Source organism: Crassostrea angulata, chromosome 2 (assembly GCF_025612915.1).
Source record: "Crassostrea angulata isolate pt1a10 chromosome 2, ASM2561291v2, whole genome shotgun sequence".
Classification (NCBI taxonomy): domain Eukaryota; kingdom Metazoa; phylum Mollusca; class Bivalvia; order Ostreida; family Ostreidae; genus Magallana; species Magallana angulata.
Window position 1 is genome coordinate 26,201,049 of NC_069112.1, and position 70,054 is coordinate 26,271,102.

The 70,054-nt window shown below is 32.4% G+C and overlaps 2 protein-coding genes and 1 pseudogene across 2 annotated transcripts in view; all 3 read right to left on the reverse strand.

The window, feature by feature from the left end:
• Positions 1-283: 283 nt before the first annotated feature.
• Positions 284-25,026, reverse strand: LOC128174087 (multiple epidermal growth factor-like domains protein 6). The gene is made up of 12 exons (XM_052839724.1): positions 24,851-25,026; positions 23,936-24,169; positions 22,703-22,957; positions 15,644-15,781; positions 14,968-15,108; positions 14,503-14,637; positions 10,196-10,330; positions 7,591-7,725; positions 1,804-1,938; positions 1,171-1,308; positions 1,044-1,076; positions 284-932 (listed from the first exon to the last, which is right to left on the reverse strand). The coding sequence occupies exons 1-12, from the start codon at positions 24,921-24,923 to the stop codon at positions 658-660; spliced, it is 1,827 nt and encodes a 608-aa protein (XP_052695684.1). The 5' UTR covers positions 24,924-25,026; the 3' UTR covers positions 284-657.
• Positions 25,027-32,390: 7,364 nt separating this feature from the next.
• LOC128174088 (uncharacterized) lies at positions 32,391-47,800 on the reverse strand (annotated as a pseudogene).
• Positions 47,801-60,600: 12,800 nt separating this feature from the next.
• The window catches only part of LOC128174089 (laminin subunit beta-1-like), a 12,389-nt gene continuing 2,935 nt past the window's right edge, over positions 60,601-70,054 (reverse strand). The window contains exons 5-11 of the mRNA XM_052839725.1: positions 69,242-69,382; positions 68,769-68,903; positions 67,645-67,779; positions 61,650-61,784; positions 61,164-61,301; positions 61,037-61,069; positions 60,601-60,932 (exon numbers count right to left, since the gene is read on the reverse strand). Coding sequence (XP_052695685.1) covers positions 60,679-60,932; positions 61,037-61,069; positions 61,164-61,301; positions 61,650-61,784; positions 67,645-67,779; positions 68,769-68,903; positions 69,242-69,382 — 971 coding nt within the window. The 3' untranslated portion in view covers positions 60,601-60,678. The remainder of the gene's footprint in view (positions 60,933-61,036; positions 61,070-61,163; positions 61,302-61,649; positions 61,785-67,644; positions 67,780-68,768; positions 68,904-69,241; positions 69,383-70,054) is intronic.

The following is a 70,054-nucleotide window of genomic DNA, read 5'->3' on the forward strand; positions in this document are numbered from 1 at the left end:
TCATATTAGGATATATATTTGCAATTGTAAATATAAAGTTTTAAACAAAACATTTTGTTTTGCCTCGGACTAGGTTGTCTCGACGTCATTGAATGAATTGTGTCACGTGATTGCCTGATAAATTTCTTTACACGGCGAGCGAAAAAATTTCTACAGCAACATGGCGCACGTAACGTTATTGGAGCTGAATTTATACACAAACGTTCGACCATGCCTTTAATTTTTAAGGCCCAAAATATTCAGAGTGATCCCCGTTTGCCCATGACGTAATAAAACGATCCAGGTTTGCACAGACGGCTGACGAGGAAAGTAAAAAATTAGAGAATTAAGCTATGAATTTAATTGTTATATACTATCTTTTGTTTGTTTACATTTTAAATCATTGGGTCATCGACAAAGCAAAAAATTTATTAGGTTTGTTACTGACTGTTTACAGGAATTTGTGGGATAGGCAAGTACATAGAAGGCTTAGTTTCGCCTCGCCTTCTATAGACTTTACCGACCCCACACATTTCAGTAAACAGTCAGTAGCAACTAAACCTGCTATCTGAACGTCACTTAAAAAGAATTAGCTATTAAAACCAATAGTGTAATTCTATACCATTTTCACAGATAATTTCCAAAGTTTTGACTGCGGCGTGGAACATAGAAATGTGACTAGATATTGTGATGTGAGTCTCTGATCACGTTATATGGAGTATCCGATACCGTACAGCCTAACGTTGAGTACGCATGGTTCTCATCCATAGCTGATAAATCGGCGTACGTCTTGGAAGCTTTTTCGTTCTCCGGTACAGATGCATCTGTACGGTGTCTGTTGGTTTTATTTTTCATGATATGTCGTGACATGTAGAAGATTACAAAAAGGCTGATAGCTAACATTGTTGAGACACTTGCTATGATTGCTACTCCTGTTGTTGTTAGCTGGTTTTCTAATGAAATAATAAAAAAAAACAAGCTCTATTCCATATTTGGTCGATACATGCAATATTTCTTAAAGAAAAATATAAAAACTATTTCATTTATCTTTTTTTTATACTTACCCTTTTTGTCAAATTCAGGTGCATTAAGTTTAGCTGTCAAAATATGATTATACCAGTGTGAAAGTAGATAAAAATATAATGTACTTTGTTTACCATTCTGTCAATTCAATTCTACGTTGAGGATTACCTGTTACACAAAGATCACCGATCCATCCTGAATCACAACCTTCGGTGCAAACTCCGTTTTCTGTGGCACAAGATTGACCATCTTTGCAATGTCCACAATCAAATCCGCAGTTTGGGCCATATTTGTAGGAAACACATTCTGACATTGCAATGAGGATGTTATACTATATTTCAAATTGTTGAGTAAAATTGGAATATAGTATATTTATAATAATATTTCAATTGTTTGAAATTATGTTGAATGAAAATTGATAGAAACACTTTTCCATACAAGATAGCTTTGAACAGATATGTTATGTGCACAGGTTACTCTTTGATCGCTCGAAGTTTTGATTGCTCAAAGTGAGTCTGGGGTCCCGATTTATGTAAAAGAAATCTGATTAAAATGATCACCTTCTCAAAGAAAATGAATTTTATAATATTTTTCAATGTCCATTTGAAACTCTTTACCTTTTTTCTGTGACTAGTATTATTCACTTTTATAACTTAATTCTGTACAATAAAACAATATTAACGTGATGCAACAACATTTAAACATTCACTTTAACATACTGGAAGCAATAATTTGAGATCCTAATCGTTTGTTTGTAAGTAAAGCAAGATCAATGGATCTTTGGACTCATTTACAGCATACCTTGACAAAGAGGGGGTTCGAAGTTTTGACTGCAGCCACTGATGCAAGTTCCATCATGTTTTTCACACAATTCTCTTCTGATGCAGTGACCACATTTAGCAGAACAGGTAGCATTGTAGAACCTGTCTTGACACACTAAAATATGCAATGTATTACTTTTGTAGTTTAGATGAAACTTTGATTACAAAGAAAAAAATTGTGAAGTTGTGTTCGTTTCTTTTACTTTCTTTTACTTTCACACTTTGGTTGCTGATTGGTTTGGAACACAACCATGATAACATGTCCCATTGTATTTATCACCCGTCTCTTCATTTACACAGTGTCTGCAACTGGAGTCACATATTTCCCCGTAAGACCCCACATTACACACCTAAACATTGCAATTGAATTAAAAAATAGATTGATGCTGACCTGTTTAAACATGATCGGTTTATACTGATAAGATTAACCAAATCTAATCATAGCCATTTTAGTATGAAAAACTAAATGTTTGTTGAACCTCATTTAAATTATAAGATTCGAAAAAATAAACATATTCACTATCAACAGCCAAAAAGGTCAGCTGAATGAATTTGAGTTTATGAGATTAATTCTTATTTTCATCCGATATCACCATGTACGTTTAGTATGTAATAAAACATAGACATTAACATTTATGATTGTTTTATAATTGGTGTATTTTTTTTTTCTAAACAGTAGTGAAAAACGTATAGCGAGCCGATTATTCTTTTTAACACGATTTAATCAAGGTATAAATATTATAACACTCTCTTGCATACCTATTTTGATAAAGAACATACATCATAACATGGGCGGATCCTGAATTTTAAGTTAGAGGGGGCGCATGTTTAAGGCATGCGGTCCGAGAGCCACTATCAGGCCCCCGGTCGGTCTAGGGCAAAGCTTAGTTGGGGTTCAGGGGGCAAAGTCGCCAGAAATTCATTGATTCTAGAGATTTTTTAGGGTAAAAATTAAGTCCTAAAATTCGGACTTTTTTTCTTCATGTGAATATACTTTAAAGTAATAGAGTTATTTACAATATTAAAAGGTATGTAGAATTAAGGCCTGAAATATGGTAGTCCCATACGGTAAAACCTCTGCCTTGCAAATATATTTGAAATTTTCTTACAACTGTCTGTATATTTGCTAGTTTAAATATCAAATTCAATAAGACGACGTAAATGAAATTTAAGAAAAATAAAACCATAATAAACGTGGAAGTATACTTAGTATAACCAATTACTTAAAGTTGGGTGACTAGTCACATTTGAAAGGGCGTAACTTAAATGCGCTATCTTCGTACGTTACACCATTGAACACATGGGTTTTGTTCATACTACACCGTTGAAATCAGTCTAATGAATGTTGAAAAACCCATCATGATTACAAAAAGTTGATAATTATGACTTGCATATGTACGTTATCTTTGCCAGAAGGAGTATGTTTTTACATTATTTTGACAATTTTAGAAAGGGCGCGCGCTGGGTGCCCCCCTTTAATCCGCCACTGCGTCAAAGTATATAATGACCTATTGGGCATAATCTTAAAGCTTGCTTTAATATCATCTCAATAAAATGTGCCCCTTTGTTGTCTTGCGGTTTTAGATCAGTTTTAAAGAAAATCAAAGTACTGAAGTACTGACGGGAGTTGATTTTATCGATTATCATTTATTAAAAATCAACTATTTGTGATTTTGCATGGCAAGTAGTAACAGTAATCGAAATATTTCTAAGAAATTGTATGGATCCAGGCAAGATGGAACTCTTGACTTGTTCAACCAACTCCGTTTATCTCCGACAAGCAAGAGAGACTCTGTTTTGTCGGATATTAACGGAGACAGCCAAGCGTCTGGTTGAACGAGACTACATTGAACTCTAGCATAGGAATACATACGACTATAGAAAATATCTAAACTGTTTGTACAATTCAAAATCTTACTATTTTCATGATATTAATAAATACGTTTTCTTGAAAAACAATCCTTCTGAATACATAGTATCGAATTTATTGATTATTTTCAAGAACTAAGGGTTGTCAGTGGTATTGATTTGTGCTTAGGTCCAAACACTGTTTCACTTTCGCTTTGCCCGAGTGAGTGTAAAGGAGAGTTGATTAAAATCAACTCCCAAAAATACAGTAAAATAGCAAAATGTCAAAAGAGCAATATATAAACGGCATGTACGATGCAATGGTATTACATGTAAGAGACTGACTTTACTGCTGTCACCGTTTTCCAACTTGGCAAAAATTTAAAGAGGATGAATTTCGCCGGTCGATAACTTGCTAATTAAAGACATTTTTTTTATTGGTTTTTTGCGTTATTGATATATAGAATTAGTAAATCATCATTTGATAAGTCATTATTATCATAATTTGTGCTGTTCTGGTTTGCTTTGTTTTCTTTTTTTTATTTGCTGTTAGGTCTATTCAATCAATATTTTTTTTTATAAAGAATGCATAATTATGACATTACTTATATCAAGTATTTAAAGAAACGTAATATTAATATATGTAAGCATTGGATGCCGATTTTTGGATACCATTAGTTCTATAATCACATGGCTGTGTAAACAAAATAATACATTTTTAAGGGTTAGTCGGGTTTTGTTTGCTTTGTTCGTTTGTTTGTTTGTTTGTTTTTGTTTGTTTGTTTTTGTTTTTTGTATTTGCATTTCTAACAAAGAGAACAAATTAAAACTCATGCCACACGTGAAACAATACCAATGGCAATTATACTTCCATCATTTATAAACTAGACTTTGACCCGTGCGTTCTCGGGTTGATATTGCATATCGGGCATTTACAAAATAAGTACATCGACACACCTTATTATTGACATTTACATAACAAAGCTATAAGCATACAAAAATGCTATTAATTTCACTACACCGTCCTTAGTTTGAATAATCTGTGTCTCGGAAAAGGCCCTCACAACAGTTAGAATGCCTCCCTTATACCCGTAATGTAGCAGACAATTGCAGAATCGCTCCGGAACGATTTTGGAGAAAGTTAGTTAAGTTGCATTTAAAATAACAGTCAAATTTATCACAACAAACCTTTTTGAGACTACAAATACCTTTCAACAAAAAATTTTAATCCATAGAATGGAAGAGTTTCACCAACGTACACGTATTTTCTTTGTAAAACTGGATCCGTAGGACATTATTCAATTTTACGATAAAACATATTCTGTCTTCACTCTTCTAACAAATATAATGTAACTTTTTTGCATGCACATAAACAAATATTTTTGTCATCACGAAGACAAAATAAAGTACTTAGTTGAAATGTACGAGGGTTGTCCCAAAATAATGTAGACAGGACACATAATTTATAATCTGTTCACTGCAATTTCATTAGACTTCTGTGTTTTCTTCAATGACCCTTTGGCAAACAATGCTGAAAAGTTCAAATCTGTACTTTATTTATTTCTCGAGAAAATGAATAATTAGTAACAACAAGTTTTGTCAGGCGGCGCAATGTGCGACGTCGAAAATTTCCAGTTTTACGTTGTTGCTAAACTCTCCACATCGTTCACGATAACATTTACGTTTTATTTCCGAAAATGTCTTAGAAAAAAATATTATCTTTGAAAATGTACTCTGCGTGCACATTCAATATATATTTCTAGTTTTGTTTTGTGTTTAAATATTTTCTAAGTACAAACGATCTGTCGGCTCCAAACTTGCCCTGAATTACTTGTTGTCTAACGTCCGTCTTACCAAAATGTGTCGTGCAACATTTTGACGTCCATTGATATCGTTCGGGGTTTCTTTTTTCCACTTATTGTCATCATACTTGTTCAAATATTTTCAATGTTGTTTAACTGCTTATTCACAAAACGCATTTCTCATCGATTTTGTTAATTTCATTTACTTCCAAAGCCGCTTGGGATTTATTTCATGGTCTTTACAATATTGTATCAGTTACTGCTGCGCCGCCTTAAACGCTGACAACGTCATTTTATTACCTGTTAACTTTTCAACTTGTCACAAAACGCGCTATAAAATATTTAAAAGTTTTGTAATAGCCAAAACATTTTCTGAGTAAATGAACGAATTATTATCAAATATCAGTGTATGTTTTATTTGAATTTTTTCATTCGAAAAGTACTTTTCCGCCCAATTTTCAATTCATTATGTTGATTTTAACCTTTTGTTTTTAACATTGCGCCGCATGTCGAATTTCTGATCTAACATGCTTTCATTTCACTTATTTAATCTCAAATAATATTCAATTTTAAAACATTATTGAATGCAAATTTCTTGAACCCTTTGTGGCACAAATTTTATCTTCCTTTGTTTTCGATTAACTGAATAACGCCACTTGTCTACGCTATTTTGGGACAACCTTCGTATATTTGTTATTTTATACCTTTTCAAATAAGAAATCATTAATATGACTATATGAACAGGATATATAGCTAAAATCCAATGAAAATTTACCCGTATTTGTATTATCATTTCTGAGTTTATTCATGCCGATGTGATTTTGTGGAAACATAATCTAAAGATCCCGTTAGCGTGAATTTATTGCGCAAGCGCAAGATTGTTAAATCCAAAAAATCCAGGTGATTTCCGGGATTTTTCGAGGAATTTTCGTTGATTATTAATTAGCGAAGCTTAACTGAGAAAAAATAAAAACAAATTGGTAATCTTCAAGTACCAATGATGTTTTAAATATATAAAACAAAAGACAGTATTCTTCCGATTTCTCGGTATTAAAGACCAAACATTCGAGTCTATTATTTTGATATAGAAGTAAACATTACTCATATAAAAAGCTTTGATTAACTAATCAATGTGTAATGATTGATGAATGCTGTTTTATATTGTTGGTTTGGTTTTTTTTTCGATACTTTTTATACGGAAACAAACAAGTTTCATGTCAGTTATTCAATAACGAAAAACGGTGTTAAATTGACTGCCGTCAAAGAAAAGGGACCTTTAGATCAACATTTCACAAACTCGTTTTTTGTCAATTCCGATTAGACAACTTTTTTTTAAAATTACAAACATACAGAGATACCTACGTGTTTTAAGCATTTCATGACAGTTATATTTAGACAGGTTATCACTTCTTTGAGTAGCTTGTCGAAAGTGTCAAATTTTGTTTTGCATTTGTTTTATTGTCTTCTTTAATTGTTTTTAATTGGTTAAAGAAAACTTATCTAATAATTATCTACACGTTTAAATGTCAAACAATATGACCCAAAAATAACAAAACATTTTAAATATCCAGATAAAGCTACAGTTCTGCAGCGATAAATAAAACCCACAGAAAATATGATTTAATAGATAACTAAAGGATATCAAAAGTATTATTAAATATTAAAAATATTTTTTTCTCCCCAACCTTTAAGTATATCAAAGTAGTTTAAACTGGCGAGAACCTGATTGGAAAACATGTTTAGAAAATGCAGGGACAAAGATGGTCAAATTCAATTCCTATGTTTCCAAAATGACGACTAGTCAACGTGCTGATATGTTGGATCTGGTTTTGATCTATATCCGATTTAACAGAAAAGGATCTTTTCAGATAAATTTCAGCTGCACTAAATTAATTTTGCACCATTACAGAGATCCTAGGAAATTAAAGCCATCTCCGTAAAATTAGATAAACAAATTGGAGGGGACTACATTGTTGCAGTTACATGACATGTGAAGTGTTTTGTGTATAATTGATAGTGTTTGTTATGCTGACACCGTAATGAATGTGTCAAGCCCTACAAAACCCGTATATGTCTCATCACAATTTGGATTCTTACAGTATTTCAGTATTACTTACCGTTACACCTCTCCCCTTGCCAGTGATTTTGACACCCATTAGGACAGGAACCAGTCCCCTTGTCACACACGCCATTGTTTTTACAGTGTCCACATGGAGTGTTACAGTCAGTGCCGTAGTAGTGATCAGAGCAAACTAAAACAAATACATGTAATAATATCTAATGCTGATGTACAACTGAAGGCATAACAAATAATAACCATTGAATAGTTTCAAACTTATTTCCATCATATCAGACAATTTCTGCTTGATCTCCATAAACAATAGAGATATTCCTAAATAATTGTTGCACCATTTTGAACCAACTCCCCGGTAAATCAACATTATGCATCTTTCTCACCAGCATTACACTGTCTTGGATCACTAGCTGACCCTTCAATATTCCAATCTATAAGTTGCAAAATGTACGATTGTTTCTCTTTGTTCCATTTCTACCGTCTGTTAATTTTTTTCAGCATTATTTGAAATACAGAATTGATTTGGAATTTCAATATGTAACCAAATTGGCCACTCTGAACCCTGATCCAGATAACATTTCACAAAATTTGGTAAAGAGCTTTATAGGCATCATTAGCATGCATTTAGTTTTTCTCAACTATATATGGAAGTAGACGAGATCTTCTAAGAAGTATGGCACTTTTACTAATACGCCATGCATGTATAAGTCCCATTTTAGGGCCTTAACCCCGGACCCAAGAGGCAATAAATTTCACAATGTAGGTAGAAGTCTTCATGGACGTCATTGCCATGTATTTAGTTTTTTCCCCACATGTGTTGAAATGAAGATTTTTGAAAATTTCTACTTTTTGTATCTTTCGCCCCGCCAATAGCGCTCCGTGGTGGTGCATGTAGAGACACGCATTTTACAATTTATGTTTCTCTAACCATAGAGATGCTTTACACAATAATAATAACAATTAGGATGCAGTTTGTAAGAAAATGGTAATTTTGTTTTAAATGTTAACGCATCATGCTCAACGCACTACGCACGACGACGGAGGAAGACTAAATGCAATAGCTCAACTGCATGACATGCAGCATCTAACGTATGGGGTCGGTTATTTTAAACTCTAAGCCTATCTTCTATAATATTTCGCAGACTTTCCATGGCTGATGAAAATGATGACTAGTTAACATGTTGGATTTAGTTTTGTATATTTAGTATGTTTAGTATATTTGTTATTTTATACCTTCTCAAATAAGAAATCATTAATATGACTATATGAACAGGATATATAGCTAAAATCCAATGAAAATTTACCCGTATTTGTATTATCATTTCTGAGTTTATTCATGCCGATGTGATTTTGTGGAAACATAATCTAAAGATCCCGTTAGCGTGAATTTATTGCGCAAGCGCAAAATTGTTAAATCCAAAAAATCCAGGTGATTTCCGGGATTTTTCGAGGAATTTTCGTTGATTATTAATTAGCGAAGATTAACTGAGAAAAAATAAAAACAAATTGGTAATCTTCAAGTACCAATGATGTTTTAAATATATAAAACAAAAGACAGTATTCTTCCGATTTCTCGGTATTAAAGACCAAACATTCGAGTCTATTATTTTGATATAGAAGTAAACATTACTCATATATAAAAAGCTTTGATTAACCAATCAATGTGTAATGATTGATGAATGCTGTTTTATATTGTTGGTTTGGTTTTTTTTTTCGATACTTTTTATACGGAAACAAACAAGTTTCATGTCAGTTATTCAATAACGAAAAACGGTGTTAAATTGACTGCCGTCAAAGAAAAGGGACCTTTAGATCAACATTTCACAAACTCGTTTTTTGTCAATTCCGATTAGACAACTTTTTTTAAAATTACAAACATACAGAGATACCTACGTGTTTTAAGCATTTCATGACAGTTATATTTAGACAGGTTATCACTTCTTTGAGTAGCTTGTCGAAAGTGTCAAATTTTGTTTTGCATTTGTTTTATTGTCTTCTTTAATTGTTTTTAATTGGTTAAAGAAAACTTATCTAATAATTATCTACACGTTTAAATGTCAAACAATATGACCTAAAAATAACAAAACATTTTAAATATCCAGATAAAGCTACAGTTCTGCAGCAATAAATAAAACCCACAGAAAATATGATTTAATAGATAACTAAAGGATATTAAAAGTATAATTAAATATTAAAAATATTTTTTTCTCCCCAACCTTTAAGTATATCAAAGTAGTTTAAACTGGCGAGAACCTGATTGGAAAACATGTTTAGAAAATGCAGGGACAAAGATGGTCAAATTCAGTTCCTATGTTTCCAAAATGACGACTAGTCAACGTGCTGATATGTTGGATCTGGTTTTGATCTATATCCGATTTAACAGAAAAGGATCTTTTCAGATAAATTTCAGCTGCACTAAATTAATTTTGCACCATTACAGAGATCCTAGGAAATTAAAGCCATCTCCGTAAAATTAGATAAACAAATTGGAGGGGACTACATTGTTGCAGTTACATGACATGTGAAGTGTTTTGTGTATAATTGATAGTGTTTGTTATGCTGACACCGTAATGAATGTGTCAAGCCCTACAAAACCCGTATATGTCTCATCACAATTTGGATTCTTACAGTATTTCAGTATTACTTACCGTTACACCTCTCCCCTTGCCAGTGATTTTGACACCCATTAGGACAGGAACCAGTCCCCTTGTCACACACGCCATTGTTTTTACAGTGTCCACATGGAGTGTTACAGTCAGTGCCGTAGTAGTGATCAGAGCAAACTAAAACAAATACATGTAATAATATCTAATGCTGATGTACAACTGAAGGCATAACAAATAATAACCATTGAATAGTTTCAAACTTATTTCCATCATATCAGACAATTTCTGCTTGATCTCCATAAACAATAGAGATATTCCTAAATAATTGTTGCACCATTTTGAACCAACTCCCCGGTAAATCAACATTATGCATCTTTCTCACCAGCATTACACTGTCTTGGATCACTAGCTGACCCTTCAATATTCCAATCTATAAGTTGCAAAATGTACGATTGTTTCTCTTTGTTCCATTTCTACCGTCTGTTATTTTTTTTTCAGCATTATTTGAAATACAGAATTGATTTGGAATTTCAATATGTAACCAAATTGGCCTCTCTGAACCCTGATCCAGATAACATTTCACAAAATTTGGTAAAGAGCTTTATAGGCATCATTAGCATGCATTTAGTTTTTCTCAACTATATATGGCAGTAGACGAGATCTTCTAAGAAGTATGGCACTTTTACTAATACGCCATGCATGTATAAGTCCCATCCTAGGGCCTTAACCCCGGACCCAAGAGGCAATAAATTTCACAATGTAGGTAGAAGTCTTCATGGACGTCATTGCCATGCATTTAGTTTTTTCCCCACATGTGTTGAAATGAAGATTTTTGAAAATTTCTACTTTTTGTATCTTTCGCCCCGCCAATAGCTCTCCGTGGTGGTGCATGTAGAGACATGCATTTTACAATTTATGTTTCTCTAACCATAGAGATGCTTTACACAATAATAATAACAGTTGGGATGCAGTTTGTAAGAAAATGGTAATTTTGTTTTAAATGTTAACGCATCATGCTCAACGCACTACGCACGACGACGGAGGAAGACTAACTGCAATAGCTCAACTGCATGACGTGCAGCATCCAACGTATGGGGTCGGTTATTTTAAACTCTAAGCCTATCTTCTATAATATTTCGCAGACTTTCCATGGCTGATGAAAATGATGACTAGTTAACATGTTGGATTTAGTTTTGATCTATATACATGTTCAATTTTACAAATAATTTCATTGAAACGAAATATAACAGAAAAACATCTTTTCAGATAAATTTCAGCTGCAATACAATAATTTTGCACCATTACTGAGATTCTACGGTATTGTAGCCAACTACATAAAATTACATCAAACAAATTGTAGCGAGCTACATTGTTGCAGTTACATGCATGCACATAAACAAATATTTTTGTCATCACGAAGACAAAAGTAAGTACTTAGTTGAAATGTATATTTGTTATTTTATACCTTCTCAAATAAGAAATCATTAATATGACTATATGAACAGTATATATAGCTAAAATCCAATGAAAATTTACCCGTATTTGTATTATCATTTCTGAGTTTATTCATGCCGATGTGATTTTGTGGAAACATAATCTAAAGATCCCGTTAGCGTGAATTTATTGCGCAAGCGCAAGATTGTTAAATCCAAAAAATCCAGGTGATTTCCGGGATTTTTCGAGGAATTTTCGTTGATTATTAATTAGCGAAGCTTAACTGAGAAAAAATAAAAACAAATTGGTAATCTTCAAGTACCAATGATGTTTTAAATATATAAAACAAAAGACAGTATTCTTCCGATTTCTCGGTATTAAAGACCAAAAATTCGAGTCTATTATTTTGATATAGAAGTAAACATTACTCATATATAAAAAGCTTTGATTAACTAATCAATGTGTAATGATTGATGAATGCTGTTTTATATTGTTGGTTTGGTTTTTTTGTCGATACTTTTTATTCGGAAACAAACAAGTTTCATGTCAGTTATTCAATAACGAAAAACGGTGTTAAATTGACTGCCGTCAAAGAAAAGGGACCTTTAGATCAACATTTCACAAACTCGTTTTTTGTCAATTCCGATTAGACAACTTTTTTTAAAATTACAAACATACAGAGATACCTACGTGTTTTAAGCATTTCATGACAGTTATATTTAGACAGGTTATCACTTCTTTGAGTAGCTTGTCGAAAGTGTCAAATTTGGTTTTGCATTTTTTTTATTGTCTTCTTTAACTGTTTTTAATTAGTTAAAGAAAACTTATCTAATGATTATCTACACGTTTAAATGTAAAACAATATGACCCAAAAATAACAAAACATGTTAAATATCCAGATAAAGCTACAGTTCTGCAGCGATAAATAAAACCCACAGAAAATATGATTTAATAGATAACTAAAGGATATTAAAAGTATTATTAAATATTAAAAATATTTTTTTCTCCCCAACCTTTAAGTATATCAAAGTAGTTAAAACTGGCGAGAACCTGATTGGCAAACATGTTTAGAAAATGCAGGGACAAAGATGGTCAAATTCAATGCCTATGTTTCCAAAATGACGACTAGTCAACGTGCTGATATGTTGGATCTGGTTTTGATCTATATCCGATTTAACAGAAAAGGATCTTTTCAGATAAATTTCAGCTGCACTAAATTAATTTTGCACCATTACAGAGATCCTAGGAAATTAAAGCCATCTCCGTAAAATTAGATAAACAAATTGGAGGGGACTACATTGTTGCAGTTACATGACATGTGAAGTGTTTTGTGTATAATTGATAGTGTTTGTTATGCTGACACCGTAATGAAAGTGTCAAGCCCTACAAAACCCGTATATGTCTCATCACAATTTGGATTCTTACAGTATTTCAGTATTACTTACCGTTACACCTCTCCCCTTGCCAGTGATTTTGACACCCATTAGGACAGGAACCATTCCCTTTGTCACACATACCATCGTTTTTACAGTGTCCACATGGAGTGTAACAGTCAGTGCCGTAGTAGTGATCAGAGCAAACTAAAACAAATACATGTAATAATATCTAATGCTGATGTACAACTGAAGGCATAACAAATAATAACCATTGAATAGTTTCAAACTTATTTCCATCATATCAGACAATTTCTACTTGATTTCAATAAACAATAGAGATATTCCTAAATAATTGTTGCACCATTTTGAACCAACTCCCCGGTAAGTCAACATTATGCATCTTTCTCACCAGCATTACACTGTCTTGGATCACTAGCTGACCCTTCAATATTCCAATCTATAAGTTGCAAAATGTACGATTGTTTCTCTTTGTTCCATTTCTACCGTCTGTTATTTTTTTTTCAGCATTATTTGAAATACAGAATTGATTTGGAATTTCAATATGTAACCAAATTGGCCTCTCTGAACCCTGATCCAGATAACATTTCACAAAATTTGGTAAAGAGCTTTATAGGCATCATTAGCATGCATTTAGTTTTTCTCAACTATATATGGAAGTAGACGAGATCTTCTAAGAAGTATGGCACTTTTACTAATACGCCATGCATGTATAAGTCCCATCCTAGGGCCTTAACCCCGGACCCAAGAGGCAATAAATTTCACAATGTAGGTAGAAGTCTTCATGGACGTCATTGCCATGCATTTAGTTTTTTCCCCACATGTGTTGAAATGAAGATTTTTGAAAATTTCTACATTTTGTATCTTTCGCCCCGCCAATAGCGCTCCGTGGTGGTGCATGTAGAGACATGCATTTTACAATTTATGTTTCTCTAACCATAGAGATGCTTTACACAATAATAATAACAATTGGGATGCAGTTTGTAAGAAAATGGTAATTTTGTTTTAAATGTTAACGCACCATGCTCAACGCACTACGCACGACGACGGAGGAAGACTAACTGCAATAGCTCAAATGCATGACGTGCAGCATCCAACGTATGGGGTCGGTTATTTTAAACTCTAAGCCTATCTTCTATAATATTTCGCAGACTTTCCATTGCTGATGAAAATGATGACTAGTTAACATGTTGGATTTAGTTTTGATCTATATACATGTACAATTTTACAAATAATTTCATTGAAACGAAATATAACAGAAAAACATCTTTTCAGATAAATTTCAGCTGCAATACAATAATTTTGCACCATTACTGAGATTCTACGGTATTGTAGCCAACTACATAAAATTACATCAAACAAATTGTAGCGAGCTACATTGTTGCAGTTACATGACATGTGATGTGTTTTGTGAATAAATGAAAGTGTTTGCTATGCTGACACCTCTATGAATGTGTCAATCCCTACAAAACCTGTGTCTGTCTCTTTATAACTTGGATTCTTACAGCATTCCATACTTACCGTCACACCGCCACCCCTGCCAGTGATTCTGACACCCATTAGGACAGGAACCAGTCCCTTTGTCACACACGCCATTGTTTTTACAGTGTCCACATGGAGTGCTACAGTCAGTGCCGTAGTAGTGATCGGAGCAAACTAAACCAAATACATGTAATAATACTCATTGCTGATATAGAACTGAGGGCAAAATAAATGATAAAAAAGGACCCCAAAAATACATAAGAAAGAAATTGAATAAATCAACAATTAAAGTTCAAAGTATAAAAAGAATCATTTTGTTTTCATATGGCTGAAATCTTTGTTCAAAATCTTTAACAATTTGCCGATGGTTTTAGATTTTTCGATAACAGAATCTAGTTTAACATTGTCTGAAGTGCAGATTAAAAAACACCATATCCAACATACAAACATATAAGTAAATATTTGAAAAAGTTGACATAGTTTAGATAAATTATTAATAAATACGTTTGCAGAAAGTTCCATTCCAGTGATTAGCACATCCATTATCGCACATCCCTGTCAACTTATTGCAATGTACTCCACTTTTACAATGACCAGGGCAGTCTACACACGATTTGTTTGATATGAATTTTCCATGAGGGCAAACTGTAAAAAAAAAATATATATATAAAATTGTGTGCAATTGGATTGGCAACAGCGATATTTAGTCAACAGTAATTCAGCATGCTTTACTTCTCTCTTGTAATGGTGGTTCATAAATGTAGGTCATTTATCTATTACTCTTATCTGCCGAAAGTAAAACAATTTTTTAATAAAATGTCATCGTTTTTTCTTTAAACATTTTGTACTTTTTTTCTCTTTCAAAAATATTGTAAAGAAACCAATTTCTGAGTGCTGTATAAGTGGCATTGACGTGGTGAAAAAATCCTTAACGCGATCTTAACTTTAACTGCTTAAGACTATTAAATTGTATCTTCCGTTATCGCAAAAATCAACTGCCGCGAAAAAGTTAATTACCAGTAAAATTTAAAATAATGTCAAAGTAAAAAAAAATGTTGGCTAACAGTAGATTCATATTATAGATTTAGTATGATTTTTACTCATTTCTTCTCTAATTTGTAAATATCACATATATTTTTTTTATGTTTACGCATTGTTATTTGTAATTGAAAAAAAATACCGATGCAGTCAATTGTAAGAGCGTTAGGATCAGAACATCCATGTATACATGATCCATTGAATGCGTCACAGTGTTGGTGTTTACATTTAGATGGACAGGAGTGGTTGCAACCGGGTGAAAACCTATTCGATCCACAACCTACAAATGTATATCATTATTATGATTAATTTTGAAAATGATTGCTTTGTACTTATAAAAATCAAGTTCTAATATCGACACATATTAATTCATTGCTTTCGTTGTCCGTTGTTTACGCATAATATCTTTGTACGACTTTTCATCAACAAAAATAACCTTCATTATCATATTGAATTCTAATTCTAATACAAAATCTGTTAATTCTAGAGTATCATTAAAAAGTAGCAATGGTGTTGTTAACTGCAAAGCAAATTTAAAGCAAAATCAAATTTAATGTAACTGTGCCAAACAATAAAAAATAAGAAAGTGCCAAAACAGACAAACGTCTTATATTAAGTGGGCGTATCAACATGTTGGACTGATATCAAAATCTGTTATCAAAGTCATATATTTTACGTTCTCAACATGGGTCTTGCACCATAATGTATTCTAAAGTCTACGACAGAGCTTAAAGAGGATATATGTACTTTCTTATACTAAGACATAGTCATGTTTTTTGTTTTTTTGATTTTTGTTTGGTTTTTTTATTTGGTTTTTGTTTGTTTTGTTTTTGGTAACGAAGCTTAAGTAATGTTTTTTAATGATCAACACAATTTAATTTAATTTGCGTAATGCAACATTGTAAACATGTAGAGGTAATCTTAGTTTGTCTTTAATGCTGTTTACTTACTAATAACAGTTTATTTGATAGTTATTGAAATCTAGCGTTTGAATACATTGCATCCATCACATGATACACAAAAAAATACTATCTATATATTAACAAATATTCAAGCATTGGTTTAATTGGTAAAAATATTAATGGTCGTTAACATGATGGCTTCTCAAACGTGGACTGGTTAGTTTACGAAAAGTATATTGCTTTATGTTTCGGTATAAAAAAAATCAAGTAAGATTCAAGTAAGATATAGGTATTGAATTTCAATTAAAGACAAACTTAAGTCGAGTTTTTGCATTTTCATTTTAAAAACTCCTGGTATTGAGCACCATGAAAGATAATACGTACTCAAGGGAAAACTATGTTCACATAAATACTTGATAAACTATGTATTTTTCGACTAGCACGCTTTAAAAAAAAACTTGTCTGTTACTGTTTGACGGTGGATCGTGTACATGTAGTCTAATGCGTTGCAATGTATATTGTACTCGTATCTGATAACTAACCCCTTATACAAAATATAAATTTATAGACAAGGCCTCGTTACAAGTTCCTTTGTTTGGAAATGATAAGGTGAAATATGAATTAAATTACAGAGCCCCCATCCCCCCAACACACTTTTATCTTTTAACTTTTTACATCTTATGTTTTTACACCGATCTCAAATTGTCGTTCATTTTTTGGATACAAAGATCAACTAGTTTAAGGGTCAGCCCTGTCGACCCTTAATTTGGACAGACATTGGTGTTTCGAGTCTTGGTATCAATTAGAATTATCAATGCAGTGACTTTGTTTTCTATACTGCCTAAAGAAACATGCCTTTTTGCTAGGTACAATGCGTCAAAGTTTTTGACATTGACACCAATAAATACCTAATAAATGAGTGTAGCAATGCTTTTTTCAAACAAATATCGTTGCAATCAACAACTGTGCTTCTACAATTATTACAATATCTTGATCTTAAGTTTTTTGTAATAGGTGTTGGAGTGTATTTGCCCCTAATTAAGAGACCAGCCCCTTTTATTGAGGGCTACAGAATACAGACATGTTTTAAGCTCAACTGAGCTGAAAGCTCAAGTGAGCTATTCTTATCCCATTTTGCCCGTCTTCCGTCTGTCCCTCTGTAAACTTTTTACATTTTGAACTTTTTCTCTAAAACCGCTTAGCCAATTTCAACTAAATTTGGCACAAAGCATCCTTATGGTAAGGTGAATATAAATTGCAGAAATGAAAGACAGATCTTTATTAAAAGCGGAGAAAACCTCGAAACTGTAGAAAAAGAGGGGGTGCATTTTTAAAAATCTTCCTCTCAAGAACTACTGAGTCAAATTCTACGTAATTTAGCATATATCATACTTATGGGAAGGATAATATAAATTGCAAAAATTAAGGGCTTATTCTGTTTCAAATTTGAGTAATTTACGAAAATAATAATAAGACAGAGATAATGGGGTCAATCAGTTTAACTTCGGGTTCGGTATTCCATATCTCAAAAACCTCTTTGAAGCGTCCATTTTGAATATATAAGAAATGGGTCAATCTGACAAAGATGAATTTGGTTGTTGTATAACAGTTTGCATGCGAAAGGAATATTTAAACATGCAAGATATATTAATGCCGATTTTGTGAAGTAAATGGAGATTAAATATTCCAATGCGTTGACATTTTTACCTTTGACGGTGGTTTTAGCTTGTTTTGATTTTCGTTCTGTTTTTATGAATTACGGTTTGTAACTTAGGAGAACTATCGCCTGTATTTTGTAATTTTTACCATTCAATCAAATATAGACATCGGAAAATAAGACAGCTGACTGATACTTGCGAAAAAATAAGATACATTAACAGATACGGCACTTTAACAACTAAAATACTAATTTCAATGGCAATACGGTATGGTCTTTGCGTAATAGTTGATTACTGCAATGTGTTTTAGGCTAGATGTCAATGTGTTCTCTAGTTTATTCAGTCTAAACGGAGATTAATTATGCTTATAGAAATACTAATGTGTATATGTAGCAGATACATAAATAATTGTTAGCTCACCTGAGGTGAAATATACAGTGAATATCCTTAAAAAATATTTTTCTTAAAAATTAATTCGCCAGAAAAGCTGTAACTTGTGTGGAAGCATTTTGTCCTAACCATGATCCCTGGGGGGGGGGGGGGGGGGGGTACGGTGGGGCCCCATTGGGGGTCAAATTTTTAGATACAAGTGTATAGAAAAAAAACATTAAAAATCTTCTCCCCGGGGGTCGAAATTTTTACATAGAAATACATAGAGAAAAATCTTCTCAACAAAAACCAGTAGGCCAGAGAAGCTGTAACTTGTTTGGAAGCATCCTCAGGTAATGTAGGTTCAAATTTTTTCAAACCATGATTCCGGGGGTAGGGTGCGGCCACAGTGGGTGGGTTGAATTTAACATAGGAATATATAGCGAAAATGTTTTAAAGAAATTTCTTCTCAAATACAAATTGGTCAGAAAAGCTGTAACTTGTGTGGATGCATCCTCAGGTAGTATTGATTCATTCTTGTTTGTTAAAACCATGTTTTCAGGGGGTAGGGTGAGGTCACAATGGGGGGGGGGGTCAAATAATGTTGGTGCGTGTAATTCGGTACGATCTCTACGTTGATTAATTGTGGTTGATTAATGCAAAATGTTCTATTAAGATCCTCAGCAATTTCAATCTAAACGGATAGTATTCTTTTTGCTAGAAATAAGTAACTAAAGTATGTATGTGATGAAGTATAAATTGAGTTTTTTCTTTGTTTTAGTGCAGTTTTCTCTTGTTTTGATTGTCCACAAATTCCTATAATTTTACTAACCTGAGAGTCAAGCTTCGAGTTATAAGCAAGATACAGAGCTGTGCGCACAGTGCTACTATATGTTTGTACACAAAGCTGAGGTCATGCTTTAGTTTGTTTATATTTTAAATGCAGCTCTGCTGAATAGGAAATACCAAGTTTAAAATCTTATGTTGACTGTAATAAACTCATGTGAACAAACACAGGACTCAAATTAAACTATGCATCTTGCTTATTATTTTACGATTGACGCTGAAATTTTGGTTGATCAATAGAAATGTCTTGCTAAAAGGATGATATGCTGTAACCACTTTCTGGTGCCTCTTCTTCAACGATGAATTGCATAAAATCTACACATTTTTTTTAATAGTTTTTCGAACACAAGTAAATGACAACAACGCCTTTTAAACAGTTTCCACTGTCCTGACACATTATTATCATTATGAAGATAAAAGCATTATCGGTGTTTTTAAAAAAATCATTGCAACGGAAAATCATCTTTGTTTGTAAACATTTTTTTTAATAAAGATGAAAATAATGGATGGGCCTTGGTATACTAGAGCGACATGCCTGCCAAAACAGTTATTTGAATTATAGCTCTTTAACATATGTGACAACATATATCAGTTAAGTTTATTCTTAAATCAAGTGAGTAAGGATATGAAACGTCATACGAAATGAATTCATGCCTGGTAAATGACAAAAACGTCTATAATGGAGAAGGCCAATTAAATTGTTCAGTGTTTTTAATTTGAGGAATTGAGCGAATTCATTGTGTTGCATTGAGGTACCCTTTTTTTCTTTCACAAATAGAATTTTTAAAAAATTCGGATATTCATTTTTGGTTAATCTTCCGAGGGGCCACATGTCACAATATCCTTTGAACGCCCATATAAAGCCCATATAAAGCCAATGTTGCTCAGATGAGCGATGTGGCCCATTGGGCCTCTTGTGTTCTTACATCTGTCTAAATTTGTTGTTCATTTCTTAGAAATAAATAATTGATTTTTTTAGGGGCCTCCTCGATGGATTCTTAAAGTTGACACAGATTAGTGTTTCAGTCAGTGAAATCAATTAACATCATTCATGAATGCATTTTTCTTTCTACAATGCTTAACAAAATATGTCCCCTTTCTAGAAATATTTTTAAATATATGTATTTAGATATAGGTTTTTTAGTTTTGTTTTTGCCCCCCCCCCCCCAAAAAAAAAAAAAAAAAAAATCTTTAATTGCGTGTTAAGTGAGTTTCGCATTTTTTAAAAAACATTACAGTCAACAATTTTTGTTCTATTATGCAAAACAAAATCCTTTTAGTTTTAAAAAGTTATTTGTAAAAAACTTTTTGAGTCTTTTGGCCCTTGATTGAAAGGACCAGTCCCCATTTCTTTTTCTAAACAAAAGGTCTCATGAAATATAACATAATTTGTTCCTATATTCATCTAAAATTGTTCTCCATATTTTGCATAAAAATACTTCATTATTTAAGAAGTCAGTCCTGTAGATCTTTAATGCAGACAGACATCGGTGTTATGATCAGTAAATTGATTAAAATCACCACTACAGACATTTTTTTTCTTCAATGCTTAACAAAATGTGTTTTTTTCTCTAGATATATTGCGTCAAAGTTTTAGGACTTTAACCCCCCCCCCCCCCCAAAAAAAAAACACACACAAAAAAAATCATTTTTACGTCATTAATAGGCGTGGAAAATATATTTTTAAAAGAATATATTCTTTGACAGTCATCAACGTTTCTTTTATAATGCATTACAAAATCTTGATCTTTAATTAGTTAACGAGAATATATTTTTCGAGACTCCTGAACCCTAATCAAATGGACCAACCCCTCTTTCTTGGTATTGTTGGAAAGAACGTTTAATACTTTACCTCTTTTGTTTATATTTCTTCACAAAATATCAACTTAGAAAAGAGATCCACAGGTAAAAACGTATTAAAAGTTTTCAAAATTCGTACTCAATGTCCATGCCCAGGCGAACGCCAACAAATGGGCCAGTCGCGTAAAACAAGTAAATAGTGCACATCTTCAATCTATAGTCTACCTATCATGACAATATCAAAGTCATATCTCTAATAATTTTTAAGATCAACTGTGTAAACAAAGGCCATAAAAATAACAAAATCGACCGTAAATCAAGACCGTAAGTGACGGCAACAAAAATTTCCAAGACATGTAAAATTCAGATAACATCTACTTATCTGTGGTGGAAAAAACACGTGTACAAAATAAAAAAAAAATCAGTACGAAGACAGTAAGGTCTTTTGTTGGACACAGAAGACCTTAATAATAATAAGAAACATTACGAAAAAAACAAGGTCTCCCATCGGAAACAAAAGACCTTAAAAATAAAATTCATTCCAAATTTATAGCCACTAGTGAAGCAATTTTAACAAATATGCGACATATTTTGCGCATAATGTCATGTATATATGTGTATGATTATAAATGTGTGTATATGATATGTACATGTTTAATACACTATGCTTATGAAGTGGCAGTTAAATAATAAATACAGTTAACTACAAACTTGTTTATCTAAAAAATTCATACTTTTTTATAACTTCTTGTCTTGTACTGTAGACGTGGAAAACATGACGGTGTTTTTAATTTCACTATGTTCACCGTCAGACAATTTTCATTGAACATTAAGCCACAGTGAATATTAAGCTGTGCATTCAGTATCTCCGTGTAGGCCGCCATAACAGATGCATGTATGCTTGAGCGGGGCTTGAATAACCACTTGTTTATCGTAATCAAAGTATATTTAAAATTCGTTAAAAATAGCAAGTATGAGTATTACGTTCATTAAATACAATTCATATCATAATTTAATGTTTATAACGGAATATTCGTTTCACCTTTATCTTTGCGGCCCTATCGAAGCCATTGTGAACACGGGTGCTAATTGTCACTTATTATCTCGCACATCTCATTAGGGCAAACACTCCTGTATAACCATGACGTTGTCTGCGATCGGCATTCATATTGAGCAGTTCATTTTAAGATTGAGTAACTATAAAAGTGTACTTCTTTCTAACAGATTACATGTACGTTTTTTCTTTAATTTTCATGCCCAAAATATCAAATGCGTATTTTACACCAGTGCTTATTACATTCGACACAAACTTGTTTTATTATTCTAGTAGCACTTAACGTAAAAAAGGCTTTAATTTTACCTTATTCATGAGAAAATAATGTAAATTACATGATGCAGGTTCATCACTCATCAGATATTTTTACAATCAGGATTTACTTTTCTAAGATAAGAGATCTATCATCCGTGAAATTAAAAACACTGTGAAAGTTACTTACACAGGAAATCGTGAAATTTTAGACACATGGAATTAAAGACATTTACAGTTTATGATATACACTTTTTAGGATTAAACAAATAAAAATAAAAATATGAGAGAAAAGATTTAAGCACTTAATCAAAACTGACCCATGACTTTAACTTCACATATTTCTATCCCAGTATACATCATGCTATCATATTGACAGCTTGATGTATATCCCGGTGGTCGTGTGTTGATAAAGGTGATCCCTTGTGTTACGTTGTTGACGGTTACATTCATAACAGACGTTGGACATCCAGATTTGGGATCCTGTTGATATACGAGATGTTTGGGATCACGCAGAGGATGAAACGACTCCGGAATATACGTGTAAACAGAAAATCCAGCTGATCTTGTATATGCTTAAAAAACAAATGGTTAATGCCTACGTCAAAAATAACGAAACAAGTAAATACTTTAACTGATGATTAAGATAATTGAAACTCATTTAACACATATGATATAACAGATGAAATGGTATCAAATAAAATTGTTTTTTTTTAAATTCTTATAACATACTAGTACTCTTTTGGTTATTCTTTATTGGAATAAATTTAATGTTGCCCTATGCTACACGATATAACTTCGCGGTTTATAAAGTGTATACAGTCCTAAGTTAAAGTATACTCGTACAACAATTTTACAAAATAATCTCTTTTATTATTAAAATTAATAAAAAAAAAAAAATAAGTAAAATAGAATAAGTAAAATTATTATTTGTTTTTTAACGACTAAAATCAGAATATAATGCCCATTTTTAATAGAATGACATTAATTTGAACTAAATTTGAAGGCAACGTCAAGCGGTTTGATATGTTTTGCACGCCAGTCATGTTCTGATGTCAGCAAGTAATGTTTTACGATAAAGGCCTATTTAAGGAAAAAAAAACAAGTTAAAAAAAACCGAGATATGAATTTGGTTCGCAAATGAGGAAATATTCTGAGGATCCAAAAGGAATTTTTTTGAACATTTGATCACGTACCAACCAAGTTCATATCACGTTGAACTTTTTAACATTGCTGTTTATCACTTATACATGTATTTACGTTTGAGAATAGCAAATTTTTCGGAATTGCCCAAATTGCAGAGCTATTATATTTACAAATATCGAAGCGACAAGCGATTATCATCGTGACGCAAAAACAAGTTCATAAAGATTTAAACGTTTTCGCTATTCTGTAGGTTCATATAAGGAAAGATATTTAAAAATGTAAATATGCCGAATGGAGCGTTATCGCTGTTCTTAAGGTAGATTTAAGGAAGAATATTTGCAAATGTAAATATATGAATTTATTTATGAGGGGTAACAACAAAAATTAATTTATTTTTCGTAACTCACTGTCAGATCTGAAATATATCTCTAGATATGCTACGTTGAATTGCCTTTGTAGCCACACCTTCCACCATATAGAAGTATTATGGTTTCCTTCAACATCCGTTATGGCACAGGAGTTTAAATTGTGGTCCTGAAAGGTTTTGCCATCTATAGCTTTAATAGCTGTCCAGTCTGGTTTTTTAGGATTTGCACCCATGCCGGCCTTTCCTTTCAAACCTTGTTCAGAAACTAGATTAACTGAAACATCAAATTGTTCGTATTAAAAAATGCTTCAACTAAATGTACCTGCATATACTAATATGAATAACTTTGTTATGCCGAAAAAATAATTAAATTAAAGATGGTAATTGATTTCGATTCATTTAGGTCCATGACAATTCTAAGGTTCATATTACATTTAGTATACATATATTTTGATGTTGTATGATGTTATGTGTGAAAACAATACATTATGCTTGCAGATTTGCACTGAACATTACATGAAAATATTAATATTTATTATACGTCTTTGGATATTTTTATGTAAAATTACAACGAATATTATTCTACATGTATACAATTGTGAAATAGTTTCCGAGCTATCTGGTGAATAGTCATCAAAACTATTCACCAGGGGGTTTCAATTTCTCTCATTTTTTTAACTTGGAACTCATCTAAAGTTAACTAAATCGCTAAGTTAAATTAAGAGCCTGATAGCTCTTATTGTTTACTATCAGAAAAATCTACATATCGCAAACAAATAAAATGTTCTTGGGTATGATAAAATAATTATTTACTTATTATTTGGACGATAGCAAGTTTATTGTCTCTTTTGACAGCAACAATGATATAACTCATGATTATCAAGTTAACAAATTAAAATTACATTTTGACAAATCGACAAAAAAATAAGACACACATTATGATTGCCAAACTTACCAAAACACGACGCTCCTGTGACCATAAGCTGTAGAAGAACAACCTCTACATGTACTCTCATATACGACCACATCCTCTGTCAAAACGTACGCGGTATGAGAAAAGTATTCATATTTTAACTTCCGGACTTTCTCGCTATTGGACATAATTGCATCGAATTAACGCTATCAACACTGCTGATAACAGCATGTGGCAAAAAGGACCCACTTCATAGTACTCGAGACGCATGAGAAATACCGAGAAACATCACCGTCTATTGTGGATTTATTTTTAAAGGGCACGGTCACGATTTTTGTCAAACATTACCTCAATGGTTCAGGACGACATTTTCAAAAGGCAACCAAAATTTGAGTGTTATTCGTTGAGTTATAAGTGAGTAGCAGAACTTATCATTATTGCAATATAAACAACGTGTTTCTTTATATTTTGAAAAGTACAAATTCCAGTTTTTGACCCAAAATGAATGTGTTCCAATGTAAACGTTAAGAACTGTTTATCTGAACTTAAAATGATTTAGAACTGGTTGAAAAAATGAAAGATTTTTACTGGTATATTGAACCGAAGCAAACAAAGAACATGACACGAACCTTGTTTACATGGCAAAGAGTTATGAGCCCTTTATCTTGCATATAAATCAACGACTGACTTTCAAATTTATAAATACGTTCTTTAAACGATGTAAATAATAAAAACAGAAATAAAGAATTTAACTAAATCGTGACTTGCTCCTTTATACAAGGAAAATAAAACGTGTTTCCTCTTTTATGTGTACATGTACTGAATAAACCACAGACACTAAACAGCATGGACTCATTTCATAGCACTCACTATGTCAGTTCCAAGCTTATGGATAGTCTTTGACGGGATTAAAATCCTGATGATATAGGTCAGAGAGTATTATCTGGTAATTAATAGGCAGATTGCAACACATCATATTTATATGGATTTCAGAAAATTCAGTTTTTACAAGCGTGTTGTCTTAAATGAACAACATGATCAAATGGTAAGATCATTAGAATTCAGTAACAACAAATTCAGACCATACCGCGTTGTCCGTTAAACAAAAGAAAATACAAATACTTAAATTACTGATAAATATTTGAAAACATTTTTCTTATATAAATTTAAATTCAAAAACAAAATATTTTAGTAGTACTTATATTTGTCGTAACATTAGAAATATTTATTTAATATACATTTAAACTAGTTCAAAGGTAACTATATTTTCGTTTAACGAGCTTAACTGGTTCAATAAACAGCATCACAAAAACACCAGTAAAAAATTAAAGTATTCTGTAAACATCGATACATTGTAATGAAAGTTCTCTGCAAAGAACCTAATTCATTGCAAAAAGACGGTTTGTCACAGAGACACCGCTCAATGGATATCGTTTCTGTAAAGTGTTGATTGGACTATAAATGAACAGGTCACGGGGATATATTTGCAAAAGGATATAACCTAAATTTGATTTACTGAATAAAAATAAAGACAGGCACATATTTGATAACGGAAAGACAAATTTATAGTTATATTAGTTATATGTGATAAAGCTTCCTTTTTGTAACACATATCTGTATAAGCTTGAGATGTTGAGAAATTTAATATGTTATATTTTAGAAAATACTGTTTGTATGTGAAATGTGTCCGCAATCATTTTATCTTGCATTCAATTTAATTCTTCAAACGATGATTAAAAGGCCAATAGTACTAGGGGTCTTGTTGGCACAGACAATTACATCCTCATACCTGTGTCCTCAAGGAGTTTGGGATTAATACGTTGACGCACGTTGCATGTTTGTTGAATCCAGGGTAGAAGACTAAGATTATTTTTAAAACCTTCCTGGTCGGTGATAAAATTACTGTCCCTGAACAAATGATAAGCTAAGCAGATTTTATAAAAACCAATTTGGAACGAATAAGAAATGAATAAGTCACTTACAGGAACTAAATTTTCCACAAGTAAAACGCACAAAGTAACAAAGTAAAATGTTGCTACGCTTGGTTTAATTTCAAGGTGTCTTCAATTTGAAAAGCAATCATGAAAATGGTTGGATGGTTTGCTCTGCACCTATTATTTCTGGCAAGTTGACACGTTTTACCTTCCTCGTATTCTTTGCCAAGTCAATGTCGAAATAATATGAAAGTGTTCATTTAAACTTTAAATAGGCTGTACTTTTGTCACTCAAATGAAATTTCATCTATATTGTAGAATGACTTAAAAAAACTAAATGGTTTACACTCATTTAACAAATGCAGTATGCTCTTACAGATATAAAACTCCCTCAATTAATGCATGGTCTTCACTTCTTTGAATTGTTAACAGTTAAATGTACAATGTATGTATAGAATGCTTATGTCGTTGAAAACGTCTTGTGTTAGTTTGGATTATTTGTCGTTATGTGTTATATTTTTCAAACAAATAAACAACAATTTTAATGAAGCGAGAGACAATTGTTAATAAGTTATGACCTTTTATAGATTAAATTTGTTTTTGAAACAAATTTTCGAAAAGAAGTTGTGAATGTTACGAAAGTGAGATTAGAAAGTCATTTTTTTTTAATTTATCAATATTGGGCTATCTATAAAAAAAGCATTTCGGTGTGGTATAAAAAATGTATATGGGTTAGCCAAAAATTAAACATCAAACGCACCTGTACAGTAATATGTGAAGAGAAATCATTATAAATCAAATTATCTATTGACTTGACTTTGCTCAGATATATGTTTGGATGTTTAAATTTTAGTAGGACGAGTCAAACGTAATAAATGGATTTTGGGAAACGACGTTGGCGTTTCCAATTGGTATATCGTATCTGCAGGCGATTCATTATTTTTTTTCTTTTAGATAATACTTTACGTTAAAAGGTATATCCTTTTAACAATGTTTAGAATGGGAAGAACAACAAAGTAGTACCTTTAAGCAAAATATTTCCAATACTTTAAGAGTGTATATACATTTTAAATTAGAATGCGTGACACATCTCAGAAAAGAGGATTTGCAATTTTAAAAGCAAGTGTCAGAACTGAATTATCATTTGAAGGAAAGAATTGCAATTGTTTGATGAATAATCCAGTTATAACATTTATTCATGAAGATTTTATAGAAAAAAAAAAAAAAAAAAAAAAAAAAAAAAAAAAAAAACAAGAAAAAAAAACAAGAAAAAAAAAGCATAAAACTTTTATTCTTATATCGAAAACAAATCAATGTTAACATAAACCTGTAGTTGATAAAGTTTACTACAAAATGATAATGTTTCCAGCTTGTTTAAACATTATTTTTACTTAGTCATGAATATGAGGCTATAAAATATTTATCAATTTCAATATTTAGTGTCATACAAATGCGATGATAATACTATCTTGGTAAATGTAGTAAAGATGCAAAGCTTTCTTTGGATATAATTTCGTGTTATGTTTAAATTTCCGAGTAGTGTCACTATCGGACACGGTTACATCGAATACTGCTGATAACAGTATGTGGCAGATGGGAACCACTTCATATTAATAGATTCATGACCAAACAAGAGACACATCGAACCACTTCATATTAATTGATTCATGACCAAACAAGAGACACATCAAGGTCTATTGTGGATTTATACTTTAAAGAGGAATGGTCAAACAATTTTTTCTCCAAATTTTATGTTTACAATGCTTCAGTAGGACATTACCAAAGACAACCATAATTTGAGTGCTACGTTTTGAGTTATAAGCGAGTTACAGAGCTTATTTGAGTGTTAAAGTAAAAATTCAGGTTTTTGACCTTAAGTGAATGAGTTAAACGCAAGGAACTGTTTATTTAAGATAAAAAACAGAGAAAATCAGGTAAAAAAAGAAAAGAAAAAAGATTTTAACTAGTATATTGAACCGAAGTAAACAAAACAGGACACGATCCTTCTTTACATTTCAAAGAATTATGAGCCCTGTATCTTGCTTATAAATCGTCAACTGACTTTCAAATTTAAAAACCTATTCCCTTAGCATTGTAAATGATAAAAAAAAAAGGAATTTCACAAAAATCATGACTTGCCCCTTCAAACAAGGGAAATAAAACGTTTTCCCCCTTTATGTGTACATGTACTGAATATAATACAAACACTAAGCAACATCATTTTAGAGTATAAGCTCTGAGTTCATGGATAGTCTTTGATGAGATAAATATCTTAAGATATAGGACAGAAATGTATAATCTATAAATTAATTTAAAATAAATTGCACCACTTCATAATTATATGAACTTAAGAGAGTACACTTTGTACGAAACAAGCCGCATTAGATGGCGAGGTGCATAACTATAACTCACTTCACATTTAAAATGGAATGTACGAAACTGACTAACTGTGAACACTTTCAGTCATGGCTGTACTTTCTTTGCAGGCATGTTCTTTTAAATAAACAACATGTTAAAATGTTAATAATGATTAAAATTCAGTAACAACAAAATCAGCACATATCGCATTGTCCGTTAAACTCTAGAAAATACAAGTACTTAATTTACTGATAAATACAGCGGCTTACGTCTGAAATCATTTCTTAAAAATCTAAATCAAAATTTATAAAAGGTTTAAGTAGTACATATATCAGTAATATAAAATTAGAGATATTTATAAATCAAATAAACATTCTAATTAGATCAAAGGCAACTATATTTTCGTTTCACGAGCTAAACTGGTTCAGTAACAGCATTTCACAAAAACAAGTAAAAAACTAGACTTCTGTAAACATCGATAATGAAAGTTCATTGCAAACAACCAAATTTATTGCCAACCCCCCCCCCCCCCCCCCACCCGGTTTTGTCACCTGATACCGCGTAATGGATATAGGTCACAGGGATATATTGGCTAAAGGATATAACCTAAATAAATTTGATTTATTGAATTGAAATAAAGGCAAGCGCATATTTGATGAAGGAGAGACCACATTATAGTTATATGAGATAAAGCCTCCTTTTTTGTAACACATTTCTGTATAAATTTGGATATCTAGAATTCTAATATGTTACATTTTAGAATGTACTGTTCGTTTGCGAAATGTTTCCGCAATCCTTTTTTCTTGAATTCCATTAAATGCATCAAACGAAGATTCAAGCGTCAAAATAGGGGTCTTGTTGGCACAGATACTTTTCCTCATCCTGTGTCCTCAAGAAGTTTGGTATTAATACGTTCACGCAAGGTGCATGTTTGTTGAATCCAGGGTAGTAGGCTAAGATTTTCTTTTAATCTTAGGTCTGTGATAAAAGTTCAATGTCATTGAAAATTGTTTAGAAATCAATAGAACCAAAATTGATTCGAAGGTAAACTCTTTAAGGTCAAGATGTAGAAAATGAAAGGTGCCTACATGTTTATAAGATTTAAGACATAAATTCTTTCCATGATGCTTCATTACAGTAGTTTGTTTGATAGTGTGTACCGGGGTTAAATATTTGGTAAACACATTGAAAACGCATGTTTTAATCTGTCATTTTCAATGAAAAATGAAGGAAATAAGGAACAAATTTTGGAGTTTCGTCCATATTTGACTAATAAAATATATCTAGAATGCCTACAGTTTTCCAAAAACGGAACGAAACAAGCTTTTGACTTCCTTTTTAAAATGATGTCAAATTTAATATAGATATCGTTATTACCTTTTTATATGATTTAACATTATATGTCAAGAAATATTTTAATTTTCTACATAATTCCTTAAGAGCCGTAAAGTACGGAAAACGATTTATGACGTTATAATGGATCTCTCACCAAAAAGACACTCTGAAAACATTAACTAGATCTTGACCTTAATTGAGTGTTTTGGTGAAATAAGGCAATTCGGTCCTTACGATTTCACATGTGTGTAACTTTCTTAAAGTCCTTCTAAAGACAATTATGATGTTATGTAATCTAAGCTTAGTAACTCAATAATGCTTAAAATTAATAATCATCTTATGACAGGGTTTGTTTTTAATCAGCGTTTGAAATAACAAGACGAAAGGGTAAATTTTACAAGGTTGACAAGCAAAAGGCAAGGAAAATGGGACGGATCGTATTTTGTCAAGGTTGCTATTGGAATGTAAGTTTTTCAACACACAAACGGCGAAACAAACAGCTGGAAGCTCAATTGAGAATTTCTGATTACATTATATATGTCCGTCTGTCCGTCCGTCTGGGTCTTTTTTTTTTACATTTTCAACATCTTCTTCAAAATCACTTAACTAATTTTAACCAAACTTGGCACAAAACACTTCTATGCAAAGTTGGCAAATAAATGACCACCTTTCAAGGAGAAATATTTCAAAACTATTGAAAAAAATGGAAACATATTCAAGAGGGCTAATTTAAAAACTTCTGTGAAAGCATCTCTTCAGCTAGTGTAAATTCCAAGTTGTGAAATTAATTACCCCTGGGGTACGGTAGGGCCACAAAGGGAGAAGAGTATATTAAAAAATAATCTTCTGAGAAACCAACCAGCCAGGAACGCTGAAACTTATGTGGCAGCATCCCCAGAGTAGATTCACTTTTTTTAAACCATGATCCCTGGGAGTATGGTGGGGCTCCAATGGGGTTGAATTGTACTTTTGAGATTTTTTTTGAGTTTTGAGTTAATCTAAAAAAAAAAAATTAAGAGAAACTAATTGGTAAAGACATCTGAAAGGGGACACATTTTTTACATAAGAATATGTCCATAAAAAAAAAATAAAAGCCACGCGTTGATTTTCGTGAAAGCAACCGTAGATAGTGTATATTTAATCTCGTTAAAATCAAAATCTTTAGGAGTAGGGTGGGGCCACATTGGGGGATCCAATTTTACAAAGAAAAACATTTTAATTTAGAAAAAAATGAAAGTTATAATGTATGGCTTCCTTATATCAAAACTTTTGACAAAATGCTGATTTTATAAAATTGATTAGACTTGGGCCCCTAAATAATTCTTGGGCCTCACAAGGGGTCAGGGTTTGAGGTAGGTTTATAATGCATTCATTAACAATTGTTAAGGATCTTTTTGAGAATCATTATGCTCAGTAAAAATATGGCTATAAAATCACCATGTTACATGTTGAAATTGGACTCGCTTATAAATATAAGAATACAATAGGCGAACATTTTTTTTTAATTTATGCAGGATTTAAAAATAATATACATTGTCCAGATGTTTTGTATTATGACTCCATTCAGCTGATTTTATTATGCCCATCGTTGCTCAGGTGACGGATGTGGCCCTGAGGCCCTGAGGCCTCTTGTTACATTTACAATAATGCAGCCAATCAATAATGCAGTCAGTCGATGAGCGCGTGCGATAAAAAATGTGACGTCATTGAATAGATCACACAGAATTGAAAAATTCTAAAATTTTATATCAGGAAATTTTTTGCAAATGTAAATAAAATGTTCTGATCTAACCATTTTCTTAAGTATAAAGAAACAAATGATACCTGGCATCTGAACGTCACTTGAAAGGATTTACCACAAATTCGGATAGTGTAATTGTCTATCATTTTCACAGATATTTTCTTAAGTTTCAATCGCAACGTGGAACATAGGTACATAGCTAAATATCGTTACGTTAGTCTCCGATCACGTTATATGGAGTATCCGATACCGTAGAACCTAACGTTGAGTACGCATGGTTCTCATCCACAGTTGATAAATCGACGTACGTCTGAGGAGATTTTTCGTTCTCTGGTACAGATGCGTCTGTACGGTGTCGGTTGGTTTTATTTTTCATGATATGTCGTGACATGTAGAAGTTAACAAAAAGGCTGATAGCAAACATGGTTGAGAGACTTGCTATGATTGCTACTCCTGTTGTAGCCTGTTTTCTAAGAAAAAATTAACAAGCTGTATTCTATGTTTGGTTGGTACATGCATTTTTTTTCAGGAAAAGATAATAATTTAGTTTTAGTAATTTCATATACTTACTCTGCCGAATTCAGGCGCATTAATTGTGGCTCTCAAAAATGACCATAAAAGTGTGAAAGTAGATATCAAGACAATGTACTTTGTTTACCATTCTGTCAATTCGATTCAATGTTGTGAATTTACCTGTTACACAAAGAACACCGATCCATCCAGAATTGCAACCTTCGGTGCAAACTCCGTTTTCTGCGGCACACGATTTACCATCTTTGCAATGTCCACAATCAAATCCACAGTTTGGGCCATATTTGTAGGAAACACATTCTGACATAACAAAGAAAGAAGTCATACTATATTGCAAATTGTTAAGTAAAGTTGGAAACAAGAAGTTGATAATAAGATTTGGATTGTTTGAAATTTTACTGTTGTTGCTTGGAAATTGATAGAAATATATGTCCATACAATATAGTTTTGAGCAAATATGTTATGTATACAGGAAACTTTTGATGGCTCGAACTTCGATCGCTTAAAGTTCTTTATCGCTCAAAGTGAGTCTAGGGTCCTGATTTTATGTATTACACATGTGATTAAAATGACCTACATCTCCAAGAAAAAATTAACTATATTTTGTTTTCACTGTCCATTTGATACTCTGTCATTTTTTCTTTGATTAGTATATTCATTTTTACAACGTAATTCTATATAAAAAATCTAAACGTGATGCAATAACGTTTAAAAATTCGCCTTGACATACTGAAATAGTTTGCTATTCGTTTGTTTGTATGTAAAGCAGGATCAATGGATCTTTAAACTCATTTACATCATACCTTGACAAAGAGGGGGTTTGAAGTTTTGACTGCAGCCATTGATGCAAGTCCCATCGTGTTTTTCACAAATTTCTTCTCTGATACAGTGACCACATTTAGCAGAACAGGTAGCATTATAGAACCCGTCTTGACATTCTAAAATATGCAATGCATCTCTTTTGTAGTTTAGAACAAACATTGATTACAAAGAAAAAAATGTTGAAAATCTGTTCCTTTCTTTTACTTTCACACTTTGGATGCTGATAGTTTGGAATTAAACATGGTAACATGTCCCATTGTATTTATCACCCGTCTCTTCATTTACACAGTGTTTGCATGCAACTGGTGTCACATATATCCCCGTAACACCCCACATTACACACTTAAACATTACAATACAATTGAATTAAAAAATAGATTGATGCTGACCTGTTTAAACATGCACATAAACGGTTTATACTGATAAGATTAACCAAATCCAATCATAGCCATTTAAGTATAGAAAACTAAATGTCTGTTGAACCTCCTTTAAATTATTGGATTCGAGAATATAAACATATTAAATATCAACAGCCAAACATTTAGCTTACTGAATTTGAGTCTATGAGATAAATCTTATTTCCGTCTGATATCACGAGGTTCGTTTAGTATATAATAAAACATGCACATTAAAATTTATATTTGTTTTATAATTGGTGTATTTTTTTTGTTTTAACAATAGTGAAAACCGTATAGCGAGCCGATTATTCTTTTTAACACGATTTAATCACGGTATAAATATTATTACACTCTCTTGCATACCTATTTCGATAAAGAGCATACATCATAGCATGGGCGGATCCAGAATTTTAAGTTAAAGGGGCGCATGTTTCAGGCATGCGGTCCGCAAGCCACCTTGAGGCCCCCGGTCGGTCTTTGGCAAAGCCTTAGTTGGGGCTCAAAGGGCGAAGCCCCCACACTACTGGCTCTAAAAACCCCTGTCCGTATGAAAATCCCCTGTCTTCCCCGGTCACCCCCTGTGTTTTCACTGTCATCCCCTGTACATCCCCTGTGTGCCACTGTACAGAGCCCCTGTATACCCTGTCATCCCCTGTGCGCTCCTGTACACAACCCCTGTGTGCCACTGTAAGCCCCTGTCACCCCCTGTACGCCCCTGCCATCCCCTGTAAGCCACTGTATACCCCTGTGCATGCCCCTGACATCCCCTGTACGGCTTTTGACTGGGTTTTTTTTTTCAATATCATTTTCTTAATTCAACTATTGAAATCACATGTGTTATATTTTGAGCTATAAGTCAATATATGCACTCAACAGCGCCGAATCACAAGACACACTGTTATCGTAATTTTAGAAATCACATGTTTTAGTTGATAGTTTATTGATACTTCAAAAATCATGCTAACAACTAAAGGTTTGAGATTCACCGGAGGTGAATGCGGGAATTATGTTTTATATTAGGTGTGCAAGCCCTCAGAGCATGTAGTCCTTTGGAGCTCGGGAACATCGCTACTCCCTAATATTTGAAAAACAGACATAAAAATACAACATAGAGTGAATTATTCAGTTTTTAAAATACTACATCTACAGATGTATGTACACTTTACTTATGAATATCTTAAGCCTGTGAATCATATGATTCTTGGTAATAAGCAACACACTAGAAACTAAGATCAAGCGCGGCACATGGTTTTGTATATATCTAAACATATAGGAGCGCACTAAAACCAATAAATCAATCAGAATATAGAATTTATAATCAGTTATGTAACGATAGAGTACACCTTTCTTCTTTTTTCTAACCAAGTTCTTGGTTTTACCTTTATTAATTTCCCGTGAATAGCACAATAAAGCTTCAATAGCTTATATATGTTTGTCTAAGAAATATTTTAGTATGTTTGTTCAATACGTTTCTGACCGGCTTATTAGACTCTTGAATTGAATTTAACTGATGTTTTAATCTCATAATTTCATTAATTTCCAAAATATAATTGTCATATCTCTTTTTACTGCAAAGTGGAAGATATCAAAGATAATCAAATTAATTGCCAGTGAACAGAAATCTGCCGCAAAGGTCAGAAAATGTAAATGTGTTTTCTATACATGTAGGAGGTTTTATAGATATTGAGATATTTTTAAAAAACCCTGATTAGTCATGAGAGAGTTAAAGGTAAAAATTAAGTCCTTAAATTCCGACTTTTTTTCTTTTTGTGAATATACTTTAAATTAATAAAGTTATTTTCAATTTTAAAGGTTTGTAGAATTGAGGCATAAAATATGGTAGTCCCATATAGTATAACCCTGTGCCTTGCAAATATATTTGAAATTTTCTTTAAATATCAAATTCAATAAGACGACGTAAATGTATTTTAAGAAAAATAAAGCCATTATAAACGTTGAAGTATACCTAGTATATCAAGTATTTAAAGAAACGTAATATTAATAAGCATTGGATGCCGATTTTTGGATGCTATTAGTTCTATAATCACATGGCTGGGTAAAAAAATAACTATATTTTTAAGGGTTAGTCGGGTTTTGTTTCTTTTGTTCATTTTTGTTGTTGTTGTTGTTGTTTTTTTGTTTTTTGTATTTGCATTTGACAAAGTGAACAGATTAAAAATCATGCCAAACGTCAAACAACACCAACGGCGTTTATACTTTCATCATATACAAAAGTAAAAATTACTCAAATACAAAAAGCTTAGATTAAATAATCAATGTGTAATGATTGATGAATGCTGATACTTCTAATACGGAAACAAACAAGCTTCATGTCAGTTATTCAATGACGAAAAACGGTGTTAAATTGACTGCCGTCAATAAAAAAAAGGCCGCTTTAGGTCAACATTCCACGAACTCACTTTTTTGTCAATTCCGATTTGACAACTTTTTCAAAATTACAAACATACAGAGATACTTAAGTGTTTTAAGCATTTCATGACAATTATATCTAGACAGGTTAACACTTCTTTGAGTAGCTTGTCGAAAACGTCAAATTTTGTTTTGCATTTTTTTATTGTCTCCTTTAAGCGTTTATTATCTACAAGTGTAGATGTCATACATACGGAAGCGTATTAGTGCTCCATATACACATATATGTAAATTTTACACATTAAAGTGTGAATTTTACACTTTAAAGTGTGAGATTTACAGATTGAAGTGTGAATTTTACAGATTAAAGTGTAAAATTTACAGATTAAAGTGTGCATTTTACACTTTAAAGTGTGAATTTTATAATTTTATAATTTACACTTTAAAGTGTGAATTTTACAGATTAAAGTGTAAATTTACAGATTAAAGTGTAAATTTTACACATTAAAGGGTGAATTCTACAGATTAAAGTGTAAAATTGAAGTGTAGAAAATAAAAAAATGTGAAGTGTATATGTGGCACTAATACGCTTCCGTACATACAATATGAACAAAAAAGAACAAATCATTTTAAATATCCAGATAAAGCTACAGTTCTGCAGCGATAAATTAATCCCACAGAAAATATGGTTTAATAGATAAATAAAGGATATTAAAAGTAAGCAAATACTTTTCTCCCAACCTTTAAGAAAATCAAAGTAGTGTAAACTGGCGAGAACCTGTTTGGCAAACATGTTTAGAAAATGCAGGGACAACGATGGTCAAATTCAATTCCTATGTTTCCAAAATGACTGTTTTTGATCTATATCCGATTTAACAGAAAAGGATCTTTTCCGATAAATTTCAGCTGCACTACAATAATTTTGCACCACTACAGAGATCCTACGGAATAGTAGCCATCTCCGTAAAATTAGATAAAACAAATTGGAGGGGACTACATTGTTGCAGTGTTTTGTGTATGACTGATAGTGTTTGTTATGCTGACACCGTTATGAAAGTGTCAAGCCCTACAAAACCCGTATATGTCTCATTATAATTTGGATTCCTACAGTATTTCATACTTACCGTCACACCTCTCCCATTGCCAGTGATTCTGACACCCATTAGGACAGGAACCAGTCCCTTTGTCACACACGCCATTGTTTATACAGTGTCCACATGGAGTGTTACAGTCGGTGTGTTCCCGGTTTGCACACATTTGATAATTGGGTATAGAACAATAGGTGTGAATTGTGTTGTGATAGCAATTATAGTCTGCTTTCGGTCAAAGATTTTACCTGTTTTTTTTACCTGTGTTTTATTAGCGCCTTAACGATAAAACAAGAAGAATATAGACATTTTGTTGTGTTTTAGGTCTTATAACTATCATCATTTTTTTTTTTCGTTTGATTAAATGAAGATAATGATATATTAAAAAAGTCTTCAAATTCCGCACACTGATTAAAAAAATAATAATTTGACTTTCAAATTTTTGTCCATTTACCTTAAATATAAAACAAAATGAATCAGAAAAAATTGCTGGTCCCAAGCCAATTGGAAGCTGATTCAATGGATAGTTATATGATGAAGGGGAAAACTACATGGACAGTCATATGGGGTACTCCGTGTCTCTTTTTACAATTGAGTTGCAAATTATGTAAAACGCATGTTTATAATTGATTGTTTGGTATCAACAGAAAGAATATCATGAAAGAAAACAGATCTTTATCACAAAATATTTCAATCTTTGAAGTAGCGACCTTGACGGTAGTTCTTATGACATCACCGCTTTAGTATATGGCGGGTCACTTTCTAGTTTTTCAAATCAGAGGTTAAATACATAAAAAAAATCTGACAAAAATAATATTTTAATATTGATGCGATATAACTCAAACTGAAAAAGGTTGAAAATGCATGAATTATAGGTCTACATTTGATAGGTTTTGTGAAATAATCTTTACAGTTTTTGAAGCATATAAAATTGCCGATTTATCATCATACAGTTTGTCTATTTCTTCGATTATTCAAGCCACAACATAAATGAAAAATATTAAGCAGCGTTTGCACTTGACACATTTCCCCCATTTATGTCAGCAAAAGCAATAATTAAATATTACCATATTATATTTTCTCTTCAAACTTTTAGCGTGTACATGTTCTTCCTATAGGCAGTAAAGGCGCTACATATTCAACATTTTTGCAATAACCATTCTTATTTTAAAAAAAATAATGAAATTGTTCATGACCAAACTGATGTTTGAAATCAAATTCATGAATATGGATGGTGATTATTATGTAAATGTGCAAGTTATATTGTAAGATAAAATAAATGTAAATATAAATTGCGAGTAGATATGTTTTACTTATCTTATTTTCAATTACCCTCGCAGGAATTGTGATACAGACTATAGCAATTAAGCAATTATCTCACCTGGTCAAATTCCCGTTTCGCACACATTTTTTCGATACCTAATTTTCAAATGTGTGCAAAACGGGAACAAACCGTTACAGTCAATGCCATAGTAATGATCGGAGCAAACTGAAACAAATACATAATATTTAATGCTGATGTACAACGGAAGGCATAATAAATAATAACTATTGAATAGTTTCAAACGTTTGAATAGTTTATTATTTCTATCATATCAGACATCTTCTGCTTGGTCTCCACAAACAGAGATATTCCTAAACAATTGCTGCACCATTTTGAACCTACTTCCCGGTAAATCAACATTATCTATCTTTCCCACCAGTATTACACTGTTTTGAATCGCTAGCTATATTCCAATCTATAAGTTGAAAAATGTACAATTGCATTTCTTTGTACAGTCTGTAATCTTTCAAGCATTATTTGGAATACAGAATTGTTTTGGAATTTCAATATGTAACAAAATTGGCCACTCTGGGCCCTAATCCAGGGACCACACATTTCACAATTTTGGTAAAAAGCTTCATAGTCATCATTACGAAGCATTTAGTTTTTCTGAACTATACATGGGAGTAGACGAGAACTTCTAATAATTATTGCACCTTTACTAATTAGCAATGCATTTCTAAGCCCCATCCTAGGGCCTTAACCCCGGACCCAGGAGGCAATAAATTTCACAATGTAGATAGAGGCCTTCATTGACGTCATTACCGTGCATTTATTTTTTTTCCCACATTTGATGAAGTAAAGAAGATTTGGGAAAAATTCTACCTTCTGTATATTTGGCCCCACCAATAGCGTTCCGTGGTGGTGCATGTTGAGCCATGAATTTTACAATTTATGTTCCTCTAATCATAGAGATGCTTTACACAAAAATAATATCAACTGGGTATGCAATTTGTAAGAAAGTGTTAAAAAAAAACCACTGTTAACGCACCATGCACAACGCACTACGTACGACGACGGAGGAAGACTTATTGCAATAGCTCAACTGCATGACATGCAGCATCCAACGTCATTAAGATGTACTGCTTAACGTATGTAGTCGGTTATTTCAAACTCTAAACTTATCTTCTATAATATTTCGTGGACTTTCCATGGCTGATGAAAATGACGACTAGTAAACATGGTGGATCTGGTTTTAATCTATGTACGATTTACGTGCATTTTGTTTAGCACGAATTAAACAAAAATGTTTTGTTGCAACGAAAGATAACAGAAATGGATCTTTTTAGAGAAATATCAACTGCAGTAAAATATTTTGCACCATTACAGAGATCCTACGGAATTGAAGTCATCTCTGTAAAATTGTTGCAGTTACATGGTTTGTGTATAAATAATAGTGTTTGTTATGCTGACACCGTTATGAAAGTGTCAAGCCCTACAAAACCAGTATAGGTCTCATCACAATTTGCATTCTTACAGTATTTCATACTTACCGTCACACTCCTCTCCCTGCCAGTGACTCTGACACCCATTAGGACAGGAACCATTCCCTTTGTCACACATACCATCGTTTTTACAGTGTCCACATGGAGTGTGACAGTCAGTGCCGTAGAAGTGATCAGAGCAAACTAAAACAAATACATGTAATAATATTTGTTGCTGATATACAACTGAGAGCATAATAAATTGAAAAAGGAACAAAAAATGAATAGATAAGAAAGAAATTGAATAAATCAACAATTAAAGTTCAAAGTATAAAAAAACCATTTTGTTTTCAGATGGCTCAAATCTTTGTTTGAAATCTCTAAAAATGTACCAATGGTTTTAGATTTTTCGATAACAGAATATATTTTAACATTATCTAAAATGCAGATTAAAAAAAAACCACATATCCAACATACAAACATGTAATTGACATTGACATAGTTTATATAAATAATCAATAAATACTATTGCAGAAAGTTCCAGTCCACTGCTTAGCACATCCATCATCACACATCCCTGTCAACTTATTGCAATGTACTCCATTTTTACAATGACCAGGACAGTCCACACACGATTTATTTGATATGAATTTTCCATTAGGACATACTGTAATATATATTTCTTATCATGAAAATTTGAGTGCAATTAAATAGGCAACAGCGATACTTAGTCAACAGTAATTCAGCATGCTTTTATTTATCTCTTGTAATGGTGGTTCATAAATGTACGTCATTCAACTATTACTCTTATCTGCCGAAAATAAAACAATTTTCGAAATTAAATGTCACCCTTTTTAGAATGGTCGTATAAGAGACTATCAAAAAAAGAGGTTAATCTATTTAGATAGGCATTTTGTACTTGTTTTTCTTTCAAATAGATTGTAAACAAAGTAATGAAACCAGTTTCCGATTGCTGTATAAGTGACATTAACGTGGTGAAAAAATTCTTAACGTGATCTAAACTTTAGCTGCCTAAGACTAAGAATATGAAATTGTATTTTCCATTATCGCGATAATTAATTGCCGCAAAAAAATTAATTGCCAGTAAAATTTAAAATAATGTCAATGTAAAAAAAAAAGTTGGCTAACAGCAGATTCATATGAAAGATTTGGTATGATTTTTACCCATTTCTTCTCTAATTTGTAAATCTCATAGATATTTTTTATGTTTACGCATTCAAGATTAGTTTTTTGTAATTTAAAAAAAAATACCGATGCAGTCAATTGTGAGAGCGTTAGGATCAGAACAGCCATGTATACATGATCCATTGAAAGCGTCACAGTGTTGGTTTTTACATTTAGATGGACAGGGGTGCTTGCAGCCGGGTGAAAACCTATTTGATCCACAACCTACAAATGTATATTATTATTATCATTAATTTTGAAAATGATTGTTTTGAACTTAAAAAAATCAAGCGCATATATCGACACATATTTAATTCTTTGCTTTCATTTTCCGTTGTTAACGCATGATATCTTTGAACGACTTTTCATCAACAAAAATTACCTTCATTATCTTATTGAATTTTAATTCTAATACAAAATCAGTTAATTCTAGAGTATCATTAAAAAGTAGCGATGGTGTTGTCAACTGCACAGCAAATTTAAAGCAAAATGAAATTTAATGTAACTGTACCAAACAATAAGAAATTAGAAAGATCCAAAACAGACAAACGTCTTATATTATGTGGGCATATCAACATGTTGGACTGATATCAAAGTCTGTTATCAAAGTCATACATTTTACGTTCTCAATATGGGTCTTGTACCATAATGGATTCTAAAGTCTACGACAGTGCTTAAAGAGAATTCATGTTATTTCTTATACTAAGACATAGTCATGTTTTTTTGTTTGTTCTTTTTTTGTGTTTGCTAGGTTAACGTTAACGAAGCTTAAGTAATGTTTTTTGATGATCAACAAAATTTGATTTGATTTGTAATGCAACATTGTAAACATGTAGAGGTAATCTTAGTTTGTCTTTAATGCTGTTTACATACATCTAACAGTTTATTTGATAGTTATTGAAATCAAGCGTTTGAAAACATTGCATTTATCACATAAAACACACAAAAAATATTATCTATATATTTACATATATTCAAGCAATGGTTTAATTGGTAAAATTGTTAATGGTCGTTAACATGAGGTCTGCTCAAACGTGGACTGGTCAGTTTACGAGAAGTATATTGCTTCAAGTTGCGGTATAAGAATAACCAAGATTCAAGTAAGATTCAGGTACTGAGTTTCAATTTAAGACAGACTTAAGTCGAGTTTTTGCATTATCAAGTTATAAACTCCTGGTATGGAGCACCATGAAAGATAATACGTACTCAAGGGAAAACTATCGTTACATGAATACTTGATAAACTGTGCATTTTTCGACTAGCACGCTTTAAAAAAACCTTTCCTGTTACTATTTGACGGTGAATTATGTACATGTAGTCTAATGCGTTACAATGTATATTATACTCGTATCTGATAACTAACCCCTTATACAAAATATAAATATATGGACACGACCTCGTTACGAGTTCCTTTTTTTGGAAATGATAAGGTGAAATATCAATTAAATTACAAAGCCCCCCTCCCCCCAAACACACACACTTTTAATCTTTTCACTTTTTACATTTTATGTTCTTTCACCGATCTCAAATTGTCGTTCATTTTTAGGATACAAAGATCAAAAATTTTATGGGCCAGCCCTGCCGATCCCTATTTCGGACAGACATTAGTATTTCGAGTAGTGGTATCAATTCGAATTATCAATGCAGTGATTTTGTTTTCTATACTGCTTAAACAAACATGTCTCTTTTTCTAGATACACTGCATCAAAGTGTATTGAAATTGACACCCATGAATCTCCAAATACGTAATAAATGAGTGTGGCAATGCTTTTATCAAACAACTGTTGTTACAATCAACAACTGTGCTTCTATATTTATTACAGAATCTTGATCGGATTAATCTTAAGTTGTGTTTTTTTTGTGTAATAGGCGTTCAGGACTATGGGCCCCTATTTAAAGAGGCCAGTCCCTTTTTATTGGAATTATTATTCCAATAAATATTATTTTAATACAGACATGTTTTGTTCTTCCATTAATCTAAAATTGTTGTTCATTTCTTAGACATAAATGATTGAATAGTTTAGGGGCCTCCCCGATAGATTCTTAAAGTGGACACAAATTGGTGTTCCAGTTAGTGAAATCAATTAACATCATTCATGAAGGCATTTTTCTTTCAAAAAATGCTTAACAAAATATGTCCCCTTTTTAGATATATTATTAGATATAGAGATTAAGATATATTTTTTTGGTTTTTTGTCCCCCCCCCCCAAAAAAAAAGAATCTATAATAACGTGATAAGTGAGTTTCCCATTTTTTTCAAACATATATTGTAACAGTCAACAATCTTTGTTCTATTATGCAAAACTTTTGGCCCTTGATTAAAAGGGCCAGCCCCGTTTTCTTTTCCTAAACAAAAGTTCTCAAGAATTCTGACATATTTTGTTCCTATACTAATTTAAAATTGTTTTCCATGTTTTGCATAAAAATGATTGAATATTTAAAAGGCCAGACCTGTAAATTTTTAATTGACACAGACATCGGTGTTTTGATAAATAAATTGATTACAATCACCAATACGGACGTTTTTTCTTCTACAATGCTTAACAAAATATGTCTTTTTCTCTAGATATATTGCGTCAAAATTTGAAGACTTTATCCCCTAGAAAACCCTTATTACATCATTATTTTTTTCCAACAAATATTAATACTGTCATCAACTTTTCTTTTATAATGTATTACAAAATCCTGATCGTTTATTAGTTATTGGGAATATATGTTTCGATTCTCCTGGACCCAAATTAAAAGGGCCAGCCCCTCTTTTTGTTGGAAAGAACTTTTAATACTCTACCTCCTTTGTTTAAATTCCTTAACAAAATATCAACTTAGAAAAAAGACACAGATCAAAACGTATGATAGTTTTATTCAAAATTCGTACTCAATGTCCCTGCCCAGGCAAACTCTAACAAATGACGACGGTCGCGTAAACCAATATTGCACATTTACAATCTATAGTCGACCTACTATGAAAATATTAAAGTCATATCTCTTATAATTGTTTGGATCAGCTGTGTACAAAATAGGTCATAAAAACAGCAAAATCGGCTGTAAATCGAGACCGGAAGTGAGAGCAACAAAAATGTCAAAAACATGTAACATTTAGATAACATCTAATTATCTGTGGAAAAACAAGTGTATACAATTGTTAAAAAAGAATCAGTAGGAAGACAATAAGGTCTTTTGTTGGAAACAGAAGATCTTAATAATAATAAGAAAGATTAAGAAAGAATATATCACTAGTGACGCAATTTTAACAAGTATGCGACAGATTCTGCGCATAATATTATGTATATATGTGAATGATTATAGATGTGTGTATATGAGATGTACATGTTTAAAACCTTATGCTAATGAAGTGACAGCTAAATAATACATACAATTAACTACCGACTTTAAAAATTCAAACCTTTTATATCGTCTTGTCTTGTATATGATATACAATTTTTAGGATAAAACAAATGAAAATAGAAATATAAGAGAAAAGATCTAAACATTTATGCAAAACTGACCCATGACTTTAACTTCACATATTTCTATCCCAGTATACATCGTGTTATCATATCGACAGATAGATGTATATCCCGGCGGTCGTGTGTTGATAAATGCAATCCCTCGTGTTACGTTATTTACGGTTACATTCATAACAGACGTCGGACATCCAGACGTGGGATCCTGATGATATACAAGATGTTTGGGATCACGCAGAGGATAAAATCCTTCGTGTAAACGGAAAATCCAGCTGATCTTTCATATGCTTGAAAATGAATGTTAATGCCTACGTTAAGAAACCTCAACAAGTAAAAACTTTATTTACTGATGAAAAAGATACTCAAAGTTGAAATTAATTTAAGCCACACGACCGAACAGATAAAATTTTATCGAATAAATTCGGTTTGTTATATTTTTAAAACATTCGTTGTTATTTTTAGATTGGAAAACATTAAATTTCGACCTATGCTATACGATATAACCTAATTTCGCGGTTTATAAAGGTAAACTGTCCCAAGTTATGCTATATTCGTATAGCATTGAAAGAAAAAAGTTTCGTTTCTTATCATTTATTTTCAACGACTAAAATCTGAATATAAGGCCCATTTTAGAAAGAAAGACAGTAATTTGTAGAAAATTTGAACGCAATATCAAATGGTTAAATATGTTTTGTGCGCGTGTTGTAAATACTGTCTGACAATATAGGCATAATAAAAAAGCAACAACTTAAAAAATTCACCGAATTATGAACTTGGTTTCTTCTAAGAAGCCAGAGGCTCGAGGGGCTTCTCAAAGGATTTGATCACGAACAATTCAAGTTCATATCACGGTGAACTTTTTTATCTGCTGTTTATAACCTATATTTAGGTTTGAAAGATGATATTGTTCAAAATTATAAAACTAATCGTATTTAAATGTGTACAATAATCATACCGTTGAGCGATAAGCATATGCGCTAATTTTAATACATGAGCAAATCTTAGAAGCCGGAGGCTCGAAGGGCTTCTCAGAACATTTGATCACGTACCAACCGAGTTCATATTATTCTGTTGAACTTTTTAACACTGCAGTTTGTAACTTATTTTTACGTTTGAGATTGTTCAGAATTGTTAAAATTACCGAGTTAATATGTTTATAATCAAAGATACAAGTAATAAGCACGTTCGAGTATTATTTTGACGTTGTGAAAAAATGTCATACAGAATTGAACGTTTTCGCTATTTTGTAGGTTCATATAAGGAAACATATTTGAAAATTTAAATAAACCGAATGGAACGTTATCGACGCTCAAAAGGAAGATTTCAGGAAGAATATTTGCAAATATAAATATTTGAATTTGTTTTTGAGGCGTTATAACTAAATTTAAATTATTCTTTGTATACTCACTGTCAGATCTGAAATATATTTCCAGATAGGCTACGTTGAAACTCTGTTGTAACCACATCTTCCACCATATAGAAGTATTACGGTTTTTATCAGTATTCGTTATAGCACAGGAGTTTGAATGGTAGTCCTGTGAGACATTGCCATCAATAGCTTTAATGGCTGCCCAGGCTGGTTTTTGAGGATCTGCGCTCATGGCGGCTTTTCCTCTGAATCCTTGTTCGAAAACTAGATTAACTGAAACAGCAAAATATAAACAATAAAAAATATTTCATCTACATATATCTGCATAGACTAGTACGAATCAAAATCTGTTATGAAGTAAAACAGTAAATTAAAGGCATTCAGAAGTTGACGTTCTACTCGCTTTTCGATATTCACTATTCGAATAACGAATAGAATTCCGTGTTCGGTTCGCCATTCAGATTACCGTAAACATTCTAATAAACATAAAATCAATATACCATATAAACTTTTTTTTATTGAAAGAAAGAATATTATAGTAAAAAAAATCTTGCTGATCTGACCTGAACACACTAAGCTAGCCTAGCAAAAGAGTAAGAAATTCATAATATTCTATTACAATAGAAATATTTTTCAAAGGGCTAGCTTACACCATGTATCCAATACTTGGGCTTCATATTGAAACGGGACCGGGCCCCTGGACAGTCTATTCGACCCTCAAAACGCTCTTTGGGTTTGCAAAGCAATTAACAGGCTTAGCTAGATTGGCGAAAATAGAATATTTCGCGTAATACAGTTATAACGGTAATATCTTATAAGAGGCTGGCTAACACCCTGCATCCTGTGTTTGGGCCTTTATATCTGGAGGGAATAAGGCCCCAGGACAGTCCAGTCGACCCACTTCAGGATGGTTGATTACAAAGCCATTACCAGGCTTAGCTAGCCTGGCGTAAATAGGATAATTCGCATAATACAGTAACAATAGGGATATCTTTCAAGGGGCTAGCTAACACCCTGTATCTTATATTTGGGCCTTCATATTTGGACGGGATGGAACCCAGGGCAGTATAGACGACCCTCAAAAGGAATTGGGTTTACACCAATAACAGGCTTACCTAGTCTGGCGAAAATAGGATTTCGTATAATAGAGTTGTAAAGAGCAAAAATTTTAAGAGGCTTGCAAACAAATTTATTTTTTGAGCTTAATATTTGGAAGGGGTAGGACCCCAGGACGGTCCAGTCGACACTTAAAAGGAATTGGGTTTACACAGCCATTGAAAGGCTCAACTAGCCTAGTGAGAATAGGATACTCTCATAATTCATTTATATTTAGCAAATCTTTAAAGTGTCTGGCTCATACCCTGCATCCTAAATTTGGGTCTTCATATTTGTAAGGAATAGACACCCTGGAGAGTCTAGTGACCCTCAAAAGTAATTAGGTCTACACGGCCATAAATAGACTTATATAGCCTGGCGAAAATAGGGCATTTCGTATAATACAGTTATAAAGGGTTAATCTTTCAAGGGGCTGGGTAACATCTTGTATCCAATATTTGGGTTTCATATTAAGACGGCATAAGGCCCCGGGAGACTCCAGTCGTTGCATACGTTATACTGGTCGCGTCAAGTCTCCTCTGAATAGTGGACATGCACACTATTCAGACGCGACCAAACGCGATCCAAATTATCGCAGTGCAACGCACGAACATTAGTACGAACGTTTTACAACGATTTGTGTACTCGTAAGAGTGTTACACGGTTTATAAAGATCGTAAGATAAATCGCTGGTGTTTATGCGTCTGTTTTGCGACCGTGAGACTGTTGCTCAACGTGTCTCATGTAATTTTGCAACGTTTTACTATCATTGCACAAATTATCAGCCTCAATATGCCATGCTTTGCTACTAGTTTATATACCCTGTTTCATATATTCTCTGTTTAAGAACAAAATTTACAATATACATTTATTGCATAATGGTGAAAAAAATACATGTATGAAGATTTATTTCCTTAAGAAAAATCATATTTCCCGAGGGCTTCGCCCGAAGAAAAAATTGATTTTTTCTGGGGAATAAATCTTCATATTCTTATAACATTAATGCAATAAACGTTTTATTATACCAAGCAACATATGATTACACAAAATACGTTGATTTCTAATGATGTTCGACTTTTCAACAGTCGCAACATTAACGTCGTGATTGTTTGATTTTACATGTAACTGTCTCACTTTTCTTTTATAAATCATAGTTAAGTTTGTTCTGAGATAAAGAGAATCATGATAAATAAATATTTTTGATTTAATCATATTTGTCTACATCGAATGCTCATATCGGCTTTTTCAATCTCCCTGTCACGTGACTTTCTAAACCAATCAGATATAATAGAATAATCATATTGAGGTATAGGGTCTAATAATAAATGCTGCTGCAAATCTGTATTTTTTTTTCGCTTTCAGCTATGTCTACTGAATATGGTCGGTGTATATACCCCCTCTGACTCGCACGATCATTCGTACCATTGAACGCATAATCGCAGGTCCAATCACACTGAATCGTCCAATCACCTAGTCTCTCGCGCGTTCCTATCTTATTATCGATCAACAGTTGCTTTCATTGTACAACAGTCCCATACAGACGTAAGATATAACGCAAAATTCAATGCGTTTACATCGTACAACGCTCGCTTAGATCGTTCGAAATTCGTACGAATACTTTTTTCATATGCGATTATTTCGGCAACAATTAACGATTCATATCTAATTTTTTCGGTCGCACGAATATTTGGTCGCTTCTGCTCGTGCGCCAATTGTGAAAGGGGCTTCATAAATCTACTAGATGCACTGCCTCTCAAATTTCATTTTTATCTTTAGAAATCGAAATGAAACGTACGAAACTGACTTAATGTGAAATGTTTACTCGGTGGCGGTACGTTCCCTGCACGCGTTTTGTCTTAAATGAACAAAATGATAAAATGATTAAAATTCGGTATCAACAAATTCAGAAAATATCGTATTGTCCGTTAAACTAAAAACAATACAAGTACATTGTACTTAACTTACTGATAAACATTTTGAAAGCTGTTTTCTTATTTAAATCAAAATTTTAAAAAAGTCTTCAGTAGTTCCTATATTTGTCATATAAATTTAAAGATATTTATTGAATATAGATTTGAATTAAATTAAAGACAACTATATTTCCGTTTCACGAGCTAAACTGTTTGGATAGCGGCATTCCACAAACACCAGTCAGAAACTAAAGACTTCTGTAAACATCGATAATAAAAGTGTTCTGCAAACAACCTGATTTATTGCGAAAATGTTTGGTCACGGAGTTTCCGGCCAATGGATATCGTTTCTGTACAGTGTTGATTGGTCTACAAAACGTTCAAGTCACAGGGATATATTTGCAAAAGGATATAACCTAAATTTGATTTATTGAATTGAAATAAAGACAAGCATATATTTGATGATGAAAAGACCAATTCATGGTCATACGAGATAAAGCTCCCTTTTTTGTAACACATTTCTGTGTAAGCTTGTGATGTTTAAAATTGTAATATGTTACATTTTAAAATGTACTGTTCGTTTGTGAAATGTGTCCGCAATCCTTTTATCTTGCACTCCATTATATTCATCAAACGAATATTCAAGCGCCAAACTAGGAGTCTTACTGGCACAGACCAATTACATCCTGGTACCTGTGTCCTCAAGGGGTTTGGGATTAAGACGTTGACGCACGGTGCATGTATTAGAATCCAGGGTAGAAGACTAAGATTATTTTTAAAATCTTCCGGGTCGGTGTTATAATTATATTGTCCTTGAGCAACTGATAAGCTATGCAGATTTTTTAAAAACAATTTAGAACGAATAAGAAATGAATAAGTCACTTACAAGGACCGCCCGCCGTTGCCTCACAAAAACGTAATACAACATAGAATAACCAAAGGATCGTGAACATCAAATTCGACGTCTTGTACATGTTGATATTCAGATAATGTTTAACAGAAACACATATACCGAGCGTGAATTCGCTCATCAAAAGTCACTGGTCGTGTTCAAAAATAAATTTTCCACAAGTAAAACACACTTCTCTGCGAAGAAAATGTTGCTACGCTTGGTTAAAATTTCAAGGTATCTTTAAATTGAATAGCAATCACGAAAATGGAAGTAAGATATGCTTTTCACCTTTTATTGCTGGCAAAGTTGACACGTTTTACCTTACTCGTTTTCTTTGCCAAACCAATGTAGAAATAATGTGGAAGTTTTCATTTGAACTTTCAAAAGGCTGTACGTCTCTCACTCGAATGAAATTCAAGTTTTATTTTAGAATGAATAAAAAACAACTAAATGGTTTACATTAATTTAAACAATACAGTATGCTCTTACGGATATACAAACTCCTTCCATTAATGCATGGTCTTCACCACTCTGAATTGTTAACAGTTACATGTACAGTATATGTATAGAATGCCAATGTCGTTGAAAACTTCTTGTGTTAGTTTGGTTTATTTTTCGCTTATGTATTATGCTTTTCAAATGAATAAACAACAATTTGAATGAAACGAGAGACAATTGTAAATACGTTTTGACCTTTTTATAGATAAAATTTGGTTTTTGTTTTACACAACTTTTCGAAAAGATGTTGTAAATGTTACGAAAGTGAGATTAGAAAGTCATTTTTAAAATTTATCAATATGGGACTACCTATAAAACAAAAGTATTTTGGTGTGATAAAGTATATGGGTAGGCCAAGAAATTCAACATCAAACGTACCTGTACAATATTATGTGAAGATAAATCATTATTTATCAAATTATGTACTGACTTTGTTCAGATATATGTTGGGATGTTTAGATTTTAGTAGGACGATGCAAACGTAATAAGTGGGTTTTTTGGGAAACGACGTTGGCGTTTTCAATTGATATATCGTATCTTTAGGCGATTCATTATTTTTTGTTTTAGATAATACTTTACGTTAAAAGGTATATCCTTTTAACCATGTTTAGAATCGGTAGGACAACAAAGTAGTGCCTTTAAGCAAACTTTTTTTCTAATACCTTAAGAGCGTATATAAATTTTTAATTAGAATGCGTGACACATGTCAGAAGAGAGGACTTGCAATTTTAAAAGCAAGTGTCAAAACTAAATAATCATTTGAAGGAAAGAGTTGCAACTGTTTGATGTCACCCTTTTCAATACAGACGGATTTTGTCGGCAAAAAATGTTACTTCACACCACAAAATTAATGAAATACATGTAAATCCACAGCAACTGCTAAAACCGTTGTAAAAATTTGAATAAAGTTGTAAATATAAAAAAAAATATATAGTAGCTTCAACAAAACCTGAAATTTCATAACAACAGTTGAAGTGATGTTTTTTGTTTGTTTTATATTTAATAAAATCTGAATGAATAATCAAGTTATAACATTTATTCATTGCCAATGAATATTCAAGAGAAAAAAAAATAAATAAAGAAAAAACAACAAAAAAAACTGTTATTCTTAAATTGAAAAACAAATTATGTTATGTTTACATGGATTTAATTTCGTTGACATTTTCAAAGTAAATTTTACAGTATTAATCTATGTAGTTACATGTATCACGACTGATGTAAATATCGTCGATGATTCAAAATCACATAAAACCATTTAAAAAGAAGAATGCTATTAATTTTTTCAATTAATTATACCCGCACTTTCTAAAGAAAGTTCGGGTATATTGTTGTTACCCTGTTCTGTTCGTCCGTCCGTCCGTCCGTCTGTCACGTTTTACTTTCTCAAACTGCTCTTACATCTTATAAACCAGCAAACTGAACTCTTGGAGTTTGATTTGGGGTATCATGTTGTTTTGTAAAAAGGTTTCAAAAATTCTCTGTTAGTCCTGGGGGTCAAATAATTGGTAAAAAATGACGTGTTTTCACAAAACACCTTCTTCCTCAAACTCCTCCTACATTTTCAATAGTAGACAAATCATCTTTTGGAATATGTTTTAGGGTATCTTATGATGCGCAATAAGGTTTCGGAATTTTCAATTTTGTCCTGGGGGTCATTTAATGGCTGAAAAATGACGTTTAAACAAAAAAACTGGTTTCAAAAACGTCATTTTTTTTTTTTGCAGTAGCCAAATGATCTTCTAGAATATGATTGGGGGTGTCATATTGAGGCGTGATCAGGTTCCAGAGTTTTTTTTTTATTAAGGGGATCAGTGGGCAACAAAAAATGACGTTTTTTTGCAAAAAAAAAATGGTTCCCAGAACTCCTCTTATAACTTTTGGAGTAGCTACGTCATCTCTTGGGATATAATTGGGGCTGTCCTATAGATGTGCAATAAGGTTTTAAAAATTTAAATTTCATTCAGGGAGTCAAATAGTAGCAGAAAATTGACGTTTATCACTAAAAAAAACCCACATTGATCCAAGAGCTCCTCTTATGATTTTATGGATAGACACATCATATCTTGGGATATGATAGGAACTGTTCCATAGTTGTGCATTACGATTTTGAAAAATTAAATTACCCTGAGGCCCATGACCTACATAACATTTGATGCCCCTTGACATCAGAAACATGAATATATATGGTTTAGGGGTCATGATTCTAACAGTTTCTGAGATATATGGTAATTTCAAATTCCTGGAGGGGTGGGGGGGTGGGGATGACCCCAGGGGTCAGATCTAATAAACCCTATATATTGCCAGTAACAGCCAATATATGATTATGAAAACCCTATATTATTATCTTTGTCCGTTTTCAAGTTACCATTTACAACAGAGTCTACGATTCTTCCTACAAGGTTCAATGTTAGACCCCACACCCTTTTGACATCCCCCTCCCCCCCTCAAAAGTGGTTTTCTAACCCAAAATGAGAAAAATCAAACAAGGGTGCACAACTAGATATGCAGGCCTATCATATCCTAGAGTTTTGTACAATTCTGTTCAGCCACCTCTGAGAAACAAGTTCAGAGCAGGAAAGAAGAAAAAGAAGATGAAGAATAATAATACATGTATTAAGAACCGTACAAAAACAATAAGTCTCCAAATCTCATTCGGGAGACTTATAATAAAGATTAAATAGAGATAGGATCATCAAACACCAATAATTTAAAGATAATTGACAATTTCTGATTCTAAGGGGGTCAGGATGACCCCTTAAGGTCATGACTTACATGCCATAATTATCTGATGCGCCTGCATGACCTAAGGAGGAATGATATCTTTGGATTAAGGTGGAGATCTCTATGGTTTTTATGATATTTAATAATTTCAGGAAGAGCACTTGGGATCATGACCTACATACCATCTTAAATGCCTTGCATGAAGAAAGAAACAATAATATAATATGTACATGATATATGATTCAATTTAAGAACCCAAATATAGATCAATCATCTGTTTTGTAATACTTCCTTTGTATATATACATGTACATGTATTAGTTTGTGTTTTGTTCTATACTATTCATGTTCATGACTGTAGTATGGCTTAGTCTTATTTTAAAATTGTCAAATATATGACTTGGAACCTCCACTCCCAAACAAACTCAAATATAAACTGTCCCCCCCCCCTTGTCGAATGATCTATTAAAATCAAAATATAATTTGGGTGTCTAAATACTTTTTATAAACTGGTAAAAAATGTTATTCTTAAAAAAAAAATTATGTTACACCTTGCATAATTGACAAATGATCTATTGAGATATGATCAGAGGTCATATTTCTACCTTGGGATCAATAAGTAGTATTCATTGACAAGTTAAAATTAATAACAATAAATGATTCAAATTATAAATGTTTATACTCCATATTCACCCCCCCCTACAATCTAACCTGGTTATAAAGATTCAGTCTTCTTAATACATTCTTACATGTGTACAGTAGCAAATTTTAAATCATTACTTGATTGCTTTTTCTCTCGTGATTCACATTAACATTTTGGAAATTGCTTAATTCAATTTTTAAGATTTATAAACAAAATGTTATATGCATCACATCCATGTGTATTCGCCTATTTGGGGCAATTGTAAAGTCTCCTAAACAAAGCAGTGACATCATTAGGCTAGGAATTACCCACATAGATCAAACACTACTGTATAACATATGAATAAGATAAAATACATTATTATTTCTAGTTCTAAAATGTCAGGGTGTCTCCAAGGGGGCATAATCTATATACAATTTTATGCGCAATGACACAAAGAGCAAAAATAAATTATATGGTTTAGGGATGAGGATCTCAGATCAGAACAGTCCCATAAGGTCATGACCTACATTGTATTTGATGCATTATAATACATGAAGAAAGAAATACTCCTTCCTTCCTATCATTAAAGACAACACCTGGGGGTCATTAATGTACTTTACACCATTTGATGCATCATAATGACATTAGAAGATATTTTGTATTTTCCTGTTTCGTGGGGTCAGAACAGTCCCATAAGGTCATGATCTATATTGTATTTGATGCATTATAATACATTAAGAAAGAAATACTCATTCCTTCCTATTATAACTCATATAAAAATGATAAGTGTCTACACCTACTTACATGTAATACACAAATTTAATAAGAAATTGTATATACAGGGTCAATATGGGGTCAACTCAATATTGCATGCAGTCTGACAAATGAAAAAAATAACTTTGCCAACTAAAATGACAGAAACTTTACAAATGCGATAGGATAGGTAACGATGCTAAGCGTATTTAAATATTAAAAGATGATAATACAGTATGCTGTCAAAGGGAGATCACATTTAGAAAGTGAAAGTAGAACTTATATATGTATGCTGGCATCTCATTATATTGTGCTACTGCTACTACATGTATTATGCTTACCTAAATTGGTCAACATCATAATGATAATCCAAATAAAACACAATACTGAATTCCTTAACTAATCCTTTTCTGCATACGGAAAACACATGCAGACATGTATGTATGGGTGTTGCTAAAACGCGGAACGGAAAACGGAACGGAAAGCGGAACGGAATGGAAAATATCATCACGTTTATCGCTTAAAAAGGGTATAGACTGGCCAGAAACCATTTACTTTGTATCTTTTATTTATATCTAATGAATGATTATCAACATGTTGTTATCTTATTAATATTCATATGAATGTCTATCAATTATAGCATTGTATTCATACCCGCTAATGAGACATGCAGACCTGTGTTGTGTATGTAACTTCAGACAAAGATAATTCATTTGTAACATGCATGTATTTTTATGACCTATTCTTCAAATCCACTTGCACTATTTTATTAGGTAAATAACAGCTATAAGGTGGTGCAGGACACCTGCATATTGTGATGTACATGTATACCTTCTATTGAGATAAAAAATAAAGTATATTAAATATTGATTAAATATTTACCCCCCAAATAATGTTACTTAACATTGAAGCGCAATGGGTTAGGGCGTTTACATGTCTGTAAGAGGATTGGGGTCCAAGGTGTATTTTTGGTAATTTTACAATTGATATAGATGAATTTTCATGGGTAGGGGGGGGGGGGGTCTGGACTCCTCACTCCCACCCCTTCTCTAAATCTGTGCACACAATGATGTTCATGTAGGCACACAGAATCAAATCTAAAACCGGCAACCGCCACGGGGAGGGGGCATTATTTAATTTTTAATTTTGTTTGTAATAATTATATAGACCATTATACTTTCTAAGACATAAAATGTTAAGATTATTGATTAACTGAAAATTCACTGCAAACAGTTCTACCCCAAATTGCACATAAAGTGCTGCTCATGTCACGATGTGTATTATCATATGGCGCCAAAGTAATCCGGGGAATAATCTTATTAATGCTCCTATTTTGAAATGTAATATTTGAAAAACTTATCTATGTTACATGTAATGGTCCCGTGTCTTACTTTACATAAAATAATTAAATTAATCTAATTGTTGTTTTTAAGATAACTAAAAGAAAATATTAGAAGTTAGAAAGACGTCATCGTGTACTTTAAAAATATATATGGTGGTTTTTTTTTTCAATTGACGTAAACCCAGCGATAAGGCAGATATCTTTTTTACCAGATTTTTATACCTCATTCAAACATGACCATGCAGGTTTCTTTTTTAAATGTCATAATTAACTTAGACGTCACGATCTGCATTCCTGTCGAAAGTTATCAGGGAATGTATCTTAACGTTAAAAGTGAATTATATCAAACCACTATAAAACTGCATGTTTCCTTTACATAGATGCTGCCGTTAATGCTACACGTACAAAAAAAGCAGTATCAAATAATCGGCATTTTAAAGCTTCATTTTAAGTAAAAGGCTATTTATAAACTAGTTGTTTGGAGACTCTCCCTGTTATGTGTAAACAAATGAATGAAGAAATTTTAATGCATGTAAAATCAGCTTGGCGCAGGTGAAAGATCACCACAATTTTAGAATATTTTACGTAAAATTGGTAGAGAATATAAATACCAATGTGAATCGTGCTTTGGAAACTTACGGATTTACCCTAATGTTTTGTAAATCGATTTTGATTAGTAAATATGTAGATTATTGTGATGATTTTGTGGAATGTTTCAACAATATCTTCCATAGGTATGAAAATATGTATGATTTAATGTCATTAATCACCTGCCTCGATTCAATTTAAAAAGATCATTTGCAATATTAGGATTCGCCCGTCACGTGATGACAAAAGAACATATGACGTCACAAAAATGCATCAAATATAATGTTTAACATCGGTGCCATAAATGTAACGTACATTTTAAGAAATACTCCCGGTCAAAGTATTTTTGCGATGATTCAAATAGTATTCCAGCCGTATTTTAGTATCGGGACGTTGCTGCGAACAACCTCTACTCTCAAATACAACCACATTATCTGTCAAAACAAACGCGGTATGAGGGAAGTGTTTATGTTTAAATTTCCGGGTAGTGTCACAATCGGACACGGTAACATCGAATTAACGCTATCAATACTGCTGATAGCAGTGTGTGGCAGATTAGAACCACTTCATAATATTATTTTTTAATAAAACTCAAGACAAATATTGAAAAGAATCACGGTCTATTGTGGATTTATACTTGAAAGGAACATAGTCACGTTTTTAGTAAAAAAAAATTTTCAGAATTTTATGTTTACAATGCTTCAGTATGGCATTTTCAAAGGCAACAAGAATTTGATTGCTATGTTTTGAGTTAAAGGCGAGTTACAGAGCTTATCATTCTTTGCTATGTATAGAAAGCTTTTGTGTACATTTTTAAGTTTAAAGTGAAAATTTAAGATTTTGTCCTTAAGTGAATGTGTTATACGCAAGAAACTGTTTATTTAAGATAAAAATGATTTAAAACAGAGAATATCATGTTGAAAAAAAGATTTTAACTAGTATATTGAACCGAGGTAAACAATACAGGACACGATCCTTCTTTACATTTCAAAGAATTATGAGCCCTTTATCTTGCTTATAAATCTACTAATGACTCTCAAATTTAGAAACATGTTCCCTAAGCATTGTAAATGATAAAACAAGAAAAAAGGAATTTCACCAAAATCGTGACTTGCCCCTTCGGACAGGGAAATGAAACGTTTTTACCCCTTAATGTGTACATGTACTGAATATAATACAAACACTAAGTAACATCATTTTAGAGTATTCACTATATTAGTTCCAAGTTTATGGATAGTCTTTGACGAGATAAATATCCTGAAGATATAGGACAGAAATGTATAATCTAGTAATTAATTAATATATATATTACAACACTTCATAATTATATGGATATCAGAGAGTCCAATTTTTACGAAACAAGCCGCATTAGATGGCGGAGTCCATAACAATAACTCGTACAATCAAAATGAAATGTACGAAACTGGCTTACTGTGATATGTTTTACTCGGTGGCTGTATTTTCCTTGCAAGCGTGTTGTCTTAAATGACAAAATGATAAGAATGATTAAAATTCGGTAACAAGAAATTCAGAAACTACAGCGTTGTCCGTTGTCCAATACAAATACATTGTACTTAACTTACTGATAAAAAATTGAAAACAGTTTTCTTATATAAATCAAAATTTAAACAAGTTTCAGTAGTACCTATATTAGTCATTTAACGGTATTTATTAAATATAGATTTGAAATTAAAGACAACTATATTTCGGTTTCACGAGCTAAACTGTTTGGATAACGGCATTTCACAAACACCAGTCAAAAACTAAAGACTTAAGACAGTGTCTATTGGTCTATAAAAGGTACAAGTCACGGGGATATATTTGCAAAAGAATATTACCTAAATTTGATTTTTTGAATTGAAATAAAGACAAGCACATATTCGATGACGGAAAGACCAATTTATAGTTATACAAGATAACGCTTCCTTTTTGTAAAACAGTTCTGTGTAAGCTTAGATTGTTTTAAATTTTAATATGTCACTTTTAAAAATGTACTGTTTGTTTGTGAAATGTGTCCGCAATCCTTTTGTCTTGCATTCCATTGAAATCATCAAACGAAGATTTAAGTGTCAAACTTGAGTCTTGTTAGAACAGACCAATTACATCCTAGAAGTTTGGGATTAAGACGTTGACGCACAGTGCATGTTTATTGGTTCAATCCAGGGTAGATGACTGGAATATTTATTGCTATTTTCCGGGTCGGTGGTTAAATTCTAATGTTCTTGACAGTTTTATAGAAATCAATGATTCTAAGGTAGACTCTTAAATTGGGTGTGTTGACGAAATAATGCCATGAAGATTGTGATTAAAAATATTTGTGCCTTTCTCAAAGTTCTTATAAACACAATTATAATACTTTATAATGTAAGCGTAGTAACGCAATACTGATTTTTTTTTTAAATAAGCATCGTATGACAATGTTCGTTTTCAATCAGCGATTAAAATAACAAGAGGGAGTAGTACATTTCACCAGGTTGACATGCAAATGGCAAGAAAAATGGAATGGAGTGTTTTTGCCGAATTATAAGGTTGCTATGGAAATGTTCGGTTTTCAACACACAAACGGCGAAACAAATAAACAAACAAAAACAAAATGAAAAAAAAAACGCTAGAAGCTTCTGCTGTACCATGTAGTTAGACAGAGAGCCATGTTCAAATCTCTTGAAATATTTTTTGCTTGCGAAAAAAATTGCGAGAAGTTTTTTTTTTCTTTTATAATTTAGGGGTCTTGAAAACAAGAATATTCACGATAATCATTTTGAATAATTATTGATTTTATAACACTTGTTTCAAACATTGTGTTTTAACATTGGTGTTAATTACTTATATTTACGTTTGAGAAAGGCCAATCGATAAGAATCATTAACACAACAGTCTTTTTAGCTCACCTGAGATGAAGGTTCAATTGAGCCTTTCTGATTAAATTTTGTCTGTCTTTCTGTTTGTCCGTCTGTTGATATTTGTTTTTTTACATTTTCAACATCATCTCCCGAACCACTTGACCAATATTAACCAGATTTGTCACAGAACACCCTTAGGCAAAATTGTGAAAATGGACCACTTTTTAAACGGAGATAATTTGAAATAATTAAAAAATGAGAAATATTGAACAATCTTCTTCTCAAGGATCATTTGGTCAGGACAGCTGAAACTTATGTGAAAGCATCCCTTCAGCTATTGTAGATAAGGGGAAGGGTAAGGTGGGGCAACAATGTGGTCAAATCTTTACATAGGGATATGTAGAGTTATTTTCTTTTTAAAAATTCAGAAACCTGAAACTTTTCTGGCAGCATCCTCAGGTAGAGTAAATTCAGGTTTGTTCAAACCATGATCCCTGGGTGTAGGGTGGGGCCACAATGTGGGTTGAATTTTACAAAAGATTATTTTGAGTAAATCTCGAAAAAATCTTTTTCATAGAAACTACAGTTAGGAAATCTGAAATGGGACACATTTTTAAGTACTATATACATGTAAAGAGAAAAATCAAAATCTTTTACCAAAAAGCTGTGACTTAAATAAAAGCAACCTTAGATAGTGTAGATTCAAGTTCGTTAAAATCAAAATGATAATAAGGTGGGGCCATTTTTGGGATCCACTTTTACAACGGAAACGTTTAATCTACTGAAATGTTATAATATATGGTTTACTTATATGCAAACTTTTTGACAAATTGCTGATTCTATAAAACTGATTAGCCTTGGACCCTAGACGATTCGTTGGCCTCACAAGACGTTAAAGTGTGATTTGATTTAAACAATTTTTTATTCAATATAACATATTGAGGGGGATTGGGCAGCAGGCACAGCCTAGTTTAGCCCTCTCCATGAAACCAAACAATAATACAGTCAAACGATAAGCGCATACGATTTTTATTGTGACGTCATTAAGAATTTCACATAGAAGTGAACATTTCATTATTTTATAATTTCATATTAGGAAATATCTTTGGAAATGTTAGTATAACTTTTGAACAAAACACTTTCTAAATTATAAAGAAAAGATTATCCATTAATACAGATAGTGTAATTCTATAACATTTTCAAAGATAAAGTCTAAGTTTCGATCGCAACGTGGAACATAAAAGCGTGATTAAATATCGTTACGTTAGTCTCCGATCACGTTATATGGAGTATCCGATACCGTAGAATCTAACGTTGAGTACGCATGGTTGTCATCCATAGCTGATAAATCGACATACGTCTGAGGAGATTTTTCGTTTACAGATGCGTCTGTACGGTGTCTGTTGGTTTTACTTTTCATGATATGGCGTGCCATGAAGAAGATTACAATAAGGCTTATAGCAAACATTGTTGACAGACTTGCTATGATTGCTACTCCTGTTGTTGTTAACCTGTTTTCTAAAAAAAAAAAAAGTAACAAGCTGTATTCTATGTTTGGTTGATACATGCAATTTTTTTCAGGAAAAGATAAGAATTTAGTTATAGTTATTTTATATACTTACTCTGTTTGTCGAATTCAGGCGCATTAATTTTGGCTCTCAAAAATCATCATACTAGTGTAAAAGTAGATATCAAGACAATGCACTTTGTTTACCATTCTGTCAATTCGATTCAATGTTGTGAATTTACCTGTTACACAAAGAACACCGATCCATCCAAAATCGCAACCTTCGGTGCAAACTCCGTTTTCTGCGGCACACGATTTACCATCTTTGCAATGTCCACAATCAAATCCACAGTTTGGGCCATATTTATAGGAAACACATTCTGACATTACAAAAAAAGAAGTTATACTATTTTGCAAATAGTGAAGTAAAGTTGGAAACAAAAAGTGAGTCTAGGGTCCTGATTTTATGTATTACACATGTGATTAAAATGACCTACATCTCCAAGAAAAAATTAATTATATTTTTGTCACTGTCCAATTGATACTCTGTCATTTTTTCTTTGATTAGTATTGTTCATTTTTACAACGTAATTCTATATAAAAAAAATCTAAACGTGATGCAATAACGTTTAAAAATTCGCCTTGACATGCTGAAAGCAAGAGTTTGCTATTCGTTTGTTTGTATGTAAAGCAAGATCAATGGATCTTTGAACTCATTTACATTATACCTTGACAAAGAGGGGGTTTGAAGTTTTGACTGCAGCCATTGATGCAAGTCCCATCGTGTTTTTCACAAATTTCTTCTCTGACACAGTGACCACATTTAGCAGAACAGGTAGCATTGTAAAATCCGTCTTGGCATACTAAATATGCAACATATCACTTACATGTATGTAGTTTAGAAGAAACATTGATTACAAAGAAAAACAAGTTGTGTTCATTTTTTTTTTACTTTCACGCTTTGGTTGCTGATAGTTTAGAACACAACCATGATAGCATGTCCGTTGTCTTTATCACTCTTCTTTCCATTTACACAGTGTCTGCAACTAAAGTCACATAAATACCCGTAATACCCCACATTACACACTTAAACATTACAATACAATTAAATAAAAAAAAAATGATGCTTACCTGTATGAACATGAACGATTTATACTGATAAGAGTAACCAAATCCAAAAATTCAGCTAACTGAATATGAGTTTATGAGTTTCTCCCGATATCACCAAGTACGATTAGTACATAAATAAGGATACACATTAAAATTTATGATCGTTTTACAATTGTTGTACTTTTTTTTGTCTAAACAATAGTGAAAGCCGTATAGCAAGCCAATTATTCTTTTTGAAAGATTTATTCATGGGATAAAGTTTGTTACACTCTCTTGCATACCTATGTCGATAAAGAAAATATAGCACAGCATGGGTGGATCCTGAATTTTAAGCTAACACAGGTGCCCCACCTGTTTAAGTTAGGGGGTCTGGGGGCCGCCTAAGGCCCCCAGTGGGTCTAGAGCAAAGCCTTGGTGGGGGGTCAGGGGACGAAGCTCATGGATTCTATAGATTTTTTATAGTAAAAATGAAGTCTTAAAACTCAGACTTTTGTTCTTCTTGTATTGATACTTCAAAGTAATAAAATCACTTACAAATTTAAAGGTCTGTTGATGGAGGCCTGCAGTACGGTATTCCCATACTGTTAAACCCTGTGCATTGCAGATATATTAGACATTTTCTTACAAATGGCTGTAAATTTGTCAGGTTAAATATCAAATTCAATAAGACGATGTAAATGAAATTTAAGAAGTAGAAAACCATACTTAACATGGAAGTATACAAAGTATAACCAATTACTCAAAGTTGGGTGACTGGTACCATTTAAAATGGCGTAACTTAAATGCGCTATTTTTGTACGTTACACTATTGAACACACAGGTTTTGTTCATAGTACATGTACACCGTTGAAATCATATAATGTAGAGAAACCATTCAAGTTTCCAAAAAAATGATAATCAAGACTGGCATTTGTACATTTTCTTTGCCAGAAAGAGTATGTTTATACATTATCTTCACAATTTTCGGAAATGAGCACGCCGGGTACCCCCTTTTAATCTGCCACTGCGTCAAATAATAAAGTAATCTATTGGTCATTATCTTAAAGTATGCTTTAATATCATTTTAATAAATGTTGCCCAGTTGTTGTCTTGCGGTTTTACATCAGTTTTTAAGAAAAAAAATCTAGTAAAATAACAATAATATATCGAAAAAGTAATATGTAAACGGCATACTGTGGAATCATTAAATTTAGTGGGGGCCAATTTTCGTGGATTCCTTAAATTTTACAGGTTATATTTTCTATTCAATCAATATTTTTTTTAATAAAGAATACATGATTATGACATTACCTAGATAAAGTATTTAAAGAAACGTAATATTAATAAGCATTGGATGCCGATTTTTAGATAACATTAGTTATATAATCACATGGCTGTGTAGACATAATAATTAGATTTTTTCAGGGTGAGTCAGTTTTTTGGGGGTTTTTTTTGGTTTGGTTATTTGTTTGATATTTGGATTTTTTGTATTTGCATTTCTTATCAAGCGAACAAATTGAAATTCATGCCACACGTCAAACAATACCAATGTTATACATATTATCATCATACAAAAAAGTAACAAATGACTCATATTTAAAAAAGGCTTTAATTAATTATTCAATAAATGTGTTACGATTGATAAATGCTGTTATATATTTTTTTTTATACTTTTAATACGAAAACAAACAAGCTTCATGTCAGTTATTGAATGACGAATTCAAAACTTGGTCTAATGATGTTTGATTGACTGCCGTAAAAAAAGGGGCCTTTAGGTTAAAATTTCACAAACTCACTTTTATGTCAATTCCGATTAGACATTTTTTTTACAAACATACAGAGATATCTAAGGTTTTCTGTGTTTTAAGCATTTTATGAAAATTCTACTTAGACAGGTTAACACTTCTTTGAGTAGTTTGTTGAAAACGTCGCGACGTCACGTTTTGTTTTGCATTTTTTTTTTGTTTCCTTTTACCGTTATTAATTGCTTGGAGAAAACTTAATTAATCATTATCTACGATTGTAAATGTCATACAATATAAACAAAAAAGAACAACACGTTTTAAATGTCAAGATAAAGGTACAGTTCTGCGGCGATAAATAAAACCCCAGAAAAATGATATAACAAGAATATTAAAAGCAAACAAATATTTAATTTCTCCCCAACCTTAAAACACGTCAAAGTTGTTTAAACTGCCGAGAACCTAATTGGCAAACATGTTTAGAAAATGCAGAGACAAAGATGGTCAAATTCGATGCCTATGTTTCTACAATTTTAGGTGTATATTTTCAAAAGAGAAATGTTTTTACTTTGATTAACTTTCTGCACCGACATTTTATACCATATTTGTCGATATTACTTTTTTAAGTATTTTTCTTTAGCTCTGAAGCAAGTTTAAAATAAATAGCTGTTTTTAAAATTTAAAAGCAATATCATGTTGTATTATCTTTCTATTTCTTTCTTCTCTTTTATTTGTTATCAACACTTTTTATAAAATAACCGGTGAAAAAATGTTTGACTGCCTTGCTGTATTGTAATAACAACAAAAATGTGGACAGTTGATTTAAGGTACATGTATCCGAAAAAAAAAATTAAAGAATTTTATAACGGCATTTTGTGTCCATTTGAGTGGTGTTGATGATAGCGATCCGTGTTCAATGGAGCGACAATTAAAACCGCCTGAAACGCCCCCCCCCCCGGTCCTTGGAAATTATGTCATAACTCGGACCACCCCCTACCATCCCTATAAAAGAGCTTTTGCATTTAAGTTATGTTTTCAAAGTGAATGTGTTCAGCTTACTCAAATTCACTTAAAGGGAACTTAAAGATGGTGTTAAGACAAATTAAAGGGAGCGTAAATGCCACTTAAAGATGCTTAAAGGTGGCTTAAAGATGGTTTAAAGGTGACATAAGGAAGTATGGACATTTAGGACCTATAAGCTCAGCTTAAAGGTGACTTAAAGGCGGCCTAAAGATTGTATATCAATGACCACCTTTACGCCACCTTTAAGTCACCTTTAAGGACTTGCTTAAAGATTGTTTTTCGCCCTGTGTTAATCTATAAAAAATAGTTTTAAAAAAATATATGGTAACAAATTTATTTTTTAAATAGATTTTGCATTCCTAATGATAAAATAAGCCCTTCCACTAAAGCATTTATGATTGTCCTCATAGACCTTAGTGCAATTTTCATTAAGTAATTACTGCTTAGTAAATAATATTTTTTGAAATTTTTTCACGGTTAATTTTTTCTCTCTCCAAAATATTAATAATTAATAAAATAATAAAATTTTCAATGCATGATGGAAATTCAAGGTTAGAAAAATCAGGTCTTAACATGAATGAAATAACTTAAAAGACAAAAATCTTTCTAAAATGCCTTTTAATTTTCATAGATTTATTTAAATATTAAAATACTGTCTTTGGTGACATGCAGGTTATGAAGGTAACGACATTGAAGAAAAGATACAAAACCCGCGTTAGCGTGTTCAGTAACTTTTTTCTTCAATGATCGCTACCTTCATAACCCGCATGAATCATAAAAAAAGAATTCTATAAATTATATTTTAAATCAAAATACAGTAAATAAATGTTACTGTAGATCAGTAAGTTAGCTAAAAGAAACACCAAAATCGTCTCATATGGGAATTTGAATCTGACTTCATTTTGATAACTTCGTGCAGTCCGTGATTTTTCTTAGGTCGCTGTAGGTTTCGACCAATCGATAGAAAGGGCGTGTTGATTTCAGTCCTGTCTGTTTACATAGAACTATGAATTAACCATGTTTCCGTAAGAAATAGATCGAATCATACTCAGTAAAAAAAATTATTGTAATTTGCAGCTGTATAAAGACTGAGAGGACTAAAATCTACATGATCCAGTTTTAACCATGTCATTGATCGGTCCGTCAAAACCATTAGCATCCTAAGAAAAATCAAGGGTTGCACGTTATAATCATGAAGATGCAAGAGTCAAATTCCAAGAAAAGAAGCTTTGCCTATTTTCTCTATCTAACGCACTGATGGCAAATAACAATAATTTAGTTTCTTTAATGTAATTTTTACGATTAACCAATCGATTTATTTATTATTTTTAACCAATAAAATGCTTACTCTGATGATACATGCGGATTATGACGGTAGCCATCATTGCAGGATCACGCCGGTTTTGTTGATATTTTCTTTCTTGATCGCTACTTTCGTTATGTTCGTTGTTAAAATATACTCGAGCACATTGAATTAAGTATATAAGATATGACAGACCAACACACTACAAAAACAACCCCACCTGCTGAATCGACACTTCTATCCAATCAATGCAATGCCTACATGTATGCATGCTTTAAATTTTCAACTCCCAAATGGGTTATGATTTCCACAATATCAGACACTTTCTGCTTGGTCTGCAGAAACAGTGCGGATATTTCTGAACTATGTCTGCACACTCTTCAACAAACTCCCCAGTAAATCATCAGTCTTCATCTGTCTCACTAGCATTGCACTGTCTTGGATAACTAATTCACTCTTAAAAATTCCAGTTTATTAGCTGAAAAATATACGATTGTTTCTCTTTGTTCCAATTTACATTCTATGATCTTTTTCGGCATGATTTCAATTACAGGATGATTTCAATTACAGGATTGTTTTTAAAATTTCAATATATGACCAAATTGGTCCCACTCTGAGGCCTGATCCAGGAAGAACGAAATTCACAATTTCGGTAGAGAGCTTCATGGACATCATCACCATGCATTTTGGTTTTCTTAAATATATATGAGAGAGGAGAAGATCGTCTAAGAATTTATGCACTTTTACTATATAGTCATACAAGCCCAGCCCTCAGGCTTCAACCCAAGACCAAGTGGCCATGGATTAAACAATTTAGGTAGAGGCTTTCATGGACGTCATTACTATAATTAGTTGTTCTCCATATGTGTTGAAGAAAAGAAGATTTTTGAAAATTTCTATTTTTTTTTATATATATATTTCGCCCATCCAATAGCGCTCCGGGGTGGTAGAGCCATGGATTTCACAATTTAAGTTTCTCTCACCAACGAAATGCTTTACACGAAAAGATAGTAAAAATTGGTTATGCAGTTTTTGAGAAAATGTTCAAAATGTAAAACTGTTAACGCACCATTCAAGAAGACTAATTACAATAGGTCAATTGCATGAAATGCAGCATCCAACATCCTTCAGAATTACGTCTCAGCATATGGGGAGGGATATTTTAAAATCTTAGCGTACCTTCAATAAGATTTTGCGAGAATGTCCATGGCTGCTAAAAATGATGACTAGCAAACATGCTGATGTGTTGGATCTGGTTTTGATCAATATACGATTTACATGTATTTTGTTAAGCACAAAATAACAGAAAAAGATATTTTCAGATAAATTCCAGCTGCACTAAAATAGTTTTGCACCAATACAGAGATCCTACGGAATTTTAGCCATCTCCGTCAAATTAGATGAAACAAATTGTAGAGAGCTACCTTGTTGCAGTTACATGACATGTGATGTGTTTTGTGTATAAATGAAAGTATTTGTTATGCTGACACCTCTATGAAAGTGTTAAGCCTAACAAAGCCCGTATCTGTCTCATTTCAATTTGGGTGCCCACAGTTTCATACTTACCGTCACACCCCTCTCCCTCCCAGCGAATCGAACACCCACTATGACATCGGCCAGTCCCTTTGTCACACACGCCATTGTTTTTACAGCGTCCACATAGAGTGCTACAGTCAGTGCCGTAGTAGTGATCAGAGCAAACTAAAACAAATACAGTTAACAATATTTATTGCTGATATACAACTGAAGGAATAATAAAAACTGTTATACTTTCATGTTGAATACTGAAATCTGATTTTTTTAGACGTAGTTCATAATACGTTTTATTACTCTCAGCGTTAGCAACGCACTTAGCAACGGGTAACATTACAAATTGTTACATGCGCGAAAATTATGCGTAACTATACGGTTTGCCGGTGAATTCACGTTATTCCTATGTAAAAGCAGTAAAGTTTTCTTTAAAATTAAGACATTCAGTATAATAAAATAGATAGTGCCTGTTTGGTAGGATAGCAGTCTAACTATCGAATAGTTTATTATTTCCACCCTATCAGAAAGCTTTTGCTTAGACTAAATAAACAGTGGGGATATTCCTAAAAAATTCTGCAGACTCTTCAACAAACTTCTCGGCAAATCAACATTTTTCGACGCACAACGCAAAAAGTCCGACGACGGAAGAATACTAACTGCAATAAGTCAACTGCATAACATGGAGCATTGAACGTCCTTAAGAAGTACTTCTCAGCGTTCGGGATTGAGTATGTTATACTCTAATCATATCATCTATAAGATTTTGCGAGAGCTTCCATGGCTGCTGAAACTGACAACTAGTAAACATGTTGATTTGTTGGATTTAGTTTAAATCTATATGCAATGTTTTTTGTTTAGCATGAATTAACAATCATTTGATTGAAACGATAAATAACAGAAAAAGATTTTTTCAAATAAATTGAAGACGCACTATAATAGTTTTGCACCATTACAGAACTCCTACGCAATTGTTGCCATCACCGTAAAATTAAATAAAAGAAATTGGAGAGGGCTATATTTTTGCAGTTACATGACACGATATGTGTTTTGTGTATAAATGAAATTGTTTGTAATGCTGACACCGTAAAGAAAGAGTCTAGTCTTTCAAGGCCCGTATCTGTCTCAATACAATTTGTATTCTTACAGTATTTCATACTTACCGTCACACCGCTCTCCCTGCCAGTGACTCTGACACCCATAAGGACAGGAACCATTCCCTTTGTCACACACGTCATTGTTTTTACAGTTTCCACATGGAGTGTTACAGTCACTGCCATGGTAGTGATCGGAGCAAACTAATAATATTTATTGTTTATATTCAACCGGGAGAATGATAAATAATAAAGCACCACCCCCCCCCTAAAAAAAAATAATAAAAATTAATATTTAAAGTAATTGAATAAATCAACAACCTAACATTTATCCAAAAGCAAAATTTTCATTTTGTTTTCAAATGACTTAATTCTTTGTTAGAAATCTTTTAAAAGTGCCAAATGTTTTGGATTTTTCGATTACAGACTATATTTAAGCATTGTCTAGAGTGCAGTTTAAAAAAACAACACATCCAATATACAAACATAAAAGACAATAAATGGAACAGTTGACATAGATTATATTGATTATTAATACATACTATTGCAAAAAATTCCAGTCCAGTGAATAGTGCAACCGTTTTTGCACATCCCCGTCAACTTATTGCAAGGTGCTTCATCTTTACAATGACCAGGACAGTCTTCACACGCTTTGTTTGATATGAATGTTCCATTAGGGCATACTGTAATTAATTAATTATATATATATATATATATATATATATATATATATATATATATATATATATATATATATATATATATATATATATATTTACACCCAAAGCGGGCATATAATATATGTATAGATTTGCAAAAATCTTGTGATACATGTCCAAACTGTAATTGAGTAAGAAAGAGCGATATTTAGTCAACAGTAATACATCATGCTTTATATCTTTTTGGTAAAGGTGGTGCATAAATGTACGTTATTCATATATCGAACTTACTCTCTGCAGAATACAAACAATTTTCAAAATAAGATGTCACGTTTTTTCTTTCTTTTTTTGTATAATGCTTGTAAAAGACACTATCTTAAACAACAATGGGTAAAATTGTTTCATAGACATTTTGTACTTTTCTCTACAAAAATATTGTAAGAAACTGATCTCTGAGTGCTGTATAACGTATATTGACGTTGTGAAAAATCCATGCTGCAAACTAGACTTAAAAGCATATTGTTGAGCAATATGAGCTGTATTTTTTTTTTTTGGAATTGTTGTTGCAAAAACCTGCTCGTTTGTAAGTCTGCATATAACTTAAACTTTTATGATAAATAAGATTTGAAAAAAATCATTAATTTTTGTCAAAGGAAATATTTCTCTTCTAAGGAATATATAGCAAATTATTTATTG

Excerpts from the sequence above, each read along its gene's own strand:
- LOC128174087 (XM_052839724.1), bottom strand. The coding sequence starts at position 24,923 with ATGTGGTCGTATATGAGAGTACATGTAGAGGTTGTTCTTCTACAGCTT. Across the intron at positions 15,782-22,702 it reads ATGTGAAGTTAAAGTCATGG|GTTGTGGATCGAATAGGTTT; the intron begins GTCAGTTTTGAT and ends ATACATTTGTAG. Across the intron at positions 15,109-15,643 it reads TCTTACAATTGACTGCATCG|TTTGCCCTCATGGAAAATTC; the intron begins GTATTTTTTTTC and ends TTTTTTTTACAG.